General features: G+C 44.5%; 5 protein-coding genes across 6 annotated transcripts; 3 read left to right on the top strand and 2 right to left on the bottom strand.

Annotated features, from left to right (window-relative positions):
• Positions 1-28,060: 28,060 nt before the first annotated feature.
• Positions 28,061-30,178, top strand: fkbp3 (FKBP prolyl isomerase 3). Its single transcript, XM_034527594.1, has 7 exons — positions 28,061-28,194; positions 28,608-28,709; positions 28,823-28,918; positions 29,037-29,172; positions 29,308-29,375; positions 29,471-29,568; positions 29,796-30,178. The coding sequence occupies exons 1-7, from the start codon at positions 28,090-28,092 to the stop codon at positions 29,848-29,850; spliced, it is 660 nt and encodes a 219-aa protein (XP_034383485.1). The 5' UTR covers positions 28,061-28,089; the 3' UTR covers positions 29,851-30,178.
• Positions 30,179-30,919: 741 nt separating this feature from the next.
• On the bottom strand, positions 30,920-33,014 carry faua (FAU ubiquitin like and ribosomal protein S30 fusion a). Its single transcript, XM_034528401.1, has 5 exons — positions 32,915-33,014; positions 32,386-32,467; positions 31,659-31,803; positions 31,303-31,358; positions 30,920-31,153 (listed from the first exon to the last, which is right to left on the bottom strand). Exons 2-5 carry the CDS (start codon positions 32,458-32,460, stop codon positions 31,028-31,030), a joined length of 402 nt encoding a protein of 133 aa, XP_034384292.1. The 5' UTR covers positions 32,461-32,467; positions 32,915-33,014; the 3' UTR covers positions 30,920-31,027.
• A 462-nt stretch (positions 33,015-33,476) lies between these two features.
• On the bottom strand, positions 33,477-41,075 carry prpf39 (PRP39 pre-mRNA processing factor 39 homolog (yeast)). Of its 2 annotated transcripts, none has more exons than XM_034526934.1 (15): positions 40,912-41,075; positions 39,547-39,993; positions 39,106-39,299; positions 38,869-38,994; positions 38,571-38,689; positions 38,219-38,386; positions 37,886-38,066; positions 37,366-37,473; positions 37,111-37,275; positions 36,532-36,658; positions 36,072-36,340; positions 35,502-35,686; positions 35,312-35,395; positions 34,315-34,426; positions 33,477-34,140 (listed from the first exon to the last, which is right to left on the bottom strand). In XM_034526934.1, the coding sequence occupies exons 1-15, from the start codon at positions 40,922-40,924 to the stop codon at positions 34,051-34,053; spliced, it is 2,388 nt and encodes a 795-aa protein (XP_034382825.1). In that variant the 5' UTR covers positions 40,925-41,075; the 3' UTR covers positions 33,477-34,050. The 2 variants fall into 2 exon arrangements, with proteins under 2 accessions (XP_034382825.1, XP_034382826.1); XM_034526935.1 differs by having other exon boundaries at positions 35,321-35,395; positions 40,912-41,070.
• Positions 41,076-43,182: 2,107 nt separating this feature from the next.
• Positions 43,183-44,826, top strand: arf6a (ADP-ribosylation factor 6a). Its single transcript, XM_034526936.1, has 2 exons — positions 43,183-43,374; positions 43,501-44,826. Exon 2 carries the CDS (start codon positions 44,219-44,221, stop codon positions 44,744-44,746), a length of 528 nt encoding a protein of 175 aa, XP_034382827.1. The 5' UTR covers positions 43,183-43,374; positions 43,501-44,218; the 3' UTR covers positions 44,747-44,826.
• Positions 44,827-54,532: 9,706 nt separating this feature from the next.
• Positions 54,533-62,430, top strand: LOC117727302 (E3 ubiquitin-protein ligase pellino homolog 2). Its single transcript, XM_034527533.1, has 7 exons — positions 54,533-54,899; positions 58,593-58,722; positions 59,046-59,147; positions 59,615-59,812; positions 59,913-60,098; positions 60,190-60,395; positions 60,499-62,430. Exons 1-7 carry the CDS (start codon positions 54,820-54,822, stop codon positions 60,881-60,883), a joined length of 1,287 nt encoding a protein of 428 aa, XP_034383424.1. The 5' UTR covers positions 54,533-54,819; the 3' UTR covers positions 60,884-62,430.
• The last annotated feature ends 8,013 nt before the right edge of the window (positions 62,431-70,443 follow it).

Genomic DNA, 70,443 nt, shown 5'->3' with positions numbered 1-70,443 from the left:
CTTAACCCTGTCATTGTTCCGCGCCACAATTAGCTACGCATTGTTTGTGCTAAATGCATTTTTCCTGACGCGTTCAATTAGGAAAAAATTGCTGCACAAAAAAAAAAAGAAAAACTAATTAAGGGTACGAAGATGAAGAGCATCCAGCTCGATCTCGGGCAAACTAATTGGTGTAATTTCGTCTGGTTTTGTATATCACGGAGCTTCGGGGTTTGTGATACAGGTAACAAATAGATTAATTGTATGATTCATCTGGTTTCTTGTCATCGTGAGTTGCCAGCTTTTGGTCTGCTCTTCTTCTTATCCGAAATACCGCGCGCGTCTATACGATGACTTCAGGCGGCGGTTTCTTATCGGTGTTTTTAAAGCTTTTTTTTTTTTTCCAGTCTGTTTTTTTTTTTTTTCTCGCACTGAAAAATGTTTCTAATTTATCACGAGGCTTTTCCCCGAGTCGTGCCTCTCAGCCATCTGCGTGTACTCTGGTGTTGCTATCGTGCACTCGTTTCATTGATGGAAAACATAAATATTCACGTGGGACATGTGTACGTTTTGAATATTCACGATTCGCCTAATTATACAATCTCAAAAGTCCCCCCCCCCTCAAACTAAATGAATGATGGGTACGGGCCCTGTGTATTGTCGCCCCCCCCAGAGGCCATCCTACTGACTCTCTGACTTCAGGAATGGCCAATTTAGATCCAAGCGGGCAGAGACGTCTTCTGACCCCGAGCTCAGATGCAGCGTATGCCAGAGGAGGAGAGCGTGGGCGGGCAGAGCGTGCTTGTGTGCCCTCTGGGTACTCCGCTGACATGTGGAGGAAGCGAAGGAATGAAGCCGTGATAATGGAGAGAGAGAGAGAGAGAGAGAGAGAGACAAACAAAATGTCAGGCAGGAGAATAGAAGCAGCAGAAATTCAAACATGCCAGCGTGAAAATAAAAAAGGTGCCTCGTGCTTCTATGTGTCTGTGTGTGTGGGTGGGGGAAAGGAAAAAAAAGCAGAGAGTGATTAAGTGAATGCAAAAAGGTGAAAACATCCAGATTCATGCCGTGTGAGAGAGTACAGGATCACTAATGGATTTTCCCTCATCGAGAGCCAGCTGCTAATGAGGATGTCGGTTCAGCAGGTCAGAGGGAGGGGCCATAGGGGGGGGGGGGGGGGGGGGGGGGGGGGTCATCGCACTGGATTTGATGGTGCGGAGGCAATCTGATAATATGCTTTGTACGGTAACTTCGTTTAAATCCGTTTTGGCAATGGTCGCCTGCTAATGGTCATGCTATAGACAACAGTGGGCTATGCCACATGTGTGTCTCCTCTGAGGGGAGTTTGTAATTTGTGATTTTGAGTATGAAAATTGGAAAATAATGTAACAAACGTACTGATTTCAAGCCAAAGTAAAGCCACGAGTGTTTTTTTGTTGCATAAACATAACCAATTAATTTGGTTTCGATTTACATGTTTAAAACTGCAAATGTAATCCGGGAGAAAATATGTTTCCCTAAAAAGCGTTTTTGAGGAGTGCGGTTCATTTCGGGTCGTCTCATTACTGAGAAAGAGCCTAACGCTGCGCAATCGTGCACAACCGTATTTCAGCAGTTATCTTTGTGAGTATGTTATCATAACCAACGTATACCTTAATTTCCCTTTTAAGGAAAAGTAGAGCCTGTCTGGCGTGAGACGGCATTAAAGCCCGGCTCAGATTGAGCAGTGGGAGCAGGTTTCTAACAGCAGGCATGTAGCCTGGAGACCTTGTTAGCCTCTCCCCTCTGATCAATGGAGAATGACAATGCCAGAGGCGAGGCGCAGTCCCACGGGTGCTGCAGTCAGCCGACGCATGCCAGAAGCACCACCCACCCAAAAAAAGGATTTCCGTGTCAAAGACCAAACAGAAACATAAAGTCCCGCTCAGACTTTTCATGTTAAATCTTTAAGATGTCATGTTTTTAGTTTTTTTTCATCTCATTGGGGGGCTTTACACAAAAGTGCATTTCTGTTAATCTGAACCGCGGAGTAAAGACGTAGTAGGCATGAATCTGAAGGGCGCACCGCCTTCTTCGCCCTCCGCGTTGAGGCGATGCATAAAAGAAAACGCGGAGTGCTTTACCCCTCTCCAAAGATGCGGGACGTAGAGACTCACAGCAGGGATGTTTTCTACGCTAGCTTGCCCTCTAGCTGCAGTGTTAGGAAAAATGTAAAGCAATTAATACCATTTCATAATTTAACCAAATGAGAATGAAAAAACAAATGACTTGCAAGTGTTTTTTCTGTTCGACGGGATGTAGATGAGGGTTCACGAAGGGGTTATTTTCACAATCGAGCTCGGCTTTTCATCTGGAGTCGAGATGTATTTTTATTCTCCTCATCATCACTCGGCTTGAGCTCAGAGCTTTTGGGGCACGGTACCACGAACCGGCTCAGCAGAATAACAGCGGCTTGATCCGCGGGTGACTTCAATAAATAAGAAAATATATATTGTGCGTCTGAGGTGGTGCAACGTCGCAGAAAAGAGAAAAAAAGTAATAGTAATAGTAATAGTAATTCGTTGAATAAACATCAGTGGAAGTCCACGATTATTTGTGCCCTGGTATTAAATCCCAATGTCATGAAACAATGTGTAAAGTTGAATTAATGCCGTCGAAATTCGCGGATCAGCGTGACAGCCGAGCGGATCATTCCCCTTGAAGTCCTCGTGCTCTAACCGTTTACATTTTACACCCATCAGACATCCGGCGAGTCGAACAAAAAAATAAATAAACACGTTTTGTATGTTCATCCTAATGAACTCTGCCGATTTCCCCAATTAGACGAGACTTTAAGTGTTTTGGACAAGGTTGGGACATTTGGGTCGTCGCGGCATCGAGCCTTCGCCGTTATGACAAGTCTCAGAGACACAGGTTAATTAGCGGGCTTCATTGCCCCCCGTTGCCCCGCACCAGTGACTAATTTAATGGCTTTATTTATGCCTAATTAAATTGTTCTAATCTTATTTGCCAAAGTATTGGGAGGGGTAAGTTCAAGGTGCTCTCTCCCCCCCCCCCGTGAACTGGTTTGTCGCAGCGGAAAAAGACACGCGAAGCTACACGGACGTGCACATGTCTACACAATCCTGTAGATTAGATCCTATGTGTGTTACATGTGTATTACATGTAGGGCCTGAGCACCACGTGGGAGGGTGACAGGAAATCAGCACAAAAGGCCGCTCGCAGTCGGATAACAAGGAAGGGGAATACTTGTCAAATGTAGCGGACTCGAAACGCGATCGAGACCACAATCAAGCGGTTCATCCGACAAACGGCGAACGAGACGAGAGTCAAATCAAAACCAACCGCAGTCTGCGTGTGTGTGTTTACCCCTCCGGCAACAAGCGAGAGCGCACTCAGTCGAGAGAGCGTTCAGTTGGTTGACAGAAGCGCCCCCCCCCCCCCCCCCCCACACCGTCAGACAGACCATCATTCACTGTAAGGGTGGCACCAGCTGAACAACGCCGTTCGCCTCGTGACGCGCCCGAGAGATCCTGAACGCGCACGGGAAAAACAGGCTGTCACACCGAACCGTTTTTTTACTCGACGCGGCGTCAATTAGCGCGGCTGCTGTGTTTCTTTATGACACCTCCTTTTGAATTCAACGGGACATGAACATTTATATAAATGTATAACACCCTGACTTCAAATTCAGACGGGTAATTAGTCTGAGGTTTTCCTTTGGCTAAAATCTCTCGGTTAGCATTTGAGCTAACCTTCCCAATGACCTTGAAACATGTAGCCGTCCACACACCGTTCTTTGTTTGACCTCCCACACAAACTGACCCACCTGTAGCGTGCCGCGTGCATCGCTCCAGTTGCTCCATAACCTCCTACTCACGGTTCCTTTCTTCACGTCCTTCAATGCAGATGGCTCCCCCCCCCCCTCCCCCGACAAAAGCCTGATTGGGTTTGAACGCCTGGCCGTCGTTAGCTTGGCAGCAGAGACGGGCGTCAGCTGGACGATGATAAAATAGCGAGCGGCTTGTCGGGAACAGCGTTTCGTTGTTGTTATCGGGGGGTAATTTATTGTTGTGCTGAGGCTTCGCCGTGCCCTTCAGGGGGACATTGGCGTTCACGCTGATGGGATTGGCAACGAACGGCGACGAAGTCTCATTGCTGACAGACACGGAGGAGAAACGCTCGAGACGGCCTCAAGTCACCTGGATCCGATTTACTATGAAGCTCTCTCCATTTCATGTGAACAAATAACATGTACGTAGCTACTGAGGCATATACAGCTACACACACACACACACACACACACAGAAACACACACTAGTTTATGTACATCACGTAAATCACTCTTGCACTTGTAATTTGCATAACCCCAAATTGGTCTCTTAAAAAGAAAAGGCTGCCTTAAAACAAGACAATGAAATGACTCATTATACTTATAATGTAGCTAAAGTCAGCACACTTTAGCTAGATTGTGGTTATAATGTAGGTAAAGTAAGAACATTTATTTTACCTACATTATAGTTATAATGTAGCTAAAGTAAGCACATTTTAGCTACATTATAGTTATAATGTAACTAAAGTAAGCACACTTTAACTACATTATAGCTAAAGTAAGCACACATTTCTGCATAGGCCTGTCGACCTCATGACCTCTCTCTACCTTTTACACAATGTTTTAGCATTACCCCCCCCCCCCCCCCCCCCCCCCCCCCCCCCCCCCCCCCCCCCCCCTGCCACCACCCATAATATGCTTGACATGGTCCGGATGGAGAAACAATATGGCCCAATTATGATTTGTCTGAAACTGCTGTCTCACGCTGGTAAAATGAAAGGTTACCAGTCCAATTGTCACATTAAAATTCACATCCGTTGCCATTTAACGGACTTGGTGACCTTTCTATACTTGCGCTACTGTTACACAATGTTTGAGCTCTTATAGCATTACGCTTGTGTCACTTGTGGCCACTGTTGCCTGCATATTTAAAAAAATGACCTAGTCTAATTTCATGTTTGGGTCGAAAAACTGCACATAAAGTGTTTACCGTTCTGAGAAATGTGATATGATAAATGAATTTAAGCCCAGAAAAAGATCTATTTGGTTATGATGGCACACGTCCTCGGGTTCAGTTTATTCAATTTATATCCATAACCTAATGTTTTCTTCTACAGTAGCCAATTATCCCTCCATGGGATCAATAAAGTTAATCTTACTTTAATACTCCGGCTTCTCCCTCTCCTCCCTGCCTCCACCGCCGCCCTACACCTCAGCCACACACACACACACACACACACACACACACACACACACACACACACACACTCTTACATACTACTTATTGATGCCCACATCAATACTAGACAGAAGGACATGAGCACACATGCACAGAAACACAAACACATCCCACGGCCAAGCATATGTCTCAACCTGCCACACACACACACACACACACACACACACACACACACACTCACTCTCCAGCCTTTTAAACAAAAAACAAAAAAATAAGTGACAAAGAGAGAGGAGAGAAGCCTCTTAAGTTCCAGCACATTGCATTCGCGATGAGACCAGCGGGCAATCATCGCCCATCTCCGCCAGTGAAATGAGCCCAAAATTGTGAGGAAAAGACGGCCCGTTTTTTTGACAGGCGCGGTACAAATACAAGGCGATAGAATCTCAATGAGGCCTGAAAGAGGGAATGCATAAATAGATTAGATTGACTGCCGCCACACAGAAAGCAAATCTAATTATGAGGCGGCTGTGTCTCCTGATTTCCGAATATAGGGGGGAGCTCATCTCTAGCCTGCGGAACCGGCGGGATCCATTCGGACAACAAGAGCCATTGATGGAGAGAGAGAGAGAGAGAGAGGGATGGAGAGAGGGTATATACACATACTGTATTTCATCTTCTAATAGGCAGTGTGGGCAGAATGTCATAGAGAGCAGCACAGGTGTCATTTAAAAACAGAAATAGGCAGCCGATATTCATGCTACCGTGACACCAATGATGTCCTTGACAAGGTGCAGACGTGGAAACAACGTGGCCAATTAGGATTTGTCTGGAAACGGCGTCTCGAGTCGGTAAGATAAAAGGTTACGAGTTCCCTTTGTACGTTCAAATCCACCCACTCTACCCCTCAGCGAGGAGATTTCCAGTGGGCTTGACTCTGCTGCAAAGTGGGTTAATGGAGCACTTACTGTCTTCCTACTTTGGCTTAAGCAAAGTTATCGAGATGGACTCTACTTAAATTCGCCCAAATATGGTCTGATTGCAACGTTTCGAAATCCGAATTGTAAGTGCGTCTCTCCGCGGGGGGTGGAAGCAGAAAATATATGCCATTAATTCTTTTTTAGGGACTGGATATTACAATTAAAATTCATTTTACAGTAATTATAAGGAATCAAATTAAACACAGAGCTCTTCCTCCAAGGAAAGTATAATGGCACGTACGTTAATTGAAATATTCCGGCGTCATAATGGCTCACGCAATTAAATGTGCATTAGTGGAGCGGTGGCTCCTATCTGTCAAGAATGGGGGAGTTGGCTGTCGAGAGCCTGCAGCCGGTCCACGTGAGCTTTAGGAGGAGCCCGTTTTTTGGGGTTAAATGTTAAAAGGCCATTCGCTTCTGGGTATCGTCCCTCTTGGTGCTTTTTCCTGATTACAGATTCTAATGCAAATGATACAACACATTAAATTGCCACTGTAAGTGCGGGGGAGAAACTCTCGTGGTCATTAGTATTATCTGTATGAATTGTTTCAGGCGAATCCACTTCACATCACAGCAGGGAGCAAAATGAGCCAAGGAGACAAAAGGAGGCGTTTTCCTTTTTCAAGCTCATGCGTAAGAAAAAAAAAAAAAAAAAAAACTCAATCAAAGGCCGAATTGAATTAAAATGCAGGTTAACTCAATTTGTCGAGAGCAACATTGTTCAAGGTGCGCATTAATTTGAGCGTATCATCGCAAGCTGGGAACCAGATTCTCCTGGTGTGGTGTTGCATGACCCCCCCCCCCTCCCCTCCCCTCCTCTCAAACTTCCCAAGAAGCAATTTGAATAATGAAAGAGAACAACCAGTGCACTTATTACTCCTGCTCGGTACTTCAAGGTTATTATATATAATTCACTCGGGTACAAAAGAGGGGGAAATGAGAGTTGATTTCCAGAATGTATGAGATGTATTTATTTGTTGTTGTTCTGCTCCCCAACACACACGACTGCCCTTTTTGCAACGTATAGGAGACGGGACTATAATTGCAGTCTGCTCGGTTTTTAATTATTATTAGTAATTGCATGAACGTTAACATATGTGTGTTCGTGGTCAGCTGCAGACATCAATCACGGTATTTCTAATTATTACACCGGCAGTTGTCTTTAGAAAAAGCGCTCGACGTGTCTCCGCCACAGAGTCCAATCTCACATCCAGTCAGTCAAACAAAATGTCCACGTGACCCTTGGCCCCCCTCCCCCCTCCATCATCCACCCCCCCGCCCATCCCCCAGATGGAACAGTCGGGCCGTGCACTTGACGACGACCTCCAACGCGCCCTCTGCCCACGCTCCCGCGAGCGCTGTCTTCGGTGATAGAGTGGCTGGCTACGAGGAGCAGTCCGGTCACCCCGGGGTGCGGCCCGTTTCCACCGGAGCCGGTGAGTGATAGGCAGCCCAGAGGTGGAGCAGGCGGAGCAGGTGGAGTCAGCGACTCATGTTGCTCGGTCGGGCGCCGCAGCTCCGACCTTCAAACCGGCGCGCCGTCGTTCAAACTTAGCCCCCGAACGCTTTTCCTGACGCCCATTAGCGTTTTCAAGGCCAGCTGGATGCCCAAAAAATCGAGTCGAGAGTTTATTGCCAGAACGGCTCAGCAGACTGCGTTCCGGAGGAATTATGGATCGTGTCTTTGCTGCTCAGATTTTTGATTTAGTTTATTTTTTTTTTTACGATTTCTGTTTTATTCTGCACCATTACGGCACAGCATGAGGTCCAAATCGCTTTATTGGATCCAACAAACTCCACTGAAACTATCAGCTGCGGATATTGACGAGCGTTGACGACAGATTGAACTTATATATATTCATCATTGAGTCCGTCAATACAGGCTCCGCTGCGCTGCTTTTGTTTACACACATCGCTCGCATGTTTTAATAACCGGCGGTCCCCAGCATCACAGTTGTTGGATGTAAAATGCCTCGCCGGAACAATATTTTACCTCCGAATCGGTTGCTGCGAACACATGATTTGACACACGCGGTGTCTCGGCGTGAGTCCAAACTTTTCTTTGCATTTCTTTTTTTAATCTGTAACCTCAATGCGGGCCCCGATTTCCAGAGGAGATGTGCATGAAAAGGCTCTCGTGCCAATCATGCAAACCGGAGGAGAAATTCTGGGCGGGTGAAAGTGATTAAGCGGGCGATCTCTCCCCGCTCATCTCAACAATTAATTATGATAAGCCCTCAAGCAAGGCACTTAAACCTGTTTACGTTTAGGTTTGAGACTCTGGTTATCCTATTATACCTGCCAGATGTTAATATGCGTGCTGCGGCTATATATGGATCCGAAGCCCTGCATTGCTGTGAAAAAAGAGAGCAAACCATCCCTTCACAAATAAGATGGGGGAAAAAAAGAGAGAAAGGAAGGTTATCCTGGATCAAGGATAAGTCAAGCCACCTGTCCCCCTTCTTCCACAGCCTGATGCTTAAATCCAACACCAAATAAGCCCTGAGCCGGCGCCATATTTCCCTGAGCCGTAGACCTTGACCCTCGGCGCCACGGGCCCAGACACACTCGCTCTGCCACCGCGTATCACGGCGGCTGCCGCCGCGGAGGCCCGGACAGATAAGACATGATGAATGCAGATTGTTTGCGGTGTGACAGACTCATTCGTTTACAGTGGGGATGGCGCCTTGGCGAGAGGGGGGGGGGGGGGGGGGGGGGGGCGACGCCATGCAACTCTTAAGTCTGAGAGAGAGTGGAGGAGGAGGACGAGGAGGAGGAGGAGAGTGTGAGGATAACAAAAGAGGGAAGAAATCGAGGTGTGAAAACGAGAAGGAAGAAAAGAGCCAACGTAACAGAGGAAATGAGAGGCGAGGAGTTGAATCGATGCGCGTGCCGGAGGACACGGTGACACGAGAAAAAGAAAAAAAAAGGTTGCAGTCGGATTTTTCCAGAGTGTGGCGGTGAGAGGAGTCCATTTCCCCCTCCAGGCAGGTAGTAAGGAGGGAGGAAAATGGAAGGAGAGGAGTGTTGAAAGGACATAACAACCAAAGTAGAGTAGAGAACAATTAGAGATAAAAAAAAGATGCATTCAGCACATTCCCCGTGTTTCTAATCTGGCAGCTTTTATCGCCCGGGCTGTGGGATTTATGCTTCCTCCCTGACACGCAGACAAAGCCCTTCCCTGATACTCGCCATGGCAACTGAACGCGGCGGCTAATTTTAGGGTTGCGTTTCCGATAGCACTTCACTTATTAAATGCCCGTCCGACAGCTCCTGCGAAGAGAAGAAGGGTTCAAAAACTCCACAGACCCTTCACGAAGCTGCACGGAGCTTTTTAGTCAATTCTGGATATTTGTTTTTGCTTTTTTGAGTTTACAGCAGCAGCAGAAGGAGGTAGTTTAAAAACAAAAATGTTTAAACGCACGCTTCCTGACGACCAATCAGCAAGCAGACAAACTCATCGGGTAGCCGGCGACCAAAAATGGAGCATTTGCTGTTGCAGCCAAAGAGAGCTAGAAAAGAGAGTAAATATCGGACCGTAGCCGGACACACGGGTCTAAATAAATGCTAGTGTTGCTTGTTATCTGCCAGATGTTAAAATAGGTAACTGTTTGCCACTTTTTATACCTGACATTGCCCTGAAAGGGTCGAAATATAACATGCAGATGCAAGGAGATTTTTGCTGACTGCGGTTATAAAAGGATATATTACTTTATTGTTAGAGTTGATACAAAATCTCAACACAAAAGGGCCTTTAAATGTGTTTGTCAACTCCGCCATGCTCTTGGTCATCACATCTTATCAATAATTAATAATAAAACTTAAACGATTTATTCGCTACTGCCAGATATGGAGAATTACGGCATCATGGCCTCCTGATGATTAAGATGACCCTTAAATAGTGCAATCATTAAGTCATTACTTACACATTTATTAGGGTGTCTGCTTCGCACGAAGCCTTGTTGTAAAGTTCAATAATACATGTTGATGTTCTGCTGCGAGCACTCTCATCGCCGTGGAGATGCAAATTCTAGCCAAGTTAGCATCGCTGCCTTTATTGCTCTTTTTGAGTGTGTGTGTGTGTGTGTGAGTGAGTGTGTGTGTGCACCGGCGCGTACCAGGTAAGTTTGACTCTATCGTTACAAATAAATTAAAAAAGGGATTTCTCCTAGTTGTGAACTTACAATTCTTGTCTTTTTCTTTCCTGCCTTTTTGTGTGTGTGTGTGTGTGTGTGTGTGTGTGTGTGTGTGTGTGTGTGTGTGTGTGTGTCTTATCTCGCATTCTCCTGCAGCAAACTGCATAATATTTTGGCCAGTTATGAGGGTTAATACAGACTGCCTGCTGACTCCCCTTAACTGACCTTTAACAGGGAGAAGCCGTGAGTGATGACACAGCATTGTCCAGGAGGGGAAAGACTGTATGTCTATGGAGAAAACCATAGGGGACAACCATAGACTATATATAGACTGTATGTCTATGGGGAAAACCTTAGGGGACAACCATAGACTGTATATAGACTGTATGTCTATGGGGAAAACCATAGGTGGAAAACCATAGACGGTATGTCTATGGGGAAAACCATAGATGGAAAACCATAGGTGGAAAACCACAGACTGTATGTCTATGGAGAAAACCATAGGGGGGAAACCATCGACTGTATGTCTATGGGAAAAAAAACATAGGGGGACAACCATAGACGGTATATAGACTGTATGTCTATGGGGAAAACCATAGGGGGACAACCACGCACTGTATGTCTATGGGGAAAACCATAGGGGGACAACCACACACTGTATGTCTATGGGGAAAAACATCGACTGTATTTATATGGGGAAAAACATCGACTGTATGTCTATGGGGAAAACTATAGGGGGGAAAACATAGACTGTATGTCTATGGGAAAACCACAGACTGTATGTCTATGGGGAAAACCATAGACTGTATGTCTATGGGGAAAACTATAGGGGGGAAAACATAGACTGTATGTCTATGGGAAAACCACAGACTGTATATCTATGGGGAAAACCATAGACTGTATGTCTATGGGGAAAACCATAGACTGTATGTCTATGGAGAAAAGCATAGGTGGAAAACCACAGACTGTATGTCTATGGGGAAAACCATAGGTGGAAAACCACAGACTGTATATCTATGGGGAAAACCATAGGTGGAAAACCACATACTGTATGTCTATGGGAAAAACAACAGACTGTATGTCTATGGGAAAAACCACAGACTGTATGTCTATGGGGAAAACCATAGACTGTATGTCTATGGGGAAAACCATAGCGGGGAAACATAGACTGTATGTCTATGGGGAAAAACATAGGGTGAAAAACATAGACTGTATGTCTATGGGGGAAAACATCGACTGTATGTATATGAAGTAAAAGGTTTTCTCACTTTTGTTAATTTGGCTGGTGTGTTAACAAACAACAAACGGAAGTACACAAATAAACGGTCTGCATCACCGCTGCTCTGCAGCCAAAGACACAGTTGTTCCGCGCCTTTTTATTGGGCATCAACCTAACTTTTACACGCGGCTATTTTCTTAAATGTGCTAAGCTTCAAGTCACAGTCAAAAGTACCTCATCAAAAGAAAATAAGAGCGTGGATGGGACGCCAAGTCGGGTTTGTATTCATTCAAACATTACAGCGGTGGTCTCTGCTGAGTGAAACCTTCTAGTTTACGTCTTAATTCAACGTTTTTTTCTTGAGTTTTCTGCACTAAGAATTATTGCTGCTCACATAATTATTTTAACAAATCTTCCCATTTGCATACCTTTAAATTATCTTTCCTGCCACAGCTTCTTCAAGGCCTTATAAATAATGAGATGCATCTCAGCCCTATGGAGATTGAATGCCCATGTTTCCATATTGCACTTTTCTTAATGCCCAACGTGCTGCAAAACACCTTCAACTATAACGAAGAATCACCGCACGCAGAAATTACTCACTGCCTTATTGATACTCTCCTTCTACTAGCTCAGCGGCCTGCAATTATTGATGAATTACCATATCATCAATATTTAAGTTATCTCTCACTGGGTATAACCTCCCTCCCCCCCCCCAAAAAAAAAAGAAAATATAATGGGCTGCAATTTGTAAAATATTCCGAGAAGGGATTTTTTATTTATTTTTTAGACCTGCGATGAGGGAGTAAGTATTCCAGAGCGGCGGCGTCTTCCTCTCCCATTACCAGGAGGGCAGCCGTCCCCACCGGCTCCGGATCGACAGGGGAGTCAGACGGCGGCGAAGGACAATTGGCGACTTGTGAAAATTTAATCAGGGCCATAAATTAATCAATAAAAAGGAGAGAGGATAAATGACGCAGGCGTGTGGCCCCTAAATGATGGCGGCGGCGGGGGGGGAGGTGGGGGATGCCCCGCTGCTCCGATCACTTCCTGAATAAATCATGTCCTTTGAGCAACTGCTCCCACACTCAAAAGTCACTCTTTTTATTTTTTTAACTCCTGAATCTCGCCCCGTGTGGATCTCAAGGCCGTGCGGACAAGAGACCGGGGAGCTTGAGTCTGTATATTCACCGAAATAGACTCACTCAGAATATTTATTATCATGGCATCAGATCAGGGGGGGGGGGGGCTCTGCATGTCGACGCCACGTGGATGAAGCCTCGCCTGATTGCTGTGTACTGTGGCATGTTGGGACTTAATTGCTAAGGTCTTAACTCACAGGGGAGCTGGCTTAATGGTTTCCTGTGTCCATAGGCACATCCCCTAATACTCTATGTGTCCCGATTTTAATTAAAGGCTATACCTCTATTTAATAAGTTGGCACGGAACCACTGGAGGCTGATGGCTTTTAACAGTCGGCTGTTGGCGTAATCTTTCAGTTCGAAGGACTATTTTTCTAGCTTGCGTTGTAACAGTTTTGAGGCCAGTGTAGTAAAATGAAACATCATCACACAGTCTGCCACACAACGTTCAGAATGTCCAAAAAAAAAAAAAGAAAGAAAAACAAGTCGAGTAAGCCTACGAAGCGTTCCCGGTGTTCGAGGTCGACCGATTCCCTGATTCCCGTTGTTCTGTCTTGCAATATGCATTCACACATATTTGGGTTTACTTTTTTTTTGTTGTTCTCTTCTTTTCTTTTTTTCGAGACCAAGCGATTGTGAAATCGAAGGAAGAAAAAAAAATGTGAGGGCACCCCGGCGCGGTAATTGGTAACTCGAGCCCCCCGAGCGAGGGGATGAATCTGCGAGGAACTGAGTCCATGACGAATTGAAAATGCATGCTTGTGTGAAAAGAGTGTGTGTGAGATGGAGAGAGAGAGAGAGAGAGAGAGAGAGAGAGAGAAAAGGCGGGGCGAGAGATATATTGTATTTTCGGGTAAAGGATCTGTGTATGATAGATGAAGAGAAACAAAAGCACGGGAGAGAGGAAATGAGAGCCAGACTAGCGGGGCGGCGTGGGGGGAGGAAGGAATAAGAAGAAGCTACCACGAGGGAGAGAGTCAAGTGTGAAAGAGAGAGAGCAAAGACAGAGAGACTTAAACTGGCAGAGCCGACCCCGGCTTGGAGCTGTATAGGTGTGAGTCTGGGTAACCAGCTATAGGACTCTCCTGGGCCCTGTTCTCTTCCATCTCCTCCTCGGCACTCAGTGGAGCACGGCAAGCGCTCCTCTCCGCACCCTGTTACGGGTCTGCACCCGCAATTACACCCCTAATCAAATGAGTCAGGGCCTGGAGGAAGGAGGGGGGGGGGCAGACAGGGATGGTTTGGCAGATGTGCATACAGATGTATCACGCCAGCTCTGGATCCGAGCGGTTTAGAAAGGCCGTTCATGCAGAGAAATGTGACTTGAGATTCCCTGTGAACGATAGTGCATGGAGGAAATATTTGGTCCCTCGAAAGCCGAAGCAACTGTTTATTGTTTTTACCTCTTTTTTTATTATTATTTTTATGCGAACGGCATCCTGAGCTCTAAAAAGGTAACTTGGTTGATACCGAGACAGACGAAGTAGGATCCAAAAATCAGGATGTGTTTCAATTGGAAGTGCGTAATGTTCAGCTCCCAATACGACTCTGTCTCCAGTTACATCATCTGATCCCTTGAGGAGCTCCACTCCCTCCGGAGCCACAAAAGGCTTACTGAGAAAATAAAAGCATAAGCAGCAGAACTCCCCGAGACCCATAAAGTGACTACTCGGGTTGAAATTGGAATTGAACTGACCGTCGTGCGTCGGCAAAGAGAAGCCCTTTAAAGCTGCGCTAATACGCATTTCTTTATAACAATGGATCAAATACTTATGTGGGATGTGAAATGAATCCCTCAGAGTGACGAACCCCACAGGAGAAGAGTTCTCCGCAGCTCTTTGAAGCCATTTTGGCATTGTTTGTGTGTTTTTTTACGGCCAACAATTTCATATTTTTCTCCAGCCGGAGCAGGCGGGTTGTTTTTTAAGCTTCTTTTCTCAGGTGTTGATCCACTCTCTACGTTACCCGCTAGCAACTCTAGCTGGTGAACATGAGCCATCCAGATGCATCAGGTGGCCAGAAGCACGTGTACGTATCACCACCACAGGTTCACCACGACATCAACCTGTAGAAAGTCAAAAATTATGATTATTTTTAATATTGTTGCAGATATAGTTCCGTAAATGTAATATCAGAGGGATTTAATCCCGTAATGCATCAATTGTGACAATCTCAGTCAGACTTTTTGTAGTGTTTTTAATCCTGCTTTAATTTTCAACTGAAGCAATGAAACACACACACACACACACACACACACACACACACACACCTCCCTATGTTGAACTAATTGATTTTTCAACAATCATTTTCTACAAAAATACCTGAAAAGATAGTTTTTGTTGCACAAACAAAACAGCAACACATGACGTCCAAATGTGAATTCCATCGCTTCTTAGTTATAATTTTTTTTTCACACATTTTGATTTTTCCTGCCATGCCATACCATAAAAGGATCGTCAGAGATGAGTAGCTCAGTGTTTTTAAACACATGCGTGCACATGAAGACAGCTGGCTGGTCCACCGGAGTGACCACTGTGCATGAAAGAGTTGCAATATAGCATGAAAAGAAAGGAATATCTCTGTTTTGGGCATTTTCTCCTGTCTCTTTTTAGCTTCGGCGTTGTATTCACATCACACCCCGACGCTGTCGCTTGTGATGCACGGCCCTGCGGCTATTCCCTTAAAAAAAAAAAAAATGCCACCACTCGCATTTGGTAAAGAGCCCGATGTCGAATAAACCCGTTGAGGAGGATTCTTCAGTCGAATGGAGAAACAATGAACACATTGGGACCGAACTCTCGCCTTTTGAAGAGCCGACAGGTAAAAAGCTCAAATTGTCCCAAACGGCCTCATTATTCGCCATCATCCGCCGGCCCATAAGCAGCACTATCATTTTGAGAAAGCTCGCGAGAAAATGTTTCTTAACCGTTGAGCCCAATGATAGACATTTTCGGGAAATTACAGCATGCTCTGATATTTGAGCGTGCGGTAAAATTACCCTTCTTACATCTCTCGTGATTTTTTTTTTTTTTTTTACTTTGCCGGGTTGAATCCCGGCGAATGTAACACACGTGTGTGTGTGTGTGTGTGTGTGTGTGTGTGTGTGTGGGGGGGGGGGGGGGGGGGGGGGTATGTACATGTTTAAGAATACTGAAGTGACTCTTCAACTGGTTGATGGTTTATATAATAATATATATAATATTTATTGAACAGCCTTTTGAAAGCCATTATTTGTCCGTCTGTTTTGTGTTTTAATGTGTAGAACATATAGAAACTCAATGTGCATTGTGGTAATGAGTGGTGATATTCAATAACTATTTGGTTATTTGTCATTTAAAGTCTTCCCAGATTACATCATTACAATCGAATGTGTGGTCAAACATGTCGACCTGTATTCATTTCACATATTATTTAATTTATTAGGTACAATGCTAGCAAGCGAATATTAGTTATCGGGTTGTTGGGTGTCAAGATGATGTAACAAATCATTTCCACTTAAGCATTAGTCGTTAGAATTAGTTTGTGTGGTGCAAAGTCATTTAGTTTGATACATAAAACATACAAATACGTACATAGTTTGATCCAACTCCCAATTCTAATAAATGTGTGAGGTTAAATTGGCCGCACATGCCATTCAAAACATGAGCAAATTGTTTGTTTACATGCGTAGTTTTCTATAATATCTGCAGTAGCTTATCACGCAAATTGGTTTGTTGCTTTGCATTTGAGACGGATAGCGTGTTTAAATTAATCCGATTTAAATAGATTTTCTTCTCCAGTGTGGACGTTAGCGTTCGTGTGCCGGTTTGCAGATAATGAGTTTTTACTTTTGCTTTTTGGATGAAAGCAAAAGTAATTCGTAAAGATGATCAAATGAGTCCACGCTCAGTGATGTACACACATTGTTTAGACGTTGGACGGGAACGAGGGGGGGGGGGGGGGGGGGGGGAGTGTTAACGCTTCAACGTGAACGACTGGAAGTGGAAACGAAGGAGACAACAGGGGTTGACTGGCCCCGTTGCACTTAAAGAGACACAGAAAAACAAAGAGCTTTTCTCTGTTTTTCCTTCAGCGAGGGCGAACGGGGTGCAGGTGCTGTGTTATTCTGTGCGAGCGAAAACAGAGTGAAGAGATGGGGTAGTGAGGGGGAGATAAGGTTCATTAAGAGGAGGTGAGCGGGAACAAAGCGTAATCTCCATTTTAACCTTACCTTTAGAGGAGGCCGCTGCCGTGATAGAGGACTAGTGCAGCCCTGAGCTATGCATGCGGAATACTGATTAATCCCTTACAATTGTTATCGGGAGACGTCAGCCGAGGCCACGATTGGTGAATCGCACTCAGCCGCTGTTGACTGAGGACATTTTTTTCTCTCTCTCTCTCTCTCTCTCGCTCTCTCTCTCTCTCTCTATCCCTTTCTCTTTCTCTCGCTCGTGTCCATTCTCTGGGTCCATTCGTCTCTCTCTCTTCACGAGGGGAGAATAGGCGCCCGGGGCCTCTGATGGCGTAAAGGGCGGGGGGGGGGGGGGGGGGGGGGGCGTTAGTGTTTTGATAAGTATTGATATCCATCTTATAAATCTAAATTTAATGACCCGATGTGCCACCGGACTAAGGACATTTGTCATGGAATCCTCACATGAGGAATAAAGCTAAATAGGTTCTTGCTCGTGCGTCGTAAACTACGGCGCCGACGACCCCCACGTGCTCCCGTTATCGACCCGGGCCCCTGCACCTTCGCCGCGTATACGGCGTGCGGTACAACACGAAAACGATGGTCGACTATTGGAAAAGTGAGAAAGCAATAAAAGATGGGGGGTGGGGGGGGGGGAGGAAAGGGGAAAGAACAAGAGTAATAAAAACACAGAAAGGCGAGGACTGACAGAGCGGTTTGAGCCTCAGCGTGAGTTCTTACCGTCCTTCCCCCTGTTTCCCCTCCACCTCCTCCCCCTCCTCTCCCCTCTTTCTAGACTGTCTCTCTTGATGGATCGGCCCATCAGTTAGAAATAATGAGGATGAGCTGTAGTCTTGTCTTGCTGAACGCAGCATCACCAGGGAGCAGGTTCAAGCCTTAAAAAGCAAGAACTCCATCCTGCCTTCACTTCATATTCCTTCAGGGGAGGTTTGCACATAAAATCGCATCATTCCACTTTATTACTCTTGATAGCGCTGCACGAGGATCATGCAAAGACAAGCAGTTAAAGTCAAATAGCTGATGATTTCGCCCCCCCCCCCCCCCCCCCCCCCCCCCCCCCCCCCCCCCCCCCCCCCCCCCCCCCCCCCCCCCCCCCCCCCCCCCCCCCCCCCTCCCCCGCTACTTTGTGGAAACTCTCCGTGTGCAGCATGTTGTAAAGCCGTTATTCTCACCTGCGGAAAACAGCGCGATCAGCGTGATCAAACGGATACTTAATGCGCACAATATATAACTCCTGTCGGTGGGTGAATGATATCCTGGTCTGACCCTGAAGGCGTCCACCACGCACACCATTCCCCCCCCCCCTTGTCTCTTGTTTATATTTTCATTCATTTTTAAGTAGAGAATCGCTCGCTCCTCAGCAGATGCTCTTGTCCACTGGAGGCCACCACTCGATTCTGCAGATTGCTGATTAAGCCATTTTCACACTTAGGCTCCTCGAGTGTATACGCTGTTTATTAAACTCCAACACACTGCTCTGATAAACAGTTAAGTGAAATGCATCATGGGACTTTTTTACGACCCCGCGCGTCGAATCTCGAGTGTAGAGAATCAAGGCGACGCAAAGATTACCGTCTTCGCTGAGTGACTGTGTGACTTTAACCCATATGTATGCAGTAACAATGAATGAAAAATGACTCCCTCGTAATGTGAAAGGCGTCATTCTTTGTGACAAAACCCAAAGGAAACCATCGCCTCGTTTCTATGGAACATCTTTCAGTTCATTTGGGCTTTTGCGACATTAATGTTTTCCTCCACTCCTGCTCAACAGCGCGACATAATTGTGATTGGCCACGGTGTAGTTTTTTGTCTGGGTCACACACACACACACACACACACACACACACACATACACACACACACCATTGCGAAGCAGACAATTGCTCAGTCACAGTGAACAAGCTCTGCTATTCTAGCCTTGGATCAGCACCACGGACAGCAGCCAGATTTATCAATGTTAATTTGACAGCTCGCTCTTGGTCTCAGAGGCCAAAAGTTATCACAAGACACGCAGTACAGTATAATAATAATAATAATATTAATATATAGAATTTATATAGCGCTTTTCTAGACACTCAAAGACGCTTTACAGGCGTAAACAAACAGAACAAAACTAAATAGAAAGACAAGGAGCGAACAAAACAAACAAACAGAACATTTCGGGTACAAAAATAACAAAATAAAAAATAGTGTAGGCCCACAACATGTATATGAGGTCACATTGCTTTAAATCCTTGATTCCACTTCATAACAACAAAGCCCGTAGGGCCTTGAACGCACCGCGGAAAGGTAGCCTCGGTAGTTTGTTTACATGACGTAACATGAGTTCATAACAGATTCATCATTTCGGGAGGTTATTTCTGTAGATATTTACGCCCCAAATTTAGAAAGTTATCGAGCATTTAGCTTCTTAAGAACCGCACGCTTGTCTCAGGAGTCGGTGGAGAGCGGACCAAAGACACAAGGGATGGTGAGTATTTAAATTGCATTTGCCAGGTGACCAACAAATTAAATTGAATTGAAAGCTAATAATTCTTATTATGGATGTTTAAATAGCCATCTGTTTGTACGGTTATAATATGGGTGTTGAAAGCTTGTTGCACTGCCCCCATGTGGCCAGATAATATATTAATGCAACTTTAAAGCCTCACATGTTACATACTATTCTTGACTTTTGGGGGAATTTATCAACACATCAATAACTGAAGCATGGAAGCACACACTGCTTTCTGATAGACTCAAGTTCTCATCCTTAAACAATATACAAGGTCAAATGATTGTGATCATATTGGCCACCGGAAGAATGGCGAATGGTAAATGGACCTGTACTTGCACGGCGCTTTTCTAGTCTTCCGACCACTCAAAGCTCTTTTACACTACATGTCATCATTCACACCGGTTCACACACTGATGACAGGGCGCTGCCATACGAGGTGCCACCTGCCCATCAGGACCATCTCACCATTCATTCTCATTCACACGGCGTAGGCACAGCCATACAACGACATGGACTATAGCGCACTATATGCTTTAATAACAACCTACGCAGCTCTAAATTAATCGTATTGTCTCGGATGCCCGGATAGCTCTGCCTATTCCTAATGGCACCTACCTCCACCTGTGTTGGTTGTTATTGCCATCCTGGGACACCTCGGCCTGCCTACTGTATCTGTCGTGTGCAGCCTCCCTGTCCTTTACACCGATGAGCCCCGGAGCCCCCGCCCCCTGCCCCCCGCGGACCATCTCAACCTTCCAGATAATGGCTTCTTCCCTTTTTTTTGTTGCCAGGACAGTGTGTGACCTTCTCCTAATACCAGTGGACAATGCCATAATATCCCAGTCATCCCTCCTCATCATCATCATCATTGTCATTGCCGTCACCCTCTATTCTCTCTCTACGCACACATGTTGCATTTTTTAAAAGAAAGCTAGCGATGTGTTTGTGGATCCATTCAGACTCTCTCTCCCTTGTTACTTGTTTGAGCAATTAATTCTCTTGGATGGGAAGTTTAACTTCATCGAGCGTCTCTAACACACCGTCTCGCCCGCCTGCGGTCACCGTCTCGCCCGCCTGGAGAACATTTGGGGGGAACTCACACACACACACACACACACACACACACACCGGGGCTGTAGTTCATCCCCCCTTCACCGATTCATTATTCAAACATGACCTTTTCTTGCTCCTCCTCTTTTAAAAGCAAGAACCTTCCTGAATGTCGTCAGGTTCTCTTCTCCATTATTGAGATGAATGGAGGGGGTGGTGGGGGCTGCAGTGTATGAATTGTTGGTTGTGTTTGTGTGTGTGTGTGTGTGTGTGTGCCTTTCATGTTCATTGCATGGTGCCTTGTCCGTATCGGGCTTCACATTCTGATCAAACTTTTGAGCCCCGAGTGGCTCAGCCGGCTGGAGATGGACCGGGCAGGAAAGCGGCACAGAATAATAATAAAGAATTACCGGTCACCTTTTTTTTGGCGCTGTTGTGCTTTAACATCCCGGGGCTTGGCAACCAGGTGTGTACCCAGGGCCGTGCACAGGATTTGAACACGACACACACAGCACTCCAACCTCTCAAATGCACTCTCTGCTCATCCCTCTCTCCGAGGTGTATTCAAGCACATGCGTGTGCACTCGGGGATGGGAGAGAAAAAAAAACCCTGAAATCTGCCCACGCGGTAGGTAAATAGTATTGGCAAACAACACAATTGGGTTCATGGCTTCAAAGACACCTTCTGTCACACGTTCACCCGTCTATTCCCGTTATGCTTCACCTCTAAGAGGAGAGACGCTGCCATAGAAATCAGTAAATACGGTGTAACCTGCTCCACCTCGGGGATGAACGCAAAAACCCAATTTCAATTACGCGAAACAAAACCTCGCGAGGAAAAGGGATCGCTCTAAAATGCAATCCAATGGGACGGGAAGTCGCAAGTCCCAAGTTTCAAAACACAAACGTGTGTTTCACTCGACATTGTGAAAAGCAAAGGACGTCCTTTTTTCACAACAGAGAAACATTTCACCGTTTCACGAGCGCAACAGAAGGTTTCGTGCCATGCCGGGTATCCTGGCACGGATTTAATGGAGGCTGAAGCAGACAGCGAATCCCCCTTTATTGGATGCACACAGCACCATGAAACCAGGGTATTGCCAAACGTGTCAGTCTGTATCGGCGTGTGAAATATATTCAGCCACCTGAAAATTATTTCATTTTTCAAATGATGTAAAACGACGTCGCGATCCAAAGTAATAAATGTGCTCGACGGCTCGTCGTTCTCTGTCTCACGAAATCTAAAAAAAATACTAGCTTTCCACCGCACTGGCATTCAAATCAAATTAAGATGAGAAGAAAAGCTCATAATCCAAACCGTGCCGTCTTGACATGTGCCTTTCACCGTCACTTCGTTCTGCTTCTGACTCAGAAAACCTCTCCGCCATCAGCTCTCCCTCCAGTATCACCACGCATCGACCATATCCATCCTGAGGGGTCCCCGTTGAGTCTTTCATTGAGTTTACACTGTAAACTTTACAGCGTGTAACACTGGTGCACACACGCGTGTGTGCGTGTGTACATGTGTGTGTGTGTGTGTGTGTGTGTGTGTGTGTGTGTGTGTGTGTGTGTGTGCGTGTACCTCAGCCCAAGGTTGGTAAACACGAAACCAAGCTGGTGATGGGTCCTTGAGTTAGGAGGCAGGGGGAGTGGAAGAGATGGGGCCTTGCTGGGTGGTGGGGGTGAGAAAAGCTCTTCAGGGGCAGGTGTGTGTGTGTGTGTGTGTGTGTGTGTGTGTGTGTGTGTGTGTGTGTGTGTGTGTGTGTGTGTGTGTGTGTTTCATTACTTATGTGTGAGGTGTGAATGGGAGATGCACAGTGTGTCTTTTGTTGTGTGGCGTGAGCTGTGCATGTTGAAGTTCACACACAGGTGTTTCATTCTGGAAGCACCTAGCAACTAGAAGAAAATTAATAATGAATCGCTGTTACGTTTTGTTGGAAACCTCTTCTATTTTTTTTCTTCTGTTATGGTTATAGGGATTTTGTGGGTGCACAATGAGGAGGACAATCACCTTATTCACGGCAGACATTTTGAATTATCTCAGGTGTAATCGATATCAATAATAATGCATCCACTCGGCCCCGAGTCCGCCCCAAGGCTCTCGATGTGCTCACTCACTCGCGTGGCTTCCTGGGCCACTTGCTAACATCACCATGCTAACGTAAATATGCTAACATCCACATGCTAACATCACCATGCTAACATCGACATGTTAACATCACCATGCTAACATCAACATGCTAACATTAACATGATAACATCACCATGCTAATGTAAATATGCTAACATCAACATGCTAACATCAACATGCTAACATCCACATGTTAACATCACCATGCTAATATCAACATGATAACATCAACATGATAACATCACCATGCTAATGTAAATATGCTAACATCAACATGCTAACATCACCTTGCTAACATCGCCATGTTAACATCACCATGCTAACGTCAACATGCTAACATCACCATGCTAACATTCTCCCGATAGCAATGCTGCTGTTTAGCTAGTAGCCTGCAATATGTATCATGTTTACCATTATTATACATTAGCACTAATCACAAAGTGAAGCTGAGGCTGCTGGGAATGTAGCTTTTCAGCTATTTGGTCGTAAAAACCAAAGTTTTGGAAAACATTTTAATTTTTGATCTGGTGATTACGTCATATAGGATCATTTAGCTTGTTACAGTTGATCAATTCATCCCGAGGGGACGAGTAATCCATCCAATAGCCGTTCAGACACCAGGATTTTGAACTTCCCGGTGGTACAAGCCGATCGCCGATGTCATTATTAGGATGTCTAGGAACCACGAATATCTGTGTAAAATGTCACGGCATCTTATTCAACAATTGCTGCATTTTTTCCCTTCTCAGCACAGCTAGACCGACATTATCAATCCTTCCAGCACGGCTAGGAAACATCCTTCAGGCAGCAGCACATTCTTTCAGTTCGCCTGCAACGTAGTTGCTCTTTAGTACATATTTTTATACGACAGTTTTTTTAATGCAGTCTGTATGTATATAAAGTCTGGAGACAGACGTAAGCTTTCACCGCCTCAGTTACAGCAAACTGTGTTATTTTAACCTTCATTTTTTGAAGGTTTAAGAAACCAGCGTATCGTGAGCCGTGGACACTATGTTATTATGCCGTGTTTTTACATGTATAATTTGCAGCCTTGAGTCTCATTGTTTGAATTTAAACAGACAGCGCGAGGGTAATGCAAGGAGACTAGAGTTTTGTGGAGCATGTGGCTCAGATGTCTGTCCCTTTAAGCCCTGCGAGATATCATACTGGGACCAGTTCCAATTGAAACTTCAAATCCATCTTTTTCTCTTTGGTTTCTAATTAGCGGCGAACAGATGAAGGATCTCGGAGACAGACGGGAGAGAGCACGTATAGTGGTGTACAGCAAAGCCTCCGGTGACTGATACCAACCCCCCTTTACGCCACCCTGCTCTTCTGATTTTGAGATTTTTCAGGTGAGTGATTTCCTTTTTTTTTTGCCTCTGATCGAGGTCGGGCTGATCTCAGTTAAACTCTTAATAAGCCCCATTTCACGGCATGCAGCCAAGAGATTAGATCTGACAGGGAAGGCGTGGGCTAGTTCTGAGACTACAGATCTGCAGGCTAAGCTCTGGATTGGAAGTCTTCCAAAGCCTGGATGGAGAGCTCCTCGCTGCATGATGATACCAGGACACTCCTTATTGATTAGCCCACCTGCTATAAATCGCACTATAATCCAACTTTTTGCTGCCCTTCCAAGAGAGATGGTCATAAGTGGATGTTTTTATGAAACGAGGTAACAGTTTCAAACTTTCCAGTTGTTGGTGGAAGTGCTGACCTTTGATCTACTCCGAGCGTTGCCTGAATCACGTGAAATGTGAGCCGCAGCAGCATATCATTCATATTTCATATGAAGGTAAAGACTGTGTGTTCTCACAGCCCCGGTGTACCGGCAGGTGAACTCAGCTTGCCACATGGCTTAAGGGGGATCTTATTAGACTCTGAGGAGAAGAAAAAACACATTATCCACAGTGGACCAAGGCCACCGAGGGATGATTTCTATTATGAAAAGCCTTTAATTCCACTGGTGTAAGTAGGAAGGGGGGAAAGGGGGGGGGGGGAATGTGGAAAAACGCTTCCCTGGCTGCTTAGCAAATGTATGTGTGGATGATATCTTCAAGGCCTGGTCTCCTCCTGACTGGCTTTGAAGGGTAAAGAAATGTTATTTCTCTGGCGTGTCCCCCCCATCCCTGAACACTGTTGTGTTAGTTATTACACCGATAATACAAATGACCCGTCGACTGACGATCCCCTTTCACTTCCCAACCTCGTTGCTCTCTTTCCTTTAAACTGAAAATAATCAGACTAACCCTCGGGCTGTTTGCTGTAAATAGACGTACGAGTTCATGAGGAACAGCAAATGGATGGATTTCGAAGAAAAGCTTTATTGAATTCCCCCCCCCCCCCCCCCCCCACCCCCCTGTACTTACACTGATTTCACTGGTAAACAACATGACAAAAAGGTTATTGATATAATGCATGCTAGATCTAGCTACATAGACACAAAGAGGTGTATAGGTGCAGTCTCAAGGTAACCTTTTGCAGAATTTCTGAAAGGAAACGTGATAAATGAATGGCGACGAACATAGAACGTCTCCTGCTGTTTTCTTTCTCTTCGCCAACTGTGTGTTTGAACCATAAACACCATTCTGTAGCACCCTTAGTTCCCCTCTCCATGCACTTGTTTGTTTGTTTATTTATTTATTTCCACTGTTTATCGTATGTATTATTGTTGTGCTCTTCAACGGGATGAATCACGGCCAATCTCGGCCTCATTGTAAACATCATATATATTGAAAATATCAATCTTCTGTCAATGTGGAACAGAAACGGCTTCGCTTCCGGATCAACAACGTGTGCCTACTGCCCCCTTGAGGGCGACGGTTGTAACTGCAGTCAGAGTGGCCTTTTTTTGTAGGGACTGCAGTTGTTGTCTGTCTGCGGTGGAAATATTGTTCCTGTTAATATGGGGATTCAAAACCTACAAGCAAACCTATTAAATGAATTCATACGTCTAAAAATCTGTAAACATAATGTACATATGATGTAAAGTGATATAAGTAGAGTTAAAATGTGTACAGATAGTCAAGCATGTCCTATTAGAGCATGTTTACAGGTGAAGTAGACGTTCCTCTTCGTATTTAAGGACATTTCATTATTGTCTTGACGTCAGAAGATATTAATTCTGTTCCCTGTATACATTCATCCTTATTTGGCATGCGCACAGCAACTGAATTGATCCAGTATCAATAGGATTACGTCATGTCAAATGATATGACATTGGTGGAGCACTGTGAGGTATACAATCATGGGAAGTAAACATCGGCTTGACGACAGAAAGTACCTCAGGAATAAAAGAAGCTGTCAATAATAACATAACAACCCTATTTTTTTTTCCCATTACATGTCAAAATATCTGCTTTTGAAAATGCCTTCTGGTGATCCAAATCAAGCTTTTTCTATGTCATGGTGTCTTTCTTATTATGTATAGTTAGCCACAACAATTAATGAAAGCCTGCTCACAGTCACCTGGCTGCTACGGGGGTGATTTGAGTGTAACTCAGGACACTTCTCAGCCAAGATTACGTGAGGATTACATTGTTTGAGAGGCACATCTTTGAGGACGTGTATCACTTGTTTACGTAACCTGTAACATACGAAGAGCTCTCGGGAGCTGCAAACATATCGGATTCCTCCCCGGCTCGATGCGTGAGCTCCTTTTAAGCTCCGCAGCTTTTCGTTCCCCAAGAAATAGGCTCCCACTTCATCACGACCACGACGCGACAGACGTGATCTCCTCGTGTCGCCTTTTGTCTTTCCCCACCGGAAAAAAGTTTCATCCGGACCCCTCGTAAAAACCAAGACGGACACGCTCATCACTCATGATGGTGGCGGGGCATAAGAAGCCAAGAAGGACAGAGATGGAGAGATGAGAGGGAGAGATTTGAAACGGGAGTCGTGAGTGGTGACAAAAAAACAAACACAAATGCTCACGGTTGTTGTTTTATACACAGATAAATGTGAATTGTGCGAGATGTCACCCCGTGAAGGAAAACATCACATCTCAATATTAAACAAGGCAGCGGAGGCCCATTTATTCCCTTTTTTTTAATATGATAAAGTACGGCATTGTAAGAAAATTTAAATTCTTCATAATCCGGCCTCACCTCGACAGCTTGTGGTGTTTGTGACTGTCTGTCTTCATAAGAGAGGAGGAGATGAGACCCGGGAGGTTTCCTCTAAAGGAATAAATCGCCCTCTCCTCCTGCGTATGAACCCATTAGCCACCGACATACGAGGCGAAGCTCTCTGCACGGCCCTGATGCAAATCATCATCTCGCTTATTTATTCATTTTTCGAAGGTTAATGATGAATAGATGCAAGATTTCCAGTCGAACGGTGGGCTCGAACTGAAGGGCCGGCCGGTGTGACAAAGATGAGAGTGACACACTGACTCTGAGAGAGGCTGCGAGCTAATAAATGATGGAGCTGACGCATGATGCTCTTGCTATGGCAATGTTCATTTCTTTATTTCTTAGGGTCAACACGAGCATAAGCGGTGGCTACCGTGTGTCTTGTTGGGAAGCTGATAGTAACACCTACAAGATGTTGTAATAAGACAAAATACAGCAAGAAGAGTACTTGTACTGTGAAATGTTGCTTTAGTTGGGGGTTTCGAGCTTGAACACTATAATATATAATTTTGTAGGACTTCCCGGAAGAGTACTTCTATTTAGCTTTCTCTAACATCTATGTAAGTTGTGATTTCATAATTTTATTTCAGTCATCTATGCGCATAGGCTATCAGAGAGGAAGGTAATATGAATAATATGGTCAACAAGTGGGAGATTGTTGTCCTCATAGAAACAGAGAAGCTGACTGTTGTTGTTTTGATGGTTGATGGCACACTTTACTTAAAATGTACAGAAACACCCCAAAAAATGTAAATAAAAAGATTGCCCTAATAATAAGTAGTATGTAAAAAAAAACATAAAGTATGTCATGAATATGAAATAAATGAATGTAGGGCACTAAAATATTGGATGCGTAGAATACATTATTTCCCTTTTTTTGTCAAATAAACTATCAACGTTAGGAAATAACTTGATTCTTCATCACAGGAATGTTGGTAATCATTTGTTTTCAGTTGATTGAAACGTGTATTTGTGTAATTATTCAATTGTCCACCAGGTGGCAGACACTCGGGTTGGAGAGACGTATCTTGCTCAAATACTGATTTAAATCCTTAATTTTAAGGGCTGCAGGCTCATTTAGAGTTAAGTGTTATACTGTAGATATTCAATAAATGATAAACTTGACTTTAATACGTTAATTTGTCCCGTAATGAGTTATTCACTGTTTATTTTATTATGTTATTCTACTATCGTTACATAGTGAAGAATATCACCTGATAATATATGAGGTAAGTTAAATTGTATTGTGAATATAAAAAAAAAATACCACTACAGTCAGGTTCATAATAAAATAATAATAATAATAATAATAATAATAATAATAATAATAATAAATGTCCGTATTTCGCAGCAAAGGTTTTAAGATGCGCCAGGAGGGACAAACTTAATTAGTTCGCCTCTCAAAATGGCGGATGAACCAACACGGGAGTGGAGCGACGAGCAGCTCAAAAGTGATGATTTGCCCAAAAAAGACATCATAAAGTTCATCCAGGACAACGCAGCACACTCGGTACGTTGACCACGTCGCTCCGTCCGCGAGCGAGAGTTGAACACCCGCAGGGTGAACCACCGCGGCGCACTCGCGCTGCGGCACGCTGCGTGGTTAGCTGTCGCGTAGCCACATCAGGAACGCCGCTGTGTTTCAAGCATCGTGCGGGAAAAAAAAAAGAAGGAGCGCAACAATGTAGCGCTTTATTCCGCTAAACGCTCCCCGTGCGGGCTCGTGTTATCTCGTCGTTTCACGGGGGAGGGGGGGGATACGCGCAACGGGATTTATAGCGTAAATTAGCCTTTTTTTAAAAACGCGTCATTAAATTTGAGTCGCAGCAGCAGCACACGTGATGATGTAGAAACTGGTGCATCTTGCTAACTTTCTCCTTTTTTGTTGTTGTTGTTGTTGTTGCATTTTCCCCCTTTTTTCAGTTCCTCAACGAGCAAAAGCTGCTAGGAAACATTAAAAATGTCGCCAAAACGGCGAAGAAAGAGCAACTGATTATCGCCTACAATCAGCTCTTCGAGAGCAAAGTAAGTGCTATTCACGAAACTCGTCGCTGCGCACAGTTTACATCGAACCTCGCGGATACAGCGCAGTCTGGGGTCTCCAACAAACTCTGCGTGTGTGTTTTTTTAATTTGCAGAGGTTTAAAGGCACAGAACCAATTGAAGAAGTGACCGAGCAGGTTAGGACTGTGAAAATTGAAGAAAAGGCCAAAGACGTCGAGGTTGTGGACGAGGTAGGAAGGAGCTTTGTGTTTTATGAGTTGGGGTGGCGGGATGTTAGTCAAGATTTTGCACTTTGCACATAAACTCTTTTTAACTACTGTGAACCGCTCCCTGCGTCGCGTCTTTCAGGGGCCGCCCAAGTACTTCAAGTCGGTACTGAAGAAAGGGGACAAGAGCAACTTTCCAAAGAAAGGCGACAACGTGAGCTGCTGGTACACCGGTTCCCTGGAGGACGGCACCGTCTTCGACACCAATATCCCCACAAGTATGCACACGCACACACCTGCAAGCTTGGAGCGATCCTACACTTATTTATTTATTTTTTGCACTAATTAACTGTGAAAATGTATGACATCATAACAGCGCCGTCTTCTCCCCCTCTCTCTCTCTCTCTCTGCAGCGGCGAGAAAGAAGAAGCAAACCAAACCCCTGACCTTCAAAGTCGGCCTGGGCAGAGTCATCAGAGGGGTGAGTGATTTTTATTTATTCTCACGTTTTTTTAAAAATGTTTTGCTCGGAAATCCCGAATTTCTTGCAAGTCTCTCCTTTTTTTACGTTCACAGTGGGACGAAGCCATCCTGACCATGAGCAAGGGCGAAACCGCCCGGGTGGAGATCGAACCAGAGTGGGCGTACGGACGGAAGGGTCTCCCCGACTCAAAGTATCCTTTTCGGCTGGTTTTATGCATCGCTGGTGTAAAATGTATACGAAAGAATACAAAAACAATACGGTGATACACGGTTCATTTTAGGTGAAGGGATGTTCCGCCTACACCCGTGTTCAGGTGTGTCTGGTATTGTGTATTTGCGGCCCGTCTCCTTGTGGGAGCGTCGTCACACAACTGATATCTGTCTATTTTTATCTATTCCTTAACCTCCACTCTTCCAGAATTCCACCCAACGCAAAGCTGATTTTCGAGGTTGAGCTGGTGGCTGTGGATTAACCGTCCACTGGTGGCCGGCACGCACCGCAGTTTAAAAAATAAAAAATAAATAAGAGGGGAAGAAAATATTGAATTGCCTTGCTGTAAAGATTGACATTAAAATGGTTTTTTTTTTGTTTTTTTAATTCCACCGTTCTGTTCCTACTTTGTCTCGTTCGTCACCGCGTTACAAGAAACGGGCATTTGTTCGAGAGTTTTAAGTTTTGCCCAAAATGTGATGGCTTGTCAATAATGTACATACAAGACACCCTGAAACCTTATTCTCTGTATTTTCTTTTGCATCTACAATGTAAATGATTAATAAACCTGTTTCAGAGATTAAACGGTATGCAGCAATTTCATTTAAATGGACTATACTTGTTTTGAGCTTTTTTTCTTGTCTTACGACCACTCGAAGCGCTTCAACACTAGTCAGTTTATTTTATATAGCCCAAAATCACAAATTATTCCGAGGGGTTTACAATCTGTACACAGGACCTCACATTGGATCAGGGAAAACACCCCAAAAAACTTTCAAGAGAGCAGAGGATCTCTCCGCAGAAGCAAATTGGAATTCATGAATGAGTAGGCATGGACCACGATCCATGAAACTGAGTTCACACTACATGCAGGGCAACACCTGCTCATCAGGACTAACATGCATACACCGTAGGCACAGCTACAGGGTTAAGGGTCTTGCCCAAGGACACGCGGGAGATTGAACCACCAATTCTGCTCTACCACCGAGCGAGTTTATGGTTCTCATTACATCTAGTGACCAGTTTTAAAACTTGTCAAATTGTACAGCGTACACTGGTAAAGGACTAGTTTCAGCAGTTTCTTCTACAAAGTTACATTTTGCACTTAAAAGATTTTCTTGTGGGTTAATTAACAATTTTAATACAAAGGCACAATTGTAGATTTAAGACTTATCAAACTCTGGAGACTGTTACCAATTAATTATCAAACTGAATCCATTTCCAGGGAGACCATAATTTGACTGGTATTAGATTTACGAATAATACTTGTGAACTAAACCTACAAATGGTAAGAATATTGCTTTAAATTGCAAAAGACCGCACAAAATCAGTTTTATTTTTCCTCCAGGCCAAGTTTTATTCTGTACAGCAGGATAACATTCGACGTGGTAAAAACAGATGGGTGGTGATCATGTTTCTCCTTCAGGGCGTTGGGGCGCTTAGGAGTTGGCGTTGGGTCCCTTCTTCTTGCCGAAGGTGGGCACCACGTTCACAAAGCGCCTGTTGTACTGGATGCGACGCTTGGCGCGGCCAGTCCTCTTCTTCTTCTTCTCCTGCTTTTCAACCTGGATGACATGACGGGAAGAGGACTCTTGTTATTTCTCTAAGATCATAATGTATGCTTCTTAAATACCAAAACAGAAAAATTTAACAATGTGTAAAAGAGTGATTGTTTGTATTCTGGAACACAAGCTGTTAGGTGGGAAAGTCTTACCTTGGGTGTCTGTCCCCTCACTTTTCCGGCACGGGCCAGAGAGCCGTGAACCTTACCTTGAGGGAAAAAGGAAAGTCTTAATTGTGATATTGCCACGCAAATATTAAGCCATTTGTGTATTGATCCATAATGGTTTGAGTATCATGACTGGTCTCACACAAGCAGCAGTATAACCGGACATCTCAATCTTGTCACATGCTCTATTCACAGCTTAAATACATGTGAGAAACACCGGCTTCTGACATCTGTCCCCACGGTGTCTTCAGTAATGAGTGATTAAATAATCCAAATTTGAGTACAGAACAGAACAGATTAGACAACACATACAGAGTTGCGCGAGGCATCAGTGTACTGACCTCCCAGCAGCCTGCCGGCTACATCCAGGGTGCAGTGCTCTGAGACACCGCAGGATGCCAGGGAGGCCTCATCCTCCAGTGGGCATCCAGCAAGCAACAGCACCTGATCCTCAACCAGGAGACCCTCCAGACCCTGGACATGAGCCTGAGACACACAACAAAAAGATGATGCGTTTTAGTCATCAAACCACAGAGTGTGTTCGAGTGCGTTGGGGAAAGCAGAAAGGATATGACAGACAAGCAGTTTCAGCTAGGAAAATAAAAGCAATATTTGGGTATTTTTCCAAAAGAGAAACGGTTAACAACTATGGTTTATTATATAAAATACAATATGAACAATTTATTTGCAAGTGAAAGTACTAGGATCAACATGTATTTAATTTAAGCTACTAAAAAGTAGAATTGCCCAGTTAATATACACAATACAAAAAGCGGAACTCATTTTAAATATATACTGTTATGTAGTTTAAACCATTAACATTAATCAGCATTGATGGCAATTATTAGTATCTCAATCTGTAAAGTAACTACGTACATCAAAATTGAAGCTCACTTTAAGCACAGTACTTGAAATGTACTTAATTATAATAATTTCCAAACGCTTGTCAATAAAGAAGTCCCTTTTCTACCCAACGCCAATATATTGTGTCGTTTTCTGTGCATCCAAAATGAAGCTTGTGACACAAGATCTGGTGACTTGTCTCCAACGTGTAGACACCATCATTACCTTGATCTGTCCAACGGTCTCCTGTCCGGTCACCTCAAGGGTGTGTGTGTTCTGACCACGCAAGAAGAGCTGCATCTTGATGCTGGAAGTGGGGGAAACACACACACACACACACAAAAAAAGGGGGTCAAAACTTCAATCACTATCAGTGTTGCTCCTGCGGAAATCAACTTGTGGCGTTGTAGCAGACGTTGGCCACCAAGCTAGGAGATGGGCTGTCTAACTCTAATGTGGGTATATATTAATAAAGTATATCCAGTCACAAAACGAGCAGGTAGAAAGAAAGCAACATGCCGGGAGCCGGGACCGACGCGTCTCTCTCGTTACCTTGCTAATGCTACGTTAGCTTGACTAGCCGCATGGGGCACGCGCTTCATAAAGTCGCTTAAAAACACACGATATGTGTGTTTAGTGTTTAAATAAAGTACAACATGAGATGAAGGATTATATAGGCGCTACATTAGAGTACCGAAAACATGCCTGTGTTTCACTTAACGGGCGTTTTTCAGTTAAATCGCACAGGCCTCACCTCGTTTGATGCTAGTCGTTCAACGCTAGGCATAGAAAGGGCTTTTCGAGAGTCGACACTGCGCATGTGTGGATTTACGTAGGGCCATGGCGGAAGTAGTGGCCACGCCTACCACGCGTTGGAGGCTGCTTCAATTACTTAAGTATCAATTATCTCTGGTTTGTTACGTTTTTTTTTAAATCAGTAACTCGTGTGACGCATTACAACATCACAAAGCTCCATAACCCATCGGGTCAAGACACAATCATTTATTATTAGGACAAAACTGATCATTATGAGCGAACTGTTGGGTTTATTTGCACATTTTATTTGTTTTAAACTATGGATTTGTTTCTTCAGGTGGCTCAATCCATGGAAAAAATAAGCCTTCAACTCCTTAGATTTCCACAAGTCACTTCAATACAGGTGGAATACGTTACATTAGGGTAAAGTAACAGGATTGTGAGCACTTGGTATTTAATTATACAATATATGCTTGAAATATATGAAATATTTATGTTATGCCTGTAAATAACTTGTTATCTTTAGGGAATCGAAGGATGAACAACCAAACAAAGGACACTTCAGGATATCAATCGCTTTATTATGAAATCAAGTCAAAATAAAAAAGGGAGGGACTCTGTTTTCGTTATGGAGACATAACCATGACATATTAAAAATCTTTCAGTGTGGGTGGACACGACTCAGAGGTACAGCAATGAACACCTCCTTTACCAGTTTTAAGTCTTGAAACACAAAAGAAAGAGACCAAACTAAGTCATCCAACCTAAGAATTAAAAAGCTTTAATCACACAAGAAAAAAAAAATAGATCTGCCTTCACAAATAACATGCATTAAAGAACCAAAAAAAAAAACCAGCCAGTGTTGGAGATGAATGTAGCAATTAATGGGTTATTTTGTTTATTTAAACATGGCTGATCAAGATGACTGTCACGGAGGCCCGGGTGTTATAGTCCAACCAATTGGCTACACAGTTTTATTAGCACACTTTAAAGCAGAAAGAAGGAACAAATCAGCTTCTGTGGTCGGATTGAAAGCCCCATGACGCCATGTTAAGGAGCCCTGTTTAGACATGTAGGCAAATCAGAAAGGATGCTTTCCTCTGAGTCTCCATCTTAATGTCGGGATTCTGTCCATCATGTTGGGGGAGGGGGGTAGTACTGGTTATACTGAGCATATTGGTTGTACTGTCCCCAGGAGTTTTGTCCCCAACCGCCATATTGTTGCTAAAAGAAAAAACAAAATGTTAGAAAATTACCATGATTTCAACAGTGTATTTATGTTTCTTTTGATCTAAATATACTGTCTATAACTGTAAATGTCCACACATGCTTGGTTTGACAAACTAAACGTAAATAAATCTTTTCCAGTGCCATTAACTGCTCCGATAAGAAACCCACCTGGTACCAGTTGTTGTATGCAGAGTTGTTGGCCTGAGCGTCGGTCGCTGCGTTGACGTCATCCGAGGTGCCGTCTTCCACGCGCTGTCTCTTGGCATCAGGCTCTTGAGAGCTGGAGATTAATAGTTTCAGGTTAATAAAATCCCCTTGTTAAGGAGTTCACCAAGAAAGGAAGATAGTTACATCCCAGAGTTTAGTGCCAGTAACTAATTTAATGACAAACTGCAAATAACCTTATTCTTGATTTGAGAGTTACTCAAAGACAACTATGGAGGAAGGATTTCCCGCCCGTTCGTCCATTACATATTATATAAATGGTTCATTTGATCTCTTTCACATTAGGCTGGTCAATTGCTGGAAATCCAAGGGAGTGCCGTCTCAAATATGGGTAAATTTGGACACGTCAAACATTGTTAATCTTCGACTAAACAAGGACGAGTGCTCTGTGCAGAAGAGGGGGCGGGGCTTCAGGCCTCTGAGTCCAGCATGTCCTCTTGCTGCCACATGCTGGACAAAGCCTGTTAATGTCACATGGATGCTTGATGAAACGTTACAACCAGAACCATCTTCACTCCCCATGTCAACTCAAGTGGAAAAGACAACGAGAAGGAGGATCGAGTGTATATCACAGATTTCTAGGGTGTGAATTCCCCAGTGAGATGGGCTTCATGTCCTCAGAATATTACTTGACACTACTAACTTATAACATGTTTTAAAGGGTGGCTTTAATGAATTGGGGACCCAGGCAAACACAGGCCTGTTTTTACTTTTCACTTTAACTGGGAAAGACAGTGGTGGAAAAAGAAGGCAACTCAAAACTTTTTTCTGAAGTAAGACTATTAACTTACTGGCATTCAAACTAATGAGGGAAGGAAAAAGGTGACGAAGAAGCAAAGTGTGAAATGTACGAGTGGTTTTCGAGAAACACCACAGGAAACGGTCCTGAACTAATGACAATGAGGTGTTGATGTGACCCACGCCCTGTTCCCATATCCACCTGTCATACCCGTTCTCGGCCTTCCTCTTTGAAGTTTCGCTTTCTTTCTGTAGGTTTTGGTGTTCCTCATATGCAGCAACAAGCCTATTAAAAAAATAAATAATAATATGACTCGATGTTAAACATGACCAAAGGAATGAAGCACACCGTCTCCCATTACTAAGTCTCAAAAAGGAACAAGAAAACTCACACATTGATGTCGCTGCCAAAGTCCTCGAGGAACTCAACCTTGCGCTGACAGAAAAGGAGGCGGGATTCAAGCGGCATCTGGCTCTTCAGGGCTCGGTCGAAACAAGCCAAGATCTCCGCCTCGTTCTGAATCACATCCCCGCTGTATTCCAGCTCAAGCAGGTTAAGGAAGAGTTTTGGACACGTCTGTAAAGACACAAAAATATTAGTGTGCATCCCACAACTAGTGCAATACGGACATAGTGGAAAGTGGTACAAATCACAACACCTGTTATAACACATATATAAACTATAGATACAGGATGAGTGTAAACCACTTCGATGTACCATTTAGGGAAGCAAAACATGTTCACTGATGTGAAGACCATTTCTTGGAGCAGGTGATTGAAGGATTTTATTAGTCTGTTAACACATTTGACTGGCATCTAAAAAGGAGGGCCACTTCACCCATGTGTGTGTAAATGAATAACTTTTTTTCTCCATGGCCCATTTCTTCTGTGAAAACACTGAGCCAGATGGCAACTTAATAAGCACTTCCTGGCGACTATTGATCACAGGCATCAGTTCTCACCTGGTCTTTTTCGATGGCATCCAGCAGCACTTTCCTGGCCTTGCTCAGACTTCTCTGCACCTTTATCATCTGCCTGGCCAGCTTCACAGCATAGAACGATGTCTCGGTTTCATTCTTCGCGGACTCCATGGCCTCCCGTAACAGGGCCTCCGCCTCCTCCAAGTTACCATGGCGACGTTCAAGACTGACCCTCCGGAGACGCACCATGGCCAGACCCGGGACGGCCTCCTCCAGGGACTTCAGGATGCTACGAGCCTCCTCTACATTCCCTGGGTAAACGAAAAGCAGAATACTGTCAGCATGGCATAACAAGTCAAATTATATGAAGTCTGTTATCATTATGTTCCCATATAGCCGCACCCCGAGAGGTAATTTATTCATAACCACAGAGACATCCTATCAAAATCACCGTGGTAATTGGAGTGTTTAATTTGCATGTTGGTTTTAAAGAGTTCCTCACCTTGCTGCTCCTCAAAAGCAGCCCACAGCAGATGGATGGTGGGTTTCTTGGGCATATGGATGCTGCACGCCTTCTTGTAGACATGTCTCACGCCATCAGTGCTGTGGCCCTCTAGATATTTTGCATACTTTAGAGTGAAAAACAGAGAGCGAGTTGGAAGAAATGAAGATAAGAGGAGAGGAGAGAGGAAAAACAGAGGAGAAGAACAGAGGAGAAAGGCAAAAAAGACAACACATTTTAAAACCTACATTATGAGTTAACAGAAAGTGAATTTCTTCATTGACAAGATCGTTTTTAGAAATTTTCTGTGTAAACCCATCAGCACCTTCATGGAACCAATTAGATAAGTTTCTGTAAGGTAGTGGGAGACGAAGAAGATGCAACGTAGTAGTTGGCAAATGCTGCAGTCAAATCTTGTGTGGCAAGCTGGCCATCCCCTAATACAACAGATACAGTCAAATATCAACGTTACACGCAAAGAGAGTGCAGGACGATTTACTGTGTCGATGTGATATCATCGTTGGAGGGGGAAGTGCAGGGAAGAAGCGGGAGTGAGAGAGAGGTTAAAGGCCACGTTACCTTGGTCCAGAACTCTTCGTAGAGTGCACAAGCGATGAGGCATCGTTCAAAAAGAACAACCACGCGCTCAGGGATCCCATTTTCAATTTCAAAGTCCAGGTACTCCTTCCAGTTGTTCAGCTGGGTCTTCTCTAAGGCTTTGACATGGAAGTATGGTCTCTTAATCTAAAATAAATAAATAAATAAATATGAATGTTTAACATCGTCGAAGAATAAAAAAAACATTTTAACGTGGTGGAGAAACAAGACGCATACCCCTTCTTCGAAGGCCCAGCGCTTGCTGACTTCATGTTCGTTGTGGTTGAACAATTCCTGCCGAATCTCGATCACCTTGTGGCGCATGTTCTCGATCTCGGTCACCCTCTACATAAAAGACACAAAAAAAAATACATGGTCAACACCCATTGTGTTATTCAAAGATCACATTCTCCACTTGATGTAGAAACTGCTAGTCCTGCAGCCAAGGATTTACATCACCATGAGCTTGCCATAGACAAGAAGCCTGGGGAGGGGGGGGGAGGAATGTATGCACCCTGCATATCAGCCACTGGGTGCAGGTGCCGGGCCTCAGTTGATCCTTTTAGTTTTAGGGCGATTCCCTGAGTGGATGCCAACTTGAATCCCCCCTTGGCATTCAGTGGCTTGGCTGCTGACATAAAGACACCTCTTCACACCTGAACAACGCTTTCCATCTCATGGAGAAAAGGCACGCTCCTGCCAACCCCTGAAAGCAGTGCTTCTGTAAAATGTTTCTTTCCTGCAAGTGGATGCATACCTTTGCAGGGTCGACGAGATCATCTGTACCAGGTGGCAACTCGTCGTGAGCGACGGGCGTGTCCTCCACCTCGCCAATCATCGCCAATAGGCTGGCTTTAGAGAGCTCGAGCCTCAGCTGAACAAACTCCTCTTCCGACAAGAAGTGCTTGGGGTTGTTGTTCTGCACATGATCTTTGAACCTGCAAGAGATTAAAAACAGGTATATAAGATCTCACTCAAAGAAAGGTTTCAAATTTAAAAAATGACCACCACAAGAAAATGTATTTGGAGTAAAGCTTTAGGATAGATCTTTCTGACGACAAAGGAAATGGTTATACAGTTTATCCTCTACCTCTGGAAGTGCTGGGAATACAGCTGGGTCGGGATGCCCAAGATGCGGTCATAGATGGCGGTGACGTTAGCCAATTTCTCCAGCTCCGTCTCCCAGTTGATGAAGGACTCCCACAGGCGGTCCGAGCGAAAATCTGTGCCTGCTGCAAGCACTGCGTGTTCAAAGGCCCTGATGGTAGGAAAAAAAAAAAAAAAAAACAGGAAAGAGTGTGAACTTTTTGTTGTCTCAAATATTTTGTCAATTATAATTACTTACAGAAATTGGGTGATTAACACATCATGTTTTGTCATAAGCAAGAGTCACATAACACAAGGAGAAGTACAAATATATTAAGAAAGAGTCTTTTACTTACGCTCTAATGCGTCCCTCGGTCTCTGGGTCACTCAGGTCTGAGTTCTCTTTAATGTAGGTCAGGTAATGCAGCCACAGGTCCACACTGAGAGGGATGGCCTGCAAGCCTCTTCTGTATACCTTGACAGAGACCAAAACACGCCCATCAATGACTGGACTAATTCTACTGTATTCATGCATCATGCCTGAGTAATAACAGTTGCTGTTTGCACAACTACATGGTCTTGAGGCATGTAGCCTCACCAAAGACTAAACTATAGAAAAGAATGAATGCGTGCCCACAAGATATTTATATTTACCTCTTCTGCAACCTGTATATTCTCGTGCTTTTTCTCAATATCAGCGTACTTCTTCCAGTAGCCATAGCAGTAGGGATAACGCAGGAAGAATGCATCAAACGAGTTTCTCACAGCTGTAAGGTCATTCTGCAAGAAAGAGGCAACAAAAAGATGATTTACCATTTCGTATTAATAATCCGACTGTTCAATCTTAGTAATATACAAACATATCTGAATAATCTGCATGTCTTCTCTTACCTCTTGTTCCACAAACTGCAGCAAGTAGACCCAGCCATTGAAGTCATCTGGGCTGTCCTCGCATGCTTTGAAGAGTTTTTCGAACTCACTTGGCTGCTCTGGCTCTAAAGGAAAAGCTGATTCTGGTGTGGTCTCTTTGGGTGCTTCTTCCAGCTCCATGCCATCCTCTGTCACCTGTGGTGCTTCAGTCCCATCTGGAGAAGTGAACAAAAAAAAATAATAATCACAAAGGTTCAATACATGGAGGAGAAAGCAAGGAATTGGTAATAAATTAGTTTGGTTAGTAGGCTTTCATTTATGTTGTAAACTATCTAGTCATGAACCATCCTAAATCTTAAAATGTGTTGCTTGTTATACATCTATTGTTGCCATGTAAGGAGACTAATTGCGCCCTAATAAATATTGGATAAAAAGCAACAACTGAACAACTATTTTGATTACCTTGACTGCCATCCTGAACCGCAGGTTCTGGCTCTACGGTCATCTCCTGGCCGTCTTGCTCAGATTCTCCAGACTCCGTTTTGTGTTCAGCGGGCGGTTCTGGCCGTTCTTCCTCTTCGGCAGGCTGTGGTGGAGGTGGTGGCTGGTCAACTTGGAAGAGTTGAGCGGTGGCAATCTGAAATTGTTCCACAGCCTTCTCCACAGATCCCAGCTCTGAGGAATCCATCTCCTCGTTCGGAGACTGCTGTTGCAGGGGAGCATCCTGGGACGCATCAGAGTCCTCAGGCAAGATGTTGGCGAGTGGGTCTGGAGTAACCTGGTCAGGGGACCAGTCGGCAGTTTGACCTATAACAGGAAGGTCAGGAAGAAAGGCATCTCCATTGCTCTCCATGGCAGGGGACTCAGTGTCCAGCATTCCAGTAATGGCGTCGTCAGAAAGATGCAGATCTGTTGAAAAGCAGGATGGATTAATACTGGACCCACCAATAAACAGCCATATCAGCAACTATTTTGATAATAAATTACTTTCTTCAGTCATTTTTTTTTTTTTAAAGAAAAAAAATAGGTGGAAAACACAGTGGGCATGGGGGATTTGTAAATGGCATAGTTTCAATATTTGTTACATGTTATAAAAATGTACGTCCAATTAATATTTATAGGTCAGATTTAGGTTTTAAGCTTCAAACCCACAAAAAAAAAAAAAAAAAAAAGGTCAGCGCCATAGACGCCGCCGCAGGAGAACATGCATTTCCTCGTTACATTAACAGGATACCAGCTTTAGCTTCGACGTCACCTCACACAACTAAATTAATGTGACGTTACGTTCTCCGCGTGGCCTTAAATCCTCAACTTAAAAACAGAACGCGTTAACTAACTTAACGTTCCAGTTAGTGACGTCGTTCCCGTAGCAATCTTAACCGGTTAGCCTTTTAGCCGTTTGGTAGCCCGTGCGAGGCCATGTTGCACCGGGGGAGAATGTTTGCAGTCAAAGTTCAACCAGAAGTTGGGCCCTGACTGCCGTCTAATTCCTGAAAAGCGTCAAAAGCGACCACAGGTTTTAACGTCGGACGTTAACTAGATTATGATTAGTTAACTAGTTAATCTTACCTAACGTTACTAATTTCACCGCACGCGAGGCCGTATGTCGTGGTATTAACAAAGTCCACCGGCTAACGATTGATTGCCTCACAATTACGTTCACCTTAAGCCAACTAGAGCAACCACAACGTGCTACGTATTTGCCTCCGCCTCCAGTTAATAGTCGGCCCCCGGCGGCTTTTCCACGTTAGCTCGCGCCTAAGTTGCCCGGATAGTCGTCGCCGCGCGCACCCAATTCATTGATAAAGGTACGTTTTGGGGTCTTACCTGTGTCTTCCATGGAATTTTGAGTACAACCTTACAAACTTGTGCGCAGCTTTCGAAGTCACTTAATTTAACCTACAATGGCCGGGCGCGCTTCGCCCACCATACTTATCTTAGAGGAAGAACCCAGACGCTGTGTGCGCATGCGCGCCGCGGGGCCCCGCCCACGTGTGACTGCGGCGACAGCGTTCGAAATAAAGTTTCAAAGACGCCTCCCGAGATTATGAATGCGGAACAATTGGGGACGTAAACGTGGCTGCGGGTTAACTAAGGACTCGTGTGTGTATTATGACAGTTAATATTGTGAGATTGACGAGGGATTTGCAGACTAATTTATAGAGAATTGCCTTCATAAATCTGCACGCATAATTCAACATATTCCAAATGGTAATAATTACACTGAAACAAAAGTATTAAAGTATTGTCATAGTGGTGAAAGGCAGTAGTTTTATTTTTTTTGTTTATCATGATTTATTATCTTTCTGAAACGAGCATTTTATGGATTATGTTATTGCTCACATGGGCCGATCCTGCATACCTCTATGAGACATAAGGGTCCTGTTAATTGTATTTTTCAGTCAGTTTTAATAGGCGGGTCTCAAAAAATAGGCTGCTCGCTGCAGTGTGCGACACTGTGGATCCCATAGTCGGATTATAAGAAGGTGGTTCCCCCCCTGCCCTTCTGCTCACAATCACACACTCACAACCTTCCACGTAATCACACTGGAAGCGGTTTTGAATGAATGATCAGACATGTCGGAAAGACCCGACCGTAAAATCCCCTTTTTTTAGATCACTAGGCCCACTAAACCCTGGCATCTGTTTCATAAGCACGGCTCTTTATCTAAACAATGTGGCGGACGCATTATTAGAGGCGATTTCATTCATAATGAAAGCTCAAATGGCGTCACCGCTACAGCTACTGGACCGGTCTGCAGTTCAGTTTGAAGCGCGCATGCGAAATGGCGTATGGTGCTTTTATGTACAGTCGTAAATCTTGGCATTTTACTGCCTACCGTTGACTTTAGAGGTTCACTGTGTTTAATTATTGTAAATTGATCAAGTTATAATTTATGTATTGAATGAATGACATTTAAATTATGAATTATGAAGGTAAAGAAAGCCAATTAAAAATGATTTCTGATTCGTATGTGGCACAATGTTCAGAAGTAAGTACGTTGCACATAAAGGAATATGACTCGATGAAAGGTGCATGACAATAAACCTAGACATAGAATAAAACAATAACATAATCAAATATAAAATATATGGTAATCAACAAACAAATAACAGTACTTAAAACAAAAGTATTATAAAATAAAAGTGGCAAGTGTATTTTAATAAGAAAAGAAAAGATGTGCAAGTGTTTGAAATTGTCCTGGGGATGCAGAGTAAAGATGGAAGTTGTTACCCTGATGCTCATCTCTTTAAGACCTGCAGCAAACATTGTGTTCAGGCTGTGGCTTGACCCCTTGCTGCCTTTTTGGCCATGGGTCATCATTGCAAAAGTCTCAACTGGTTAAATAAAGATAAAATAAATAAAACGTATATCCCCTTGATGATGTAGAAGTGGACTGCAGGTTTTGTACTTAATGACATCTCTGCTGGGCCTTTCAACCAGACGGGGCTGTGCAACACTGCTTCAACTTAAACAACTTGAGCTTTGGCTCTGAATCTTATTTATAACATTAAAAATTAAAGATAAGAAAGATACAACAATATATTCAACAACAACAAAAATCAGCTAATGTACTTCACCGGGTCTGTTTGGATGCAGTTTGATCCAGTGGTTTGATTTAGTAGCAAAATAATATTTTTTAACTAGTGAGAAGATCTTCAAAAAGTAAAGAAATAAAGAAATCTTTAGTCTTTTTTTAAACTCACTTGTATAGTGTGCTCATTTAGGATATCAACACAAACTAAGATGCTGATGGAGAAAATAAGTTTTCAGAAGTTTTTTTAATACATTTTCTGCAACATTCATGTCTAACCAAAACACAAGTAACCTATAAAATATATATTTTTATATATTTATTTTAGTTGAAATGATATAGTAATAAACTAATTAATACATGTGATAGTTAGCATATATTATTATTAAATCACAATGACATAATGATTACAAAACGTATAAGACGATTAAACAAAACAGATAACAAATAACCATATAATAGCAGCTTATAGTTGGATTTTGTAAAAAGAAAAAGAAAAGAAAGTTGCGTATTCAGATCGCCGAGCTCTTGAGGAGGCTCCTGAACGCACCACCAGTGTGTGTGAGCAGTGTAGAGGAAGTGGCGGCTGATCTGGGTCCGCACCTTTTCCGGTAACACAGCACCGCCACCGCCGTGACTGAACGGCTGGGGAAGAGAGAGAGAGAGAGAGAGAGAGGGAGGAAGGAAGAGAGAGAGAGACAGAGAGGGGAGAAACGGGCCGGGGGCACTGGGGGATGATTGCCGCAGTCGTAAGGTAACGTTACGTCTCCTTTGCCTTTTTTTTTTCCGCGCACAGAGCTAATCTTTTCAGTCGGATCCAAAGTTGTCCTCTGAGCGTTCCTAACACCCCTCCCTTCTCTCAACCGCTCTTGTGTCACAGGGGCTCGAGAAGAGAAGAAAGTCGGATGAATCAATGACCTTTCTGGATTGTCCCGCTGCAGAAACGGACCCGGGATCTTACGTTTGGGTGTGTTTTGATAATTAAAAAAGAAAGAAGAAGAAGAAGAAGAAAGAAAAAAAAAAACACCTTTTTAAAAAAAAAAAAAAAAACGAATCCATCGACTGGGATTGGCTGAGGGCAAAGTGTGGACAGCCGGCAGCCAAGGAGGAAGTGGGAACCCCGGGCTCGGACTGGGCCTGATTTTGTAAAGCGGGGTTGTTGTTTTTTTCTCTCATAGAAACGAAGAAGAAAGGGAAAAAAAAGAAGCTACTTTTGTATCAAGTCGAAACTTGGAAATGTGGATTTTTTTTTTTTGAAGGAAGTCTGAGCTCAACGTGCTAGTTTTGAAACCAGAAGGGAGGGGGGGTGTACTAGTGTCTTCCTACATCGGATGGCAGTGGATCATGAACATATCCCCACCCAATACTACGAGGATAGACACACACACACACACTGCTCCCATTGAATGCTCCGATTATCGTTCACCAGCTAATTGCAGCGGTCCGTTATCAGACTGAAAGTCGCCCTTTTGAGTGGGTGTTGACAGGTGCCGTCACCTCCCCAACACTGAAACCGTAACTTTCTTTCCCCCGTAAGATAAGTCCTTTTTTCCCCTTCTTTTTCCTCTCTTCCAAAGTATTTATGCACAGCAAACAAGATGGGCAAAATGATCTCAAAGATCTTCGGCAACAAGGAGATGAGAATATTGATGCTTGGACTTGACGCCGCCGGTAAAACCACCGTCCTGTACAAGCTGAAACTGGGACAGTCGGTCACCACCATCCCCACCGTGGGCTTCAACGTGGAGACCGTCACCTACAAGAATGTGAAGTTCAACGTGTGGGACGTCGGCGGGCAGGACAAGATCCGACCCCTCTGGAGACATTACTACACGGGCACCCAGGGCCTCATTTTCGTGGTGGACTGCGCGGACAGGGACAGGATCGACGAGGCGAAGCAGGAGCTCCACCGGATCATCAACGACCGGGAGATGAGGGACGCCATCATCCTGATCTTCGCCAACAAACAAGACCTCCCCGATGCCATGAAACCCCACGAGATCCAGGAGAAGCTGGGCCTGACCCGGATCCGAGATAGGAATTGGTACGTTCAGCCCTCGTGTGCGACCACAGGGGATGGACTATACGAGGGCCTGACCTGGCTCACCTCAAATTACAAATCTTAATGTTGCTCCCATCACCAGCCTGGACACTTGGATGCAAAAAAAATTAATAAAAAAAAGTAGCTGAGAATGAAAAAAAAAAAGAAGCAATCTGAAGCAATTAATACCACGACCTCTCTGCTGAGTGTATATCAAAGAGAGTAGCAATTATATTTTGTTTTATTTTTCATAATGACGACTTTAATATAACCCCAGATTTCATTTAAACAAAAGGCAAATTATTTTTTTTGGCTTTCTTTCTTTTGCTTTGGTTCACATTCTGTATAATCAGGACTGTTTTAAATGTACAATACGCTTACTTTTGAGCTCTTTTTGTTTTCCTCCTTTAAAAAAAAAAAAGTTGTATAATTTGTTTTCGGGGTCTTTGGGACGCACATGTATACGTTTTGGCCCCCCCTTCTGCTTAGCTCTTATCCAGTATTCTCATGACCCAGCTGCATATCCAAAGGATGGGGACACTCCAGAAACCATTGCCTACATCAGCATATCACTTTCTGTAATTATGGACGAATAATTTCAACATTGATTGTATTGGGATGGTTGGTTGAGGAAAATATGTGTTCGTACTTATTTCCTGTGCCGTGTTCACGTCCATCGTGTCCACTGTGGACGGTTTGTTTTTGAAAGACACTACGTGGACGCTGGATACTCACACACACACACACACACTGTGATATGGATATATATATATTTTTGTTGTTTCAGGGTCTGAATTTGTTATCGCCAGTCTCATTACCGCCTTTGTTGAGTATTTGTAGTCTCAGCTGCCTTTTAGGAGGTTTACAGGTGCCCCGAATTCAAGGCAGAAGGTATTCTCAACTGCCGAGTTTGCACTTTTGGGAGAGAGTTACCAACTAGCTGACTGTGCACATTTAGATTGTCTGTGACTGACTTTTGGACCTCAGCAAATGTTTTACGACCCCACCCCCATCATCCTCAATGTAGGTGCTCAAGTGACTGCAACCCTGTTCTTCTTCATTTCTTTACCCGTCCTCATCATCTGCCTGTTCATGTCCTCTGTTGAGAGTTCATAGATACTGCTCTTGTTTAATTTTTTGCTCCCCCTTTTTTTTTTTTTTTTTTTTTTTTGTTGCTATGCTGATGAAATAATAAAAAAAAATATATCCAGATCAGAACGGAAGTAACGCCTTTTTCAATCAGCAGCTTCAACGAGTCTCAAAAGTAATGCTTCACTTTCTGAACGAGTCGCGCTGGTTTAAAAAAAAGAAAGAAGGAAGTGAGAGTTTCAGGCTGTTTTAAAAAAAAAAAAAAAAAAAAGACGGAGCAGTCGTGAGCCTCGGCCTGTTTGCTTTCTGAGTCATGTGGCAGTGAATAAGTGATGAGCTCTCTGGTTTCAGAGTCCTGATTGGCAGGTCGACCGCGCTTTAAAAGTATCACCGGCTCCTCGGGTGTTTTATTTAACATTTTATACACAGAGGAAGCAAATTGAAGAAGTAACATGGAGTTGGAAAGTCCAAAAAAGATGAAGGACACTAAACTCTAAAATGTGTTCCGCAAGGGTGCCATTAGATTTATATCGTCATAGCGATATAAATCTTACATTGCGGTGATAACTAGTTCATAAAGTTACTGAGAACCTGATGAGTGTCTTACAGCTGAGGTTAGGTTTGACAGCCTCATAAAAGGGCTCTGACCGCCTGGTATTTTGCACCCGGGGGGGGGGGAGGATAGACCTGAGTCGTCATGAGGGGCAGACTTCAAATCGGGTCACAATTATTAATATTTTCTACTTTTAAAAAGCCTTTCGATGTTTAATTCAGTTTTGTGTCCCTGAGCCACGAGGAGGAGGGAAATAGCTGCGTGTCTAAGGTCGGCTTCCCCTCTTTGAGGCCGGAGAGAGGCGGATGTGAAATTGTGGGCGGTGACATCACTGTGTGGGGTCAGGAAACGCTTGAAAGAAGAAACACAGTTGTCATGGAAATCCTGGTGGTGTTGGGACAGTAAGTGTCAGGTGGCGCTGTGAAGATAAACAGGTGGAGCACTAATTCTAGTGCAGGTTTGTGTCTATTTCTGCAGCAGGAAGCCCGATAATCCCTCAAAATATCCTGAAAGTGTGACCTTTTGAAGTCTTACTCTTTCTTTTTCGCGTTGGGGAGAGTCAGCGTCCAGGAATGCTCGTCCTCTCCCCCTCTCTCTCTCTCTCTCTCTGATTGTGTGTGTGTTTGCTCCGTTTGCTCATGTTTGTTCTGTCGATCTGAAGTTTGACCTGTTGCCGTGTTTGACGTGTCCGGCGTGAAGGACGGGGCCGCCGAACTGAGATAAACGCACCAGTGCCACAGCCCCCATTATCTCTCCTGAAACAGCTCACTTTCCACTGCCTTTCTAGAAAATTTCAAATGGCTTCATTATAACGAAAGGCACTTTATTTGAACAGTTGAGGGCGGTGCCTCGGCCGTGTCAAGTACGATCTTGTTTGCTTCTGGTTTTCCATCATGGATGTGGACATTTTAAAAGTGTAATCTACAAACGCCTTTTTCTTCTTCTCTTGGGACCGGGGGGGACATGGAAAGGGACAGCAGTCAGCGCAGAGCCTCGTGTCGGAGGCCTTCCGTACGCACATTGGCTGAGGGGTCAAACGCCGTCAGGCTCACCTGTAGCCCTCGGTTAGAGGACACGCAGCGTTGTCACGGCGACTCAACAGCTGGAGGTTTTCTTCGCCAAAGAAAAACCCGCCTCCTGAGAGCCGTTGCAGAAAATTAGATATTTATTTTCAGTTCCTCTTCATCATCGGAAGTGTTGGATTTGAATGAAGGCCCGAGCAGACCTGCAGTGTTTGTGCGTCGCCATTGTTTGTCGCTCGAAAAAGGGGGGGGGGGGGGGGGGGGGGAGGTCGGACTATTTTACGCCTTTTTATGGAGCTCATTGGCAGTCATGTGTTTACTCAGGCGGTTCCTCTTTGATTTCAACCTCACTTCAGGTCTTCAATAGAGCAAAACCACGTGTTCAGACCACGTGCGCCTCAACAGGAAGGAGACGGGGGCGGCGCATGAACTCCTGGTTCAAGACATATGACACGCAAACATACACACACACACACACACACACACACAAACGTGCTTCCAATAGGAAATATTCACCTGTCTGCGGCGACGTCGTCGTGCATCTCAGTCGACCGACTGTGTGTCTGTTGACTGGAACCACACCATGACATCATCATCGCTCTCTACCCACAGGGGTTTCCACTCAGCTGGGGAGACGGTGCCACTTTACGTCTTAAAGGTTAAAGGTTAAAGGTTAAATCGAGAGTTAGAGACCCTCAAACTTTTTCTCCCCATTTTTGTGTGCATGTAAAGGGTGTAAAGCATGTAATTGTTTGATTGGCGGGTGAGATGTCCAGAATAGTTGGAATGAAAAGTGAACGGACGTAGAAGCCACTGCAATCGACAATGAAGCTCAGCTGTATGTTAACTACAGTTACGTTTATTTATTTTTTTGCAGGTGTGAATGTGGTGTTGAATACAGTACACCCCATGATATTTACTGAAGGAACAGTTTATCACGTGGGTGAATCTGCTTCCTGGAGGAGAGTTTGTTGAAAAGATCTGCGAACTCTGATGTGTCATTTTTACACTTTGGTTCTTTACACAAATGAACACGATTTTAATGTTAATGAGGGAAATTCAGAGGTGCTGGTTCAGGTCGATATTGTTACCTTTGGACTGAGCTATAGGCTAGCTGCCCCCCCCCCCCCCACCAGTTTCCAGTTTTTATGCTAAGCTAACGGGTGAGCTGGCTGCAGCTTCATATTCAACAGAGAGAAAGGAGAGCGGTATCAAGCTTCTCAATCCAACTTAAAAATATATAAATAAAAAAATGAGAGAAAGCTATTATAATCTGACGTCTGGGAGCTTTGGGTTTATCAGTGTTTGCATGAACATGATCTGTTATGTAAATATACCATGACTTTGATATTTAGGATTCGATCCATCTCCGGATCGCTGTCGTTTTCCATACTTTTCATTTCTTTTCATCGAATGATCATCCTCACAGGCATTTCCTGTCGAACAACATCCACTATTGACACGCACACAAAGGCACTTTAGGAATGGCTGGATGGAGAAAAGTGTCCCGGTTGTCATGGAGCCCGTTTTAAACAGTGTCGTAAAGAAGAAAAAGAAAAAAGAAGACGCATGCAGAGTGACATTCAGCTCCCGGGCAGTGTTGTATGAGCTTCTCAGAATCCGTTTTTTTTTTTTACCCTTCGCCTCGGACAATGTGCTAATGATTACAGGGAGCCCCGGGGCCTGTGTTTGCATCTGGCGGAGGAGTTGTGCAGTGGGAGGGATGTGTGCAGCAGTAATGATTCGGTCTCACAGATGTAATTAATGGAGGCTCTGCATCGAAAGCGTTGCTTTGTATGTATGTGTGTTTGAGAAAGAGGAGCAGGTATAGAGGGACCTTATGTTTGCATAAAACAGTGAAACCTGGTGCACAGATTCTGTGTATTTAATATACACGTTAAATGTCATGGATTGGGTGCGATCACTGGAAATAGTACAAAAAGATCATGAACAGGAAGTTAGCACTATGGTACTATTTTTAGATAAACCCCCTGATATACACACTGCACCTTAAAAAGTGTGGAGTCATCTGTTACGTTGATGTTCTTCTCCATTCCGTGTAATAATAATAATGATGATTTGAACAGAGTTATAAGAGTATAATTCACAACACCTAATGTATTTTTGACATTTGAAATAGATTTGGAAGAACTTTCGTCCAATGTACATCTCGTTCATTATGAATCATTTTCCAGTGTTTTGTTCTCCGTGTGGACCCTTCACACAAAATGACGTCTATTTGTAAAGAGGCCTTTCTACGACCTAAAAGCACGAAAGACAATTCAAACTTATACAGTCGTCCTCTCGTCTCGAGTGTAAATAACAGGAAGCTACGCGCAATTACAAAAAAATACTTTGCTCTGGAGATTAAGACCTAAACTGATGGGTGAATGTTGAGTTGCGCTTTCTTTTATGACAGGAAGTGACATGTGCTGTAACCTTCCTGTGTAACACATGACAAACCACAGCAACACACACAAAGAGATTAACAGGATAGCAGAGACAGAAGTACAATAGACGTGTCTGCTTAGGCCTGAATTAAAGGAATGCAGGCTTGAAGAAAATGATGCTGTCTGTTATGCAGCATTGTAATTACCTGGATGGCCAAAACAGAAAGAAAGTCTGGAGTTTGGCCAAGAAGAGCGGAATGAAGGTTATTTGTTATCTCAGTAAATTCCATTAAAGTCACTTAGTGCCTTTACACATTCTTTAAAAGCTGCGGTAATCAAATCTGTTGCTCCGAGGTCAGAGGCCGACCTGTCACGGGTCGTGTGTAATTATTAATAGGTCTGCCGTGGAATATTGTCCAACTGAACTGTGTGAGCCAATTACTCTAAATGTCTCACTCTCTCTCTCTTTTCCATCTCCAGGGGCCTGCCGGCCACCTCCCGCTTACTCAAACACAGAAATAGAGTCACCAACACAACTTTCATCCTTAAATAACACACGCAACACGAAATCCCCCCCCCCCAGAATAACCTCGCGGCACACAGCCTTCATGACCTGAGGAGACTTCTGCTTCGGTGTGAGCCGCTCACACCGGGCAGCTGTGTGCTCGGGTCGTGTACATGTACGGCAGGTTGCTGGCAGGTGCTGCGTGAAGATTTGTGGAGGGACTCGGCGTGCTGAAGGCAACCGGAAGGGGGGAACGTCCCAGCTCAGCGGTCGGTGTTTGAGGCGACTAAAAAGGCCAGTTTCATACCCCACGCCGAGCCGTAATGGTGGTTCGCCTCGCATAGTGCTGCATTTATTCACTTATTATTGTTTGCTGTGATGGAACATAACCAACGATTACCTCAAATTGAAACACATAACGTGTTCTGCATCACCGATTCAACACAGCGGTTAATCTTTCACACGTCCACGCCGGGGTTGGGCTCAAACGTCATTTGGACGAGGTCGATGAAGGAAGTCGTTGTCTGTCTGCGTCTCACATGATCTCACATGATCTCTCCTCGTCTTCCTAACGACGTCATGACGGTCAAAACGTAGTGTGAAAAAAAACCCCGACTGTATTCAACTGAACGGCATGCACTGTGTATGTGACTGCTGAAGCCGTTGTGTGCACCGTATACAATCAGTTCACGATGCCGTTAATTTGTCTGTGTTTTTGCAACAAACCTGCTTGTGTACATGCAATTAGTCTTCTCTGTGGAGAGCCAAGCGGAGCCTGTTGTGTCCGGGAATGGGAATATGCTGAGCCATCTGCAGTATCATGTCTGCTCTGTGTCGGCGTCTACCGCCTCCTCAAGTAGAGGGAGTATGGTGTCAGACAGACAGACAGACAGACAGACAGACAGACACACGGTGATGCTAACATATAAGAGATCACGGCTTGGTTCCTCTGTTTGGTATCCAGGAGGCCAGTCCATCTGAGCTGCCACTTCAAAAACCGGGGATACGGTTGTCGCTAAATGACACAGAAATACCTTGTTCTTTGTTTGCTCTTGTCTCTATGGCAACATTGACAAAGACTCCGCAGCAGATGGCTGTGGCACGTCTTGAGTGCCATCCTTTTCCATGTCGTACCTCAAATACCTGCTTCCACCTTGTTTCAAAGCGGCGGAGAACCAAATCCAGATGGAGGAAGTCGCTCCAGTCGCCGATGCACAGGCGTTCTCTATAGGAGGAACTATGGAGACGATCCGGACGTCACACTCATCATGAACTCCGTCTGATGGTGTATGTGAACCATTAGATTGGATTAGATTTTACTTTATTCAGGGCGAAATTACTTGAAGCAGTAGCAAAACATTTTTTTACAAATAATCAATAAAATAAAATAAAATAGCAGGGCATATTACATTTAAGAATTTAAATAATAATAAAGGAAATGTAAATGTAATAAAAATGAAACTGTTTACAGTGTATCTAGAGTATAAAGTGACAGCGGTGCAAGGTTTGTTGATGTTCAATTTGAGGAGGATTTGGCCAGAGGTGATTTATTACAAACCGTGCAGTTATGCAGCGTGAGAGCCCACCGAAGGTCTGTTTTTGGTTCATATTACGGTATGCGTTCAGTATTCTGTTGTCACGAGTGAACACGCGGGCTCTCTATTCGGGTATATCAGAGGATCCACTTTCACGAGGAACATTTAAGAGTCGAGTTTCTCCAGAAAGATCCCCTATTTGTTTACAGTCTTGCGTGAGCGTGCACTTCCAAAGGATCAGCAGCGACCCCTTCCACCGCGTTTTGCTTGACCTGAAATGCAGCCTGCCGTAAGCTGCATAATGACAGCAGAAGTAATGCATCGCACATGTTCACAACTCGATGCAACACGGTTGTTCGTTGGGCACAGAGTGGACCGCACATCCGATGTGTCTGTTTTTAGATCCCTTCTCTGCACGCCGGTGACATAAACGCCAAAGCGAGCTGCCATAAATGGAAATGTGATACTGCAATGTACTGCTGACTCACTGAGGTGTACTACTGTACAGCATTAATTTGTTTTTGTCGGTATATTGTGTATTTTGTGACTATAAATACTATACAGTAGCGAGACGTGAATGGCGGCCCGAGACCTGTGATCAACTTGTGAGAATTCGCCCGGCCGATGAGGCCATCGTCGAAAAAAACAAAGTGGCCGTCAATCAAAACCGACACGTGCAATTTTCTCTATCATTAATTACATCTGCTTCTCTTTATCGCTTCAACTGCACGAGGTGATCTAGATGAAAAGAGCTGATGACATCACGGACAGGACAGCCTCTATGTAAACAGTTCCCCGTGCCTATATTTATGGTCGGTGAGGTTGAGTCAGAAAGACCGTTTATGAACAAAACTGTCCAATCTGTAATTACGAGCACCCAAAGGTTGAGGAATCCATTCCAATGTTTTACCACCTGTGCGGAAAGGCTCAAAGAGAAATCCTCTTCATTCAGAGCTTTTTTTTTTACACTGTAAATTCCTGGTTTTCGAGCAAATAATCCACGCAAATTAAGGGGAGCAGCGAAGATTCCTCCCGCATGATGAAGGCCCAAAATGTTCTACTTTAATGCGAAAAATTCAGCCAAACATGGACGGGCAGAAAGGAAAGAGAGAGCCGAGAAGAGAGACAAAGAACATGGGAAGGGAGAGAGAGAGAGAGAGAGAGAGAAGGGTGTGACCTTAGTCCCAGAGTGGGAAAGAAACTCACTGAAACATGCACGCACATCTGGTCCATCCAGTTTCTACTTTGAATTTCAGATGACAAGTATGTGAGAGGTTAAACGTCTGGTCCGCACAGCGCTGGCGTACTATACCCTCATGAGGTGAGTCAGCACTCCAGTTGGATGATAAGTTACTCAGTGGGCTGTCATCCATAGATCAAGGGTGTGGTTGTTAGGTTTATATGCTGAAGAGCGTTCATGAGTCATCACCCTCTTTCGGTGCCATTAAACAGTCTGTCTGTCGTTGCAGCAATGTGTGTGTGTGTGTGTGTGATGCAAGGCTCTGTCCAGTTCCATTTTTAAACTGATATCATATAATTTGGGGGTAACGTCTGTGGATTTGCACAGGCAAATGTTTTCTATGACACCGACATACCCAGATAGCAAAGGGCCGACGTCGCACCCCGCCCCGCGCTGGAGAGTCACGTAGAACACTGCGTGGCGCCATGTGTGCTTTACCCTGCATGCAAGCAACGACATGTTACTCCACCCCGCCGAGATCACCAGGTAGGCTATACCTTGCTGCTCCAGTTGAAGGCGCCCACGCCACTTTGCAGACTTAGCAGACTCTGTTACTGACACCAAAGAGGACCCGCGGCGAAGGCGTCGCTTTCTCTCTCTCTCTCTCTCATCAAATAACAATGAGCAGCAAACCAGGTTGTTGGGAGGACAAGGTTTCTCGTGGCGTGTGACAAGGGCCTGCTGTATCTGACCCATCTTGTAGAGGTCTCCATCCCATTCATTCGTAGTACTTTAAAACATTTTGAAGACCAATAAATAAATAAAAACAGTGGGCGGTAATGGTTCAGTGAACAGGTAGAACTGATGTTTAGACACACTAAAATAGTTCCAGTTGTCTCACTTCATAGACGAGAAATGTGTACTTTGCAACTGAGGTGTACTGCCCTCATGTGGCCACAGTATTATGAGTATATAAGTACACAGACATTACACTCTTCTCTGTGTGTGAGAGGAAGAGACAGACAGAGAGAAGGAAGTGTGGGATTCATCCGGCCTATATCTGTCTCCCCACTCCCACAAGCAAAAGGAGGCATCTTGTCTGGGGCGCAGTGGTGACCCACATCCCAGCTACACCCGCCCACCCACACAGCCAAAGCATCCAATTACGTCAGGTTCCATAACGACCCACGCGATCACAACTATACGATTCCCACACATGCCACTGAATGGCCTGGAATTTTAACTTTAAAATGTGCAAGTGCATCCTCTGCATGCCAAGCGTGGGGGGGGGGGGGGACGACGTACGTGGACGCACTTCCTCTGGATTTTTGAAATGCCTCATTTTATTCTATCAACGGGATCCTGATTCACAGTCATGGCCGCGTCCATTTCTCGTTCCGGAGGAGGGTTACGCGCTGAAGTGAATTTTGTTTGTTGTGAATTGAATTATGAATCACTTTTATTCTGCCGGTCGCTAGTACGATATTTTATGACTTTTACATATTTCTCCTTTTACATAAGTAGCTTCGCCAACAATCGTTTTTAAGATACATTTCATTTTTTCGACCACCCCTACAGAACATGGTACGACCCACTCCCTGCCGTTAGCCGTTGTTGTATCCAATGCTAGCGAACAAGATATGTGGCGATACCAACTAGCTTCGCTCTCTGGCAATAAAGCCACGAAAAGATGCGCCTTCACGGGATTAAAACAATAAAACAAACAGCGAGAAGTCTGGAAAAACTTTGCCCAACTGTGCCCAAACTTCCCGTCAGCTTTTTTTTTGTTTTTTTTTGCGTGTGTGTGTGTGTTAGCCTTGTTTTAATCTCGCCACTATTACCGCCGCCGGACGCGTTTTTTTTTTTTTTTTCTTCTCCAGTCTGATGAATTCACCGAAACAAGACGGAGACGACGATGTGCCCGTTAAAGACCCCGTAAAATACGGAGAATTGGTCATTTTGGGGTAAGTCTTCCTTTAAAAAAAACAAAAAAACAAATTGTGTCGGTCTGCAAAATTAACGTTTAATATGTAGCCTCGCAATAAACCGACAGATGACGTGCTGCGAGTTCACGTTTAATCCACTGCTCGTATTTAAATATTCCCTCTTCCATCAGTAAATCCATCATAGTAAATATGTTTAGCCTTATTTATGGCACAATACCGCCGCACACCCACCCGTCCGTGACTGTGTGGTGAGCTTACAAACTAACTTTGTGTCACAAATGGCTGCATTATTGTCCGAGGCTATTGTCTCCACGTCAATGGTGCGTTTGAGTGTTAAAAAAGGTGAAACCAATAAAATAATATATGGTGTGGCCATACATAGCACAGGCTACTACGGATGTAGACGCTTTTTTCCCATTTTTTTTCATCAATGGTTGTAGTGGGGCTGGATTGTTCAGGCTGAAAATGCCAATGATGTCATACTATGCTGGATCCATGGTGGTTGCTAAAAGTAAAGGGGGCTGGCGATGAAATCTTGAAAAATGCATGAATCTCGCTCCATGTTTTGTTTAGTCATGAAGTCTTTTTTCTTCAAATGAATAATGAATAATTAAACGTCGCTTGCCAGATGACCATGAAAAAAAAATAAAAGGAGGAGGAGGAGGAGGCATCACCAGCACACCAGTGGGCAGGATGTGCTGATGACACCCACCGGCTTCCACAGCAGTTCCACCCCCTGTACAGCTCCACACTGTGCAGAGGGTCTGCAGGGAGCAGAAATGCCACGACACACACACACACACACACACACACACACACACACACACAGTCATATCCAGGCTTACACAGGCCTCCCTCTTGCCCCGCAGAGCTTCCTGTGTATGCCAAAGATAACTGACCTAATGGCCCTACCTCTTCCCCCTCCGGCTGAACATGGAGTGAGGAGGCTGTGGGCTCGACCCTGCATCAGAATACTGATTAGTCGTCCTTCGCCGTCATCTGACCGCTTGAACAGAGCGGCCCTTTTACATCCCCCAGACCGGCAGTGAGGAATTGATCGCTTTAATGCCCATTATGAGGTTTTTGGTGTCCGCAGCGGGTGCCAACGGCGCCTAATGTGCCTCCACTGAGGGGTCATTTAAAAAAACTGTAGCGACTGTTGAGGTTTGGCATGATAGGTTTTAAACAATGCCTGAGTGTTATGGGAAACTAGATTTGGACCAGTCTGATGCATTGACCAGTTCGCTTGTCCCAAAACATGCGGCGGGTAACTTTGAAAGCAGACACCTGCAGTCGGAACAGGCTGTTCTTTCCACTGCTTCCTGTCACACATCATTTTTTTTTTTTGCCTGTGTGGTGTGGCTTTGCATTCGTCAGGCTTGATGATCACATGCCCCTGTGTGGTCGATGCCTGCTTTCACTGCAGGCTGTGTGATCTTTGCTGTGGCTGCCTGCCACCGCTCATTACCTTAGTTAGCCTGGACAGCGCTGCCCCTACGTCCGGCGATGCTCCACCCACTCCCCATTCTCTGCATTTATCACCCTCCCCTCTCTTGCACACCTTCGTTTTTTTATCTCACCCATAACCCCTCTTAACGTCGTCTCTGTCGCATCCCCCCCTCCCCCCCACGTCTCCCGCCCAGTCCCTTCCCTGCAAGCCTCCCATCGTTTTGCTGAGTGCTGACTTTTCACAGAGGCGTGCCCCCATCGTTGGCTTCCCCTCAACGAAAATAAACTCAGTGTCGAGGGGGCAGAGGGAGTGAATATTTCATATTGTGCTTTTATGATGTGCGCACATGCGTGACGCAGGCCAGAACTGCCCGGGCAGATCTCGTGGAGCCGCTCGTCCTCTGGCCTTCACCCTTCGACCCGCTCGTCTCCCCCGGCACACTGCCCTTCATTTAGCTTTCATTTTTCCCCTCACCGCTGCTCATGACGAGACTTATTATCTAATTATTTCCTGTCTCTGTCAAAGCGCTGGCGGCCTTTTTCCTCTTCCTATAAGCTGATTTTCTCTCCTGTGCCCTCTTATCCGTGGTCCCTTTTCATATCTTCTGCCTATTTAAAGGCCCCACAGAATCCCGTCCTCATGTTTCTTCTTTTTCCTGACACCAGACCGTCTCTTGTCAGCCGGGGGGTCCAGTTTCAAACTGTCGGTCCGACTCACGGAGGGAGCAAGTAGCACCGTCTCCCTGTGATTATCAAGTAAATCAAGGCAATCTGGCCCGTTTTAAGGGTTTTCCAGCTAACCCTCCCGATCCTCATACCAACACGCCGCTGACTGTCTGCCCTGATCCGGCCTCAGGGTGGCTCCACACAGAAAAAAAGATATTTTTGCTCATGTGATTCATGGAAGTGTAGCGCATTAAAAATGCATAATGTCAACAAACTTCCCTGACACACACACAAATTCATCCATATCTGGTGTTTTTGATTTGTAAACACAACTTCTTTTCCAAGTTTTTTTTGTGTGTAAGGGTAACAAAAGATAACACGTGGCAGGTGGAGCTCCAACTCGGGTTCTGAGCATAAATAAAGCAGCTCTGTGAAGACGTGGCGGCGTAATGAGCAGAGAAGGAAGTCGCTCTCCCTCTTGTGTGTTGTCATCGGAGCGTCTCCTTGCTTTGTTGACATACCCCGGCTGCTGCACATGCTTGTAGTGCACGTTGGTACAGGCGACGGTATACTCTGCTCTCGTATGGCGGTCGCAGCTTATAACGCCGTCCCGACCGACGGCGCTGTTGTAGCCGGTTAACCCCCCCCTCAGCTAAACACTGTTAGATTTGTCAGCACCGTTAGCTGCAAGCACCTCCATGAAGGACGGATGAAAGATGTGTTTACTGCGGTTGGTGATGTTGGTAATGGCCGAGCATTGCTCTTTATACATGTGTTTATTACCTCTCATAGAGATGTTAATGTTTACACCTAATGCCGGCACCTAAGACACACAATTATGCCAGTTTGACAGGCGTCTCTGTCTTTGAGTGTATGGGGACACTTTTAAATACAAATCTGAATGAACTCAAGCATACGTTATTATTGATCCAAATTACAGTGTCAAATAGTTGTCAATAGTTGAATGTATTCACTCTAGGAATAGACCTTCAACTTACTTTCACTGTTAATTTATCTGCAGGTTATTTGGTCTGATTTAGAAGTCCAAAACCCAAAGATATTCAGTGTACTATCATAAAAGGCAATCAATTATTTTGTTTTTGTATTTTGCATAACAACTATGGTTCTGCTGATCGATTAATGGACTTTGATTGCTTCAGCTCTGGTTCAGATGAAATGTGACATAAAGGGTTTGATATTTAATTATAAAACTCGTTAGAATAGTTATTACTGCTCTCGTAAGAATAATCTGAACTTTCATCGTCTGTTTCTAGTAATGAATGCAAACCATTCGTGCAAATGAAAAGTTGAGTGAGTGAGATCAAGAGGTTGTTCATCAGTGGCCCGAGTGCGCTGCTAAAGATGCACAAAGAAAACCACTGGAGCTTTAACTCTTAATTGCAGTTATTTCAGACATCAGCGGTGTTTTTTTTTTTTTTTATAGCTTTAGTTTCCCCAGAAGATCATAAATACAGTATGAAAACAAGATAACTGTGTTCTCAATGAGCACGTGGGAGGAGCTCGTCGCCCAGAGTCGTGTTCTGGCCCGTATATTCTGATCTGGATCAGTTGTTGTTTCACTCTCGCCTCTCTTAGGTACAATGGCTCTCTTCCGAGCGGAGACCGCGGGCGCAGAAAGAGCCGCTTCGCTCTGTACCGAAGGGCCAAGGCCAACGGGGTCAAACCCAGCGCCGTGCACATCCTCAACACGCCGCAGGACAGCAAGGTGCGTGTGTGTGTGTGTGTGTGTGTGTGTGTCCTGTTCTGTGTGTGTGTGTGTAACTGTTGGTTTCCTTCCCGTGACTCCCTGTTGTCCTTTATAAATGAGCAGGAGGAAGAATGACTATGCACTATGACTGCAGTATGTGGGCTGTCGATCCTATATAAGTGTGTGTTTGTGTGTGTGTGTGTGCATACATACAGATGCATGGTAATGATTAATGGAGTTACATCTTTGAGCAGCATTCAGTCTGATGTCTCTTCTGTCATGAAAAACAAAGTCTAGAAGAGTGCGCCAACTGTGCTCGTTTTTTGCCGTTGTTGTTGCAGGCTGTCCACAGCAGGGGGCAGCACAGCATCTCTTTCACGCTGTCTCGCAACCAGACGGTGGTGGTGGAGTACTGCCATGACAACAGCACAGACATGTTCCAGGTAACCACCGAAAGGAAATCGAGAGCGGCGGGTCGACGTCGGCTCGTTCTTTGACGAGACAAAATAATCCCACGATTCGGGATCACGTGCACAGCTTCTCCCAAAAATACGCTGTTACGCAACGCCAATCAAAGGAGTTTCTTCAGTCGGTTGATTATTTTGGTTCTCTCGTGACCGTTGAGTATTAAAGAGTGAGGACTTGTGTGGAAAATCTCCAAGGAAGTCTATTTTTATACACGCAAAGTTCTGGTCTTATAATAGCATTGCATATTCATTTAATTTAATAAAAGCCATAATCATGGGGGGGAAACAATATTCTTTAAGCTAGTGTGCATCTTAAACTATTAATAATAGTCTACTTGTATAGACCGACACTAACATCATTTAAAAAGACATTTGTTCTGATGAAATGTATCCAGGAATGTCAATGAACCGCAGTGAACGCCTCTCTGTGCTGTACCCGGCAGATCGGACGCTCCACAGAGAGTCCCATTGACTTCGTGGTGACTGACACCTCCGGAGGGGGGAAGGAGGGGGAGGACCCCTCTATCGCTCCGAGCACCATCTCACGCTTCGCCTGCAGAGTGGTGTGTGAGCGCAGCCCGCCGTACACCGCACGCATCTACGCCGCTGGCTTCGACTCCTCCAAGAACATCTTCTTAGGGGTGAGTGGACTCGACGCAGGCGAGCGTGGTTTTCGGTGTCCGACGTCGATGCGATTTTTTGAAATGCTCACGAGCCCTCGTGTGACTTTGGCCGCCGCAGGAGAAAGCAACCAAATGGAAAAACCCCGACGGGCACATGGACGGGCTCACCACCAACGGGGTGCTGGTGATGCACCCGGAGGGGTTCCCAGAGGACCCCAAGCCGGGTCTGTGGAGGGAGATCTCCGTCTGTGGGGACGTTTACGCCCTGCGCGAGACTCGCTCCGGACCCACCCGGGGAAAACTGGTGAGTCGCCAGTGCCCACGTTGAGTTTTATTTTTTGGGAGGGGGGTTTGATTGTAAGTAATGTGTTTTTTTTTTTTATCTGTGTCAACAGGCGGAGGGTGAGAGCAGCGCGCTGCGTGACGGTTCCCTGGTCGACCTGTGCGGGGCCACCCTGCTGTGGCGTACAGGCGAGGGGCTCATGCGCGCCCCCACCCTGCGCCACCTGGAAGCACTTCGCCAGGAGCTCAATGCGTCCCGGCCCCAGTGTCCTGTAGGCCTCAGCACGCTGGCCTTCCCCAGCCTGCCACGCAGCCACAGGTGGGAGTCCGTTTCAAAACTAATGTCCTAGCCTGCCTAGAAAACGCCTCCTACAATGTTCGTAGAAAAATGAAATACTGATGTCGTCGGTGTGTCACTTCAGCCTCGAAGAGCGCCAGCCTTGGGTCTACCTCACGTGCGGCCACGTCCACGGACGCCACGACTGGGGCCAGAGATCCGAGGGAGTGGCGGAGCCGCGAGAGGGCGAGGGCTCGACGACCCGCCGAGAATGTCCCCTGTGCAGGAGCGTGGGCCCCTACGTGCCCCTGTGGCTGGGCTGCGAGCCGGCCGTGTACCTGGACGCCGGAGCTCCCACTCACGCTTTTGTGCCGTGCGGCCACGTCTGCTCGGAGAGGACAGTCAGGTACTGGGCGGAGACCCCGCTCCCCCACGGGACGCACGCCTTCAGACCCGTCTGCCCCTTCTGCTCCGCCGCCCTCGGCACCCCCGGCTGGACGCGGCTCATCTTCCAGGGGCCCATCGACTAGCCCCGCGACCCCCTCAGCAGCCGCGATCGCAGTAACGGCACGAGGCCTGAGCTCCATTCGCGTTCCAATCGTCGGTCAGTGTTCAGCACGTGAGAGGTCGTTGATTAGGAGTGCGTGTCATTTGTTTTTTAAACGTTCTAGCAGCAGGTGTGTACGACGAACACTGTCCTACGTTGTGACCGGGTGGAGCCCAGAGCCGAAGCCCTCATTTATCCCTCGGTGCTTGTTGATTGGTAGGAGATCTGGAGAATAATCAACGCTGTCACGTGGACGGTATTTTACTCTAAATGATCCTCTTGTCAGGGGAAGATTCTGCTGTTTTTCATTCCAACGAAACGCTCGCTTATTTCCCCCCCGACGTCCTCACAAGTCACACGATTCATACGCAGGAGCTCAAACCGAAGCTGCTCGACCCCCTTTTTAAAAAAAATAAAAAATAAATAACTTTCACTCCCAATCGTTCGATTGACAAAGCGATCCTAACAACCTTCATTTGTACGTCTCAGAAGCCGCGTCTGAAACGACGAGTAGCTTTTTTTTAATTCTTTTTTTTTTTTTTGCACAAAAGAAAATGGAACGGTCTTTTTACTCCGTTCACCTGCAGCGTCTCACCGGCCTGCGGCGCCCGTGTGTCCTTAACTCGGTGAAACGCCACCTCTTGCACTTCTCGGGCCCCGATGTCCGACGTCTTCTTAATTTCTCACCGTAGCTGTTGTGAAATGCTGCCGCTCGTCGAACAGTACAACCCATCATGGTCTCAGCTTATGCACACACACACACACACATAAGAAACACAACAACACCTAGTCTCTTTTATAGAGTTGCACCCTGACCTGCCCGTCTTCCTTCCTGAATGACCGTCTGGTTTCTATTCATTGCCGTGTTCCCAGCAGGCAGTTTGAACTACTCGGAGGTGACAAGGTGATGCATCAGACCCCATAAATGAGACTCCTCGTGTCGTTGTGGTTGGAATGAAAACCTGCAGACTCTTTTGTGACCTCCTGAAGCTCCGGAGGGAACACGACACTACACGCTGTGTGTGTGTGTGTGTGTGTGTGTGTGTGTGTGTGGCAAGGATAGGCACCCGAAAACCGGGTGAAATCCACTTCATAACTCTCTACAGCAATAATAGCGAGTCCCCGTACAGAAGCTGGATGTTGTGCTGCGTTCAGGCGTTCGGTCGGTGAACACGGCTCAAACGGTTTTCCAGGTTAAGGGCTCAACCAGAGGCGTGTTCATTATCATGGTTTTATTTTATTTCCAATGTGTGTGTGTGTGTGTGTGTGTGTGTGTGTGTGTGTGTGTGTGTGTGTGTGTGTGTGTGTGTGTGTAACCAAAGCATTAGAATTTAAAGACGAGCAACTGAATCGGTGATGAAACACCCGACATTTATTTAAATACTCGGAAAACGCTGTTATTCTGAACACACTTCTGGTTGCCGAATTTTGCTAAGCAGGGTCCGTGTTCGCATGGTGGAGCGTTTTCAAAAAAGTTTTGACCTTGCATAACCTCAAAAGATTAAAAAAAAACTATTTTGTTAGGGGGTGGGGGGGGGGGGGGGGGGGGGGTCTTTTTGATGTTCGGTGTTTAAAAAAAACAACAACTAAAAAGCTAAACTATTTTTCTAACTGCTAATTGGTTTTTAAGTTAACTATTGTTACTCAGTGTAAGCGAGTTGTGTATGTTTCCCAAGTATTCTCGCGTGGTCGATTCTAGGAGAGCTTGTGAGTGAGAAAACGTTGCCAACACTGTGTCCGACAAACACACACTTAACACGCCGCTACCGTTAAAAAGAAAAAGAAAACATTGCCCAGACAATGAATGTAGCCAAATACTCGGGCTATATTTAGCCTTCCCTGGTGCTCATATTGAATGGTCTATATTGTGATACTATTTTTGTAAACTGAATATGATGGTGTTGCTTGGTGAACTAGCTTGGAAAAAGTCAGATAATGTTCGATAATAGCCTCAAAGTGTGCGAGACGTATAATTGATTTTAAGAAGAGGAAAAAAAGCGAAAAAAACCGCACTCTCACATGGAAAATTGTGTCTAGCTTGCATGTGCTGAACGTCACACACACACACACACACACACACACACACATACAGTATGTACACTACACGTACACTTTGCACGGTTGATTGACAGCCTGCTGTTCACGCAGAGAGCGTTTGTCTCGCGGACCAAGATGTCTTCCGAGTCCTTGGCTGGTTGAAAAAAAAAACAGCTTTTTGTTTTGTTTTATGTTTTGGAAGACTCTCTAAAAAAAAAAGACTAAAAAAATCCTCATACTTGATAAGACGCGTGACATTTGTGAACGAGACCTGTCGAATCCACACTTTGTACTACTATGCTGATATATTTCACATCAACATCTGTTTTTCGTTTTGTATTTAGACCGATTGTGGAACATTTAAAGTGATTTTGAAGCCCCCCCCCCCCCAAAAAAAAGAGTTGAACTCCCTATAGATCACGTTAACAATTACTGTAGCTCAGGATTAGTGATTTTAAGATTCATAGCTAAAGAGACACGACGGGAGCCTTTAAAAGTTTTCACGACTGCAAAAACACACAATTTAGGTGCGAGTAGTCATCTAATGTAAAAGCCAAACAGTCGATGGCTACAGGTCTAGGATCAGTCACATACGGGTCTTAATTACAAGGGTCACACACAAGGCTATGAACACATCTGGGATCAGCTGCACGCCAAAGCCAGTGAATCCTGCTTTTGAAGACGACATATACAACAATTAATGTAACGCCGTTGGCATGTGGATGGAAGAACCGCTGCAGCACCCTCATGGGCTTCTAGTTTATAAGCTGATATATTTATTTTTTAGCTCATTTCCCTTTTTTATTTTTTATTTTTTATTTTTTTTAATTCTTCGTTTAAACCCTCTTCGGGTTATAAAAAAGGTGTCCATATGCAATTTTCTTGTTTTTTAGATTTTAGTGTTGGTGAATTTTTTCCAGATATTTTAGGTTGTTTTAAACCACTAGTTACGTCATTAGCAGTTTCTCTTAACCTTTTTTTATTTTTTGATTACGTGTTTTCAATTGAGCTTCACTTCAGATGGCAAAACCTCGACCTCCTCAACTAATGAACTCATCTCTCTACGGGTGAGCGAGTAGCTGACACGTATACAGCGTAAAAACCTCACAGTTGATAATGCATTCCTATTTTAATACATCCGTGTTATGTACAACCATTTTGTATTATTTTATATCATATTCTTCTGTAATCGTCCGGTGCACAGACAATCGCTATACACATGTCAATAAACCTGTTTAAAAATAAAAAAAGTGTATTTGCTATATTCCTCTGGCTCTCCTATGACTTCTGATTACTTCTCCAGGAAAATAGATCAGGATAAAGTCAATAATGTATTCTGTATTGTATTTAAGCAGAAAGGTAAATAAATGCATGTCATACGTGCTTGCTGCCAGCAGAGGGCGCTGTCTACAAGCCCTGAAGCTGACAGCAGGACACACACACACACACACACACACACACACAGAGTGATGAGGTTACTCTGAGTTGCATCACCTCTTTTAAAATAATCAACCGTTTTAATGAGCGTTTTTTTTTTGGCAGTCACGTTCATCACCACGCAAAATGTGATAAGAGGCTTCAAAAATCACAGAACAGGCCGATTTGAAACAGCAATTGAAAACGATTAAAGTTTGTTTCTTTGAAAAGTGTTCGGGATTCTTCTCCTTGAGGAGGCCCGCTGAGAGCGGCGTTACCCCGAAGTTTGTTCAGACATTGTTTCCCCGTTGAACCGTGAGGAAGAGGCGTTTTTTTGTGTGTCTTTTTAAAAAAAAAAAAAAGATTATGAAACCTATTTCATGGGTATATATATCGGTGTTAATTTATTCCAAAAGCATCGGTGAGAGAAAACCAAAAGATGAAACTGAACAGGAGCACATTCTGGTTCATGCTAAGATGTATAATATATATATATATATATATATATATATATATATAAAATAATATAATGTCCTTACTCGTGAGTGTACTAACACATTTGATGGCATTTTTTTTTTTAAATATTGTTTGCGTAAATGCTCTGATAATAGTTCCAACCTTTTTCCAGTTTTCAATTAATTCAAAAGGGTAAATAAACTTTTCTCTGGGCCGTTAAAGCTTGAACAATTTAGCTACGGAGACGTATCGTAAGGGGGAAGGACGTCTCTAAAAGATATCCCAATCTTAAGATGATGTAGTTATTATAGTCATGTGAATTTGCCAAAGAAATGTATATCTGTACTGTGAAGAAGTGGACGCCATCACATTAGCTTGTGGACTACGCGAGGGCGAAGCTACGTGCAACCGCTCAATAAGACTTGTTTAGGCGACCAGAAATGTTACAATTAATTCAATATTAACTGACAACACACTGTGGAAGGGTTAAAAAGTTGTAGGACAACTCCCAGACCGGACAAGGTAACGTGGTAACGACCTGTCAATCACAAGGTAGCCCCGCCATACAGCATGCCTTGCTTAATGGTCTGTTTGACTCTAAGTGGGACCATCATTTATTAAATGAACATCACGCTGAATTGAAAAACTACACTTCACGTTTACAATGTTCACTGAGGGAATAAATCAAGAGAGAAGTGGAGTCATCTTCTCATTGACTTCTATACAATCTGACCTCTTTTTTGCAACCGGAGGCGTCGCCCCCTGCTGGCCAGCAGAGAGAATGAACGTTTAAAAAACACTTTCACGCTTTCAGACCCCGAGGTACAGACGAAAGAAAAAGGCTAAGTCCTCTTCTTGAAGAGGCACCTGTTCAAATCCAACTGTTCATTGTTAGATAATACAATATATTGGGTTTGAATGCTTTATGCTCCTAAATGAATTTGGTTTGAATCATATTTGGAAATAGTGTACACGCTGCAGGGATCGGCGGTTAATGGGGGGGCCTGCAGCTCTTTCCTGCCCTGAGGCATAGGTTGATCCAGCCATGCTCAGTGTGTGTGTGTGTGTGTGTGTGTGTGTGTGTGTGTGTGTCATGGGACCTAGCATAGATGATGGAGGCAGGGTTTAGCAATACAGTTCAATTCTCAGCGGAGGGATTTGTAGGTTTTGATCCCAGCTAATTAATGTGAAACCCTCAATGGGGAGTAAAGTGTATCTGTGGCAGGGAAGTTTGAAGGGGAGTGTGTGTGTGTGTGTGTGTGTGTGTGTGTGTGTACACGCATATGTCTCTGTGCGTGCGTGCATGCAGACACAGTGTATAAGCTTGTGAGGAGCTATGTGAAGGCATCCAAGTCGTGTGTGTGTGTGTGTGAGTGTTAATCAACGACTCGGATATCTTCCTCTCTGGAGGTAACGGCGGCGTTTGTGCCATTGTTTCATCAATCCACCCATTAACTACAAACACTGGGAAACTTTAATTAAGCCGGGGGGGCCACAGACGATTAATTAACTTTAAGACTTTCACTTCTTTTTCTTCCCTTCGACAAATTTCACTAAGTCAGCGAGCCAAAGAAAGTGTTAATTTAGCCACATAATTTACAAATCCAATTAAAGCCAATATTAAAAGGCATCACAAGCTGCTGTCCTGTGTTCTCTCGTCTTATAAGACGATTCTCTTTTGTGCCTTCGACTCGCGGAGAATGCCGGCGCACGTAAGCTGAGCAGAATGTATTAAACTGGGGTTAAGAGTTGTAATAAGTTTGATTATTTTATGGAGTTTATTATGCTGTGTTATCCTGTTAGGGAGGTGATGTTGTGGCGGTGGGGGTTTGGTAATCCGGACCGTCTTGTGGTGTCCCACTCTGCCGCCGTGCAGGCTGTCGTCACCGTTTTGGGAAGGGAAGGCCCGAACCTGGATCAGCAGTTTCAACCCCCCCCCCCCCCCCCCGTAATATGGAGCTCATATATTTCCTTCACCTCTTCCAATCGTATCCAACCGCGAGCTCCCTCTCACTTTTATGTATACATAATTTAAGTCGGCTTTAAATTTCACATACAGCGTTAGAGCAAGGTGACGCTGAGGTCATGTCCTCGATTTACGTTAAACAATCAAAAACGTTCACATGTATTAAAAAAAAGCTGATTCCTGTATTTTCAGGCTATATTACATTTGAATACGCTTTGGTAAATTATTTATAATTCAGTATTTCTCCACTCTTATTTCTGGCAGTGTGATGCGGGCGGAATTAAGGCCCTCGGGTGGGAAATGTTATGTAAAGTATGATTTAACAACTAACAATTATTAGATATAAAAAATCCAAATAATATAATACATTTTAATTTCTGGTTATTTCTGCATTGGGTGAAGCAGAACTCATGGCCTCAGTTTTTCTAAAATTCTGTTTACGATCCTGGCTGTTAGAAATACATATATATATATATAAATACACTGTATATGTATACAGATATATATCTGTATACATATCTGTAATAAATATATATATATATATCAATATCTGTAAAATAAATACACTGTATGTATATGGAAAATAATGTATAAATAATCAAACGTGCAAGACAAAACCTCCAATAACTTTAATAGTTTAGATTTTGGTTGAAATGATGACGCTGGTGAAAACGTGCGCACTTAAACGCCGCAGTGGGAAGCCACGCCCCCCGTTGAGTCTTGAACACGGACCCGGATGTCAGACCTGAATTCTCGCCATCTTCCTATTTCACCACGTGAATAAACTGTGGTAAGTTTCTATTAATTATTGGCATGTTAGTTTGAATGTATTTAAATGTAATTTGACGTTTCTTATTGACAATCTATGAAATTGCACATGTGCCTTGTTGAATACAAAATTATGTATAAAACCTAATTAGCCATTAAACCAATATTTGTTATCGTTTCAGCATAATATATTAGTGTATTTAAATATAATATAACATTGTAATGTTTCTCTCCATATTCTTTTAGCTGGTTTTGCCTCTGAAACTAGTGAATTAAAACCTGCTAATATCCCTAAATTATGAATTAATGCTGCTTTACTCGCTCCTCTTTGTCCCTGTTGATCATTTCTCTGTGACCGTTTACTTACATGACGTCACGTCCTCTACAGACCAAATTAATGGCCATGTGCACATTTAGCTAGCTAGCTAATGTGGTTAGCTGTGAGGCCTGTGTTTTAAGCCTGATGCCAGAAATGTGGGTATTTAGCATTCAACCTAATGTCACTCACCTTTTCTCTGGTTTTTGTGATATATATATATATATATATATATATATATATATATATATATTTTGAAAGTGTCTCCCCCCCCCCTGGCTGATAAATTGATATACAAATTGGTCTCACTCAACTGTTCTAATGCAAACATTTTGTTGGTGCGCAAAATCAAAAGTAAGTGAGATATTTTGTCACGTGGGTCCTTTTTCGGTGCTCTCCCTCGGCCCAGTTGACATATATACCCCGCCCTCTTTTCCTGAACCCAACCAAAGGGGGTTCGTCACCCAAACTTCCGGTGAAGACAGACAGTTTATTTCTGGAAAGAGAGGCGAACCCCGAAGGCGTCGAGCTCCCGGCTCCACTGTTGTCTGGTGTTTTCGAACGCGTTGGAATGTAGGCCAAACGCTCCTCTGTTCCCACGTCTTCCCCTAAAAAAAAAAAACGTCCTCCTTTTCCTTCCCCAAATCTCGCTGCTCGGCGTGACCAATAACAGCCCCGAGGAGGCATCGGCGTAATTCCCCTGTAAATGACAACTAATGAAGATGGTATTTCCCCTCATTACTTTGTGTCTTTGAAGGGGGTTGTGTGTGTGTGTGTGTGTGGGGGGGGGGGGGGGGGGGGGGGGGGGGGGTTCGGTGGAGCTCGGCTTGATGCAAGTATGTTTATTTCACTCTCTGCTATCCACTCGTGGAGTGGAAAACTAAGTGTTCCTCCTTTTCTTTTTCCCCTCCACTCAGCACCTCCAACAGTCAAGGATGAGGCGCCCCCCCCCCTTCTTACGGCTGTATCAAGCACACGCCCAATTAGCACCGCATGGTAGGTGAGAGCCATTTTGAAAACATTTCTCATTACACCTTATCACTGGGGCACAGAGGGGGGGCGACATGAAGCAAATTAGAGGGGGTGAATGAGAGACGGGAGAGCAGAGAGAGAACGAGAGAGAAAAAAGAAAGAAAGAAAGGAGGGAGGGAGGGCTGGAGACATCAAAGCAGCTCTATTTAAATTGAGTGATCTTCTGTGAAAGATCCCCACTACATAAAGATTAACCCCATCCTCCCCTCCCTCCCACTCACACACAGCTAATATCACACACCCACATACCCTTGGATTTATGTGTCAGGGGTTAATAACTATGAGGATAAGGACACTGGAGGGTGTGGGTGTGTGTGTGGGGGGGGGGGGGGGGGGGGGTTCATGTGGGGTGTTCCTGCATAATGTACACGTGTGCGTGGGCATGTGTATGTAGAATAGGTTTGCATGCATGTGAGGATGTTTGTGTGTGTGTGTGCGTGTGTGAGCGGTCTACATTCATACCGATACTTTCCTCTACGTTGTAAAATACAATTATGTCCACTCCGCCGGGCCAGCAGGTGGCGATAAAGGCTACGTCAACAATGCATTAAAAAATGCGCAATGAGCTCGGCGGTGTTAACAAAATAATAATACATTTTAAAGCAGTGGCTTATTATTTCTACCTATTTGATAGTTGGTGGACTTGTGTGTGTGTGTGTGTGTGTGTGTGTGTGTGTGTGTGTGTGCGTCGCTTGGCCTCACCGTGCAATATAAGATAACGCTGATTGGGCGTTTTTTGCTGTGTGAAATACTCAAGACGTGTCGGTGGCCTTTCAGTAACAGCATCCTGCCAAAGGAAGACTCTTGAGGAGGTGGCGAACAGGGTTTCCACATGCAGTGGACACGGCAGAGTGGCGTTGGAGCTCTATAGGCGGTGGTGACGTTAGCATTTTCGGTGAATTAGCATTTCCTTTTGGTCCGTTTTGATCCGTCTTCGCCGGTTCGTCGGTGAAGTGAAAGCCATCCGTTTACGTTTTAAACGTCGTCGTTTTACATGTCCACACATATGCAAAGTAACCAAAGGTAAAAATATCTGTTCTCGTGACCTAAAACTCTTGTGTGGATGAGAGGCCAAAACACGGGGGTGGGGGAAAAAAACATCTGTGTACGTGCCTGACAGCCCACATGCAGGGCGGTAGAGATCACACAGCACGTGCGAGAGGGGCTCAGTTTCATCTCCAACCGACGGACTGACATGTTACAAATCCCACCAGCAGCAGCACACTGAACAGACCTGCCAGCTCTACACACACACACACACGCACACACACACACACACACACAGACTGTGTGACAGTTGAGCCATTTCCTGTTTTCCTCCCGTTTCATCATGCCTTTTTGGCAAAATGCAAATCTTGGTTCCTTTTCACTACGTGCGTGTGCGAGCCTTTTCATTTCCAGTTGCTATGTAGGTATCTATCTGTTTGTCCCCGTTGTCTTCAGTATATGAATGTTTGTGTGTGTGTGCATTCTGTGCCTAAGTTGCCTCTCTCTCTGTGTGTGTGTGTGTGTGTGTGTGTGTGTGTGTGTGTGTGTGTGTGTGTGTGTGTGC

The sequence above is a fragment of the Cyclopterus lumpus genome, chromosome 24 (genome assembly GCF_009769545.1).
Source record: "Cyclopterus lumpus isolate fCycLum1 chromosome 24, fCycLum1.pri, whole genome shotgun sequence".
In the NCBI taxonomy this organism is placed as follows: Eukaryota; Metazoa; Chordata; class Actinopteri; order Perciformes; family Cyclopteridae; genus Cyclopterus; species Cyclopterus lumpus.
The sequence above is the reverse complement of the archived record's forward strand: the minus strand, read 5'-3'. Positions and strand labels throughout refer to the sequence as shown.

Bases quoted from the DNA above. Each gene is read 5' to 3' on its own strand.
- LOC117727302 (XM_034527533.1), top strand. From the start codon at position 54,820: ATGAATTCACCGAAACAAGACGGAGACGACGATGTGCCCGTTAAAGAC. The intron at 59,148-59,614 runs GTAACCACCGAA...TGTACCCGGCAG, and splicing joins ACAGCACAGACATGTTCCAG to ATCGGACGCTCCACAGAGAG. The intron at 59,813-59,912 runs GTGAGTGGACTC...TGGCCGCCGCAG, and splicing joins CCAAGAACATCTTCTTAGGG to GAGAAAGCAACCAAATGGAA.
- prpf39 (XM_034526934.1), bottom strand. The intron at 39,300-39,546 runs GTAATCAAAATA...TCACTTCTCCAG, and splicing joins GGTTCAGGATGGCAGTCAAG to ATGGGACTGAAGCACCACAG. The intron at 37,276-37,365 runs GTATGCGTCTTG...TATTTATTTTAG, and splicing joins GCTGGGCCTTCGAAGAAGGG to ATTAAGAGACCATACTTCCA.
- fkbp3 (XM_034527594.1), top strand. From the start codon at position 28,090: ATGGCGGATGAACCAACACGGGAGTGGAGCGACGAGCAGCTCAAAAGT. The intron at 28,195-28,607 runs GTACGTTGACCA...CCCTTTTTTCAG, and splicing joins AGGACAACGCAGCACACTCG to TTCCTCAACGAGCAAAAGCT. The intron at 28,710-28,822 runs GTAAGTGCTATT...TTTAATTTGCAG, and splicing joins ATCAGCTCTTCGAGAGCAAA to AGGTTTAAAGGCACAGAACC.
- faua (XM_034528401.1), bottom strand. From the start codon at position 32,460: ATGCAGCTCTTCTTGCGTGGTCAGAACACACACACCCTTGAGGTGACC. The intron at 31,804-32,385 runs GTAATGATGGTG...TGTGTGTCTCAG, and splicing joins AGACCGTTGGACAGATCAAG to GCTCATGTCCAGGGTCTGGA. The intron at 31,359-31,658 runs GTCAGTACACTG...TTTTCCCTCAAG, and splicing joins AGCCGGCAGGCTGCTGGGAG to GTAAGGTTCACGGCTCTCTG.
- arf6a (XM_034526936.1), top strand. From the start codon at position 44,219: ATGGGCAAAATGATCTCAAAGATCTTCGGCAACAAGGAGATGAGAATA.